This window comes from Myzus persicae, unplaced genomic scaffold (assembly GCF_001856785.1).
Source record: "Myzus persicae strain clone G006 unplaced genomic scaffold, MPER_G0061.0, whole genome shotgun sequence".
NCBI classification, from domain to species: domain Eukaryota; kingdom Metazoa; phylum Arthropoda; class Insecta; order Hemiptera; family Aphididae; genus Myzus; species Myzus persicae.
Genome location: NW_019100947.1, coordinates 220,553 through 291,474, shown reverse-complemented (window position 1 = coordinate 291,474; position 70,922 = coordinate 220,553). Strand labels below are relative to the sequence as shown.

Below are 70,922 nucleotides of genomic sequence, written 5' to 3'. Positions count from 1 at the left end.
TGCAGTATATCTAAGCTGAAGAGATAAAACTATAACAGAATACCTATTTACCATCTGTATTAGTAGAATACGTGTATATAGGCACGATTCTTGGCTCAATTTTCCAGCTCAGCATATTTTTAAAAATCATTCGAAAAATACTGTATATATTATAGTTCAACAACCTACAATTATACCTTCAAAACAAATGTTGAAAGTTAGATCTCGTTATAACTATCTGTCAATTTCCTTAATATCTAACCCTACAAAAATTATACTTGTAGTAATATTAAAAATTGTAATTGTTCTACTATCGAAGTAGATCGATATAAATACTTTGGATGCATAATTTTGATGGAGAATTTACTTGTAATCTTAAAACAGAAAACAATTATATATACAATTAATAACCAGTTAAAAACTTTAAATGTAGCACTAGAAATACATTTAAAAAAAAATGTCTACTCTGTTCTAATACAAACCCACTTGAAATGCATGATATCTATTGAGGGAGGGGGAGAAACCCAACTCCAAAAATTACATAATTCTACTACTCCCAAATTTAATATAAAGGGCGTTGATTCCGCCGAAGACTTGTAAAACCTATGTTATGTATTAGTATATCACCTATGTTTATAGGTTAAAAAACCAATTTTTTGAATTAAATTACTTGTTAGATGTTAATACAATATGTCAATATTTTAAACTATTTCGTTATTACTGAGATAAATATTTGGTTATGCTCTGCTTAATATATTATTAATTACTGTATTATATAATATTATAAAGTATTATTTGCGAATACTAATAATTAACATCGTAATTAAATTTTTTTTACAAAGATATTTATTAATATTCAAAATTTTTATATCGGACGTTGGAGGTTAACGTTATCGCTCACCAACGTTCACTTAGCGTTGGTGTTGAGGCAACGTGCCTACGTTGGACGTTCATCGCGTTCATCGTGCTCAACATCAAACGTTCATCGTTCAGAATGTGTTATTATTTGAACTTACCTCCAACCTTTTAATTCCATTCTCCTGTATTCACTCACTGGTAAAAATATAAAACTTTTATTTGGGCAATTAAAATAATTAAAAATTGATTTTTAAGATTTTTACTTACACCATCGTCAATACTTAATGTTCAATCATTTCAAATTGTGTTTGACATTATTTATTACATACACATATCGGTGCGTCCATGGTCCATAGACGTTTGCAAACGTGCCAAGACGTACTACGTCATTGATTAAACGTGACGTTCAACCTGCAGAGATCGATGGGTGTATTACAAAACCATAATAAACAATACACAGATAGTTTCATCATTTTCGGGTATAGCAGACCACGGTGTAAAAGGAATACCTCGCGAGGTTAAACTAACGTGTTACTTATAGAGTCCGATTGCAGCAGTAAGTGTATGCCTGTGACAAAAAAAACTACGTGTTTTTTCTTTTTTTCCTTACAAATTTACTCGAGGAAGTTTGAAAATAAAGTGAAATAATATTTTTACAGCAATATGACGCCACTGCAGCCCAGGACGAGGAGGATTCGTAGAGCTCAAAATATGTAGACGATATAAATTAAGGGAGATAATCATGCTCGCCATGGGGTTGTGGAATCCATAAACAAATCAACATTTTGTTTGTACTGGTATCCTGTGAGTTATTTTTTTCAATCAAAAGACTATTTTGTAAGTGGAAGACCGTGTAATTTTGGGATTTTGGAGGGGGAGGGGGTGCTGCAACAAAGGCCATTGGGGTGAAACTTATAATTTAAACTTAAAACTTTCTTTCAAAGTGACCATTGACCATTATTGCAAAATTACAAGTTCATTACTAATCGTTGAGTTGATTTTTCTGCAGTAAGGGTGTCAAATGTTTTTAATTAGTAGTTCAGAGTTCTTGAGAGTACGGTATACCTATAGGCATAGGCACAATTGGGGGGGGGGTGCTTGGGGGTGCTTATGGCAATACAATTTTTATTAGTTATAATATTATGTCATAGACATTATGGTACATTTATTATTACTAAGATATAATTTTCATAATAGTAATAATACATATATTATATTATACTATTATAAGTAGCTATTTATACTATTCATAGTAAGGACCCGCAAACATCTTATATTAATAAATTGAGGAATTGTGTTTAGGCAATCATTTCGTTCTTGCGGTCACTGCTCGTCTCTGTGTGTACTGTGTAGTACCTAAATGATCATTATTGTGTGTATACTTCTCAGTTCCCACAAATCACCCGCATCATACATATTACACAATCTCATGAACATTTCATGTAGTCATTAGATGAAAACATTCAAAATCAATAAATTTATGGAATTGAAATAGCTATAAATAGCTATACGCCTGACAAAATTGTAAGCATACTTCCAATGATCTCATCAAACAATGCAATGTCATATTAAAACGCATAAACAATATAATATTGCTTCGCATTGATCGGAGCACTTTTCAATTTTAGCAAATTGATGACGGGAATATACATTAAAGATGTTGAATATTATGTGCTCTAACCGATGTAAGCTAATCTTTTTTACCAACTCAAAAATGTTTACATTTAAATTGAACCACTATAATCACAGATTAAATAAAACTTATAAAATTTGTTTAATCTGTGTTATAATGGTAGAGAAGTAGGTACGTATCTTCATTTTTGTTAGTCTATAACATCCCTTGAATAAAAAATTTGTACTGGCTTTAAAAATGTAGTCCAATGATGGTGTATAAATGAAATTACGGGTCACATAATTTTAGCACTCCCATAAATTTAACTCAAATGCGCCTATGCCTATAAGCTAATAAGCTATATATATATTTTATTTTTAGAGGAACCTGCAGCTCCAACATATAGACCATTGGGAGTGGGTTGTTACGGTAGGAGATTTTTTTGTATATTTTTGTTTTTAGAAGGTTTTTATGCTGTTAGGGTTGTAACACGTGTTTGTGTATGTTGCTAAGAACCCGGGTGGTCACCCATCCGGGAACTAGCGACGCCGGCTGGTACGTATAGTTAAAGCGTTTCCCCAGATTGAGAATACGACAACGCCTCACCAAACCACTATAGGTTGTATAAGTTATATTATTCCATTTACACTGCCACTGATCCTACATTTAAGCCAATTTTTAATCATTCTGGCTACAGGCTACTAATAAGAAATTTGATAAAAGACAAGCCGTTTATCTTACTTGTATTAAAATAATGACGCAGTAGACGTAGTATTGTAATAATTAAACGATGTTATAATATATTATGTACCTAATTAATTTTTAATAAATTATGGTTTTGATTTTAGACGAATATTTTTACATTTCAGAGTGTCACAGCAAAGTTAAAGGTATTTAGATAATTTATATTTAATTTTAACTGTTTGGAAACCAAATTATTTAATGTGATTCACTTCATTAAGTATCAACTAGATCTGATTCTCTACTATAAACCACCCTCAATGTCGAAGATTGCCAAACTGTTACTGCTCTAAAACGTGATAACACTGTAGATACAAAACAAGTAAGACAAATCATTGTACATGTGTAACCATGAGATACATATTCTTTTGCCCTCTCTGAATCTAAAAAACATTTTTTTTTCATATACATATATAGTCGTATGTATTATAGGTACAGTTAATTATTATTACAACGCTGGGCGAAAAGAATAATTCTATTCATATAGTTTTGTAATTTAATTAGCCTTACAAATAAAAACATAATTACAAGAATGAAAAAACAATATTGTAAATAAAGATCATTAAAAATAATGGTATTATATAATTTGATTTATATAGGTACAAGGTACAGAATGTATTCCGTATAATCCGACCATACAATATTAAAGTCCAACATGTTCGTAATCCGTTATCAGTAATCCGGCCTCCTTTCTGACGGAGTATCTTAGTTATTATCACATTATTAAGGTATTATAGGATGTTATTTTTACTGTACTTTAGTAATTAAATACTGGGAATTTATTATTATACTGAAGTTACCGATAGAATTGAAATACAATTTTTTTAGTGATTAAAATTATTCATCTTAATTATATACAATAGGTAAATAACAGATTCGTATTATACTAGGTATAGTCTTATAATAAGTAATAAGTTCGACCTCTGTGTGCGTCTTTGAACGCACATTTATGTGCAAAATAACTGTACACACAATATAGGATAGGGAATTTTTTTTTCTGATAGTCAATAAACTGATATTTTTCTTGTCCCATATATTACGTGTCAGATTACTGCTGAGATTACATTGTACTGTTAATTTCTAAAGCCTAAAAATCTAGGATATTTTAGTGTATACTATATAGATACCGATTACCGATGGAATAATATAACAACTCCCTCCGGTGTTCATATACTTTGTTTATTCAAATATATAAATGAATCATACAACACAACTAGCTGTATAACCCGACTTCACCCTGGAAAAAATTAACTTACGGTGTAATGTCTGTGTAGGTATCTCGGTTCTAGTGTATACCTCAGTTCACCTGCAAATAGGATTCGGTGTACCCACCGATATTAATTTTATATAATATAGATAGATAGATGAATAATAATTAACAATCCAGTTGACTTTGAACAGCAGTTCGATTTAAGTTCAAATGAAAATCGGTACTCGTTATAGACATAGAAATTAATAACCCTTGTCCTGTACCTAGTCTGTAAGCGTTGATTGCCGTCGGAAAACGAGTTTCCACTGTTTCTCGAGTGTCGTTGACGATATCAGCCGCGTGACATTTTTCACGACTGAAGTCTAAGTGCAGCCGGATGATGTCTGCAGAAATCACAATAATAAAAGCATTAGTAAGTAATTGATATCTATTTAATCAATAGATTATTACGTATAATATTATAAAATCGTATTCGTCAATAATATATAAATATTATTATAGGCATATCGTACATAACGGCCGGCGCATAGCAGTGGTGTCGGAGACCTGGCGGCCGTTTCCTACGCACATATTCCGTAATAACGCGGGTTGTTTCGTAGGCGGATCCATCAGAACTCTTATATCCGTTCGGCACCGGTTAATTAGTGGACCATTAAAATTAATTCACGTGTTTTTGTTGTCCGGTTACAGAAATAATTTCCTACTGCTCACTTCGGCCGCGCACTCGTGCGTGCGTGCGTGAGTGTGTGTGCGTGTGTGTGTGTGTGTGTGTGTGTGTGTGTGTGTGTGTGTGTGTGTGTGTGTGTGTGTGTGTGTGTGTGTGTGTGTGTGTGTGTGTGCATAATATAATTTGACGTGGGTATTCCGACGTCTTTATAGGAGCACAATAATAACATGTACACTGCGTATCAATTTGTGTACAGAATGTAAGTTTTTCATTAACCCCTAGGACCCTACGCTGTGATGTAATAACCATGATGCAGTGCCGACCGGATGCGCTGGCATTTGCTGCCGTCCGTTTCCCGAAATTGGAACACACGCACAGGAGAAGAAAAAATAATGTCACTTGATTGGCATAGTGATCTTTTAGCCTCTGCGGAGGCCTCGCTGGTGCACACGACATATATACCTACACACATATACGTACTTACATGCATACCTAAATACATACGTACATATACGTGCATAGTACATACCTAAATACAAGCTTACGACATCGGATACGTACACACATATAGGTGTATACATATGTTTATATGGCAGTTAGTACATTTATCGTATACTATTGGGTAGTTATAGGCTACACGGTTCAAAGCTTCACGGTTATACCATAATAAGACGTGGTTTTTGGTGATTTAAATCACTTAAATATCAAAGGTATACTAATAGTTATAATAGAAGGTATAATACTTAAAATAGAATCTACAAAAAACTACTACCTATCTAATTGGTTTTAAAATATGTACTTATAATTATATACTATTCGTCAGATCGAGAGATGATTAATTTTTAAAGATTATTATTATTATTATTACATATTTATTGTTTTATTAAAAATTTGCCAGCCAGAAGTCTTTTCTATTATTATCAATTACTAATAAGTAATTATTTGAAATAAATATGTCGTTATATTGATAAAGTAATTTATATTTATCATATGTATCTAACATTTATTGTAATTTATTTTTCATATTAATTCACCTATATCTAAAGCGTCATAATTACGTTTTATTTTTAAAAAACCACATCATTAATAGGTGACATTTTTAATCATTATTAGTAGATATTAAAAGTGTGAACGAAATCAAATTGACTTCTTACATAGATTTTCTAAACTAGTGTCTGTTATTAATTTCTTGACAAATGATATTAAAATTTGTTTTCAACGCGTATATAGGATGGCAGTTGTAAAAAAATTCTGGTTCTGGCGTTTCAGAAAAGGCAGATGGGGAGCAAAAGAACCAAGAGTCAGATTAAGGAGATCAAAAGGTTTCAATAAAATTAGTTCTAAGTTGAATTATTTGGAAGTATTAATACAAAAGAAAAAAATTCAAAAATATAATAGTTATTATCTAGTAATTTTTACTTTAATAGCGTTGCAATGCACTAATAATTATAAGAAAAGTTGTGATTACAGGTATAATTAAAATGTTAAGAATGTGTATTATTTTGGCAAATCGCTCGTATGATTAAACGCACTTTAATGTAGTGAATAATATTTAAAAAAGGTGTGTAAAAAAAATAAATCATTAAGGTTGATGATGATTGATGTGATTATATTTTTAAATTTTTATAATTTATATTTTATATGGCGTCGTCAGTTGTCATATATTTGAATATCCATTAAGAAAAAAGAACATTAGAAAAGTATTTTTTACTTAATTGTTTTGAATATATAGAAGATTACCTTGAATTGTGAAATTACGAGTTTTTAGACGACGTTATTCTTTTAAAATACATCGTCCGTGGTTTTTTATTTTTACCAAAAATAAGTAAGTACAAGTGACATTCTTGACTAAAAGGTTTCGTTAATCTATTATACTATTGGAATTTCATAATAATAATAATAATAATAATAATATGTACCTAATTGTTAGATTTGAATTAAAATAATATTATCTAAGTTTGAAATGATGAATATAATAGTTTTTGGAAACCTGTTTGATCATTACGATCCGAAATAGGTTTAACGACCCGTCGAGTGCTGTGCGGGTAGTGGCACCTTTTACGTATATAATATAATTGTGCCGCAGAGATGCTTGGCGTTATTGCATAGGTATATGAATAATAATATTACGACAAAAGTTGTTACTAAAATTCACAGTGTTTCGTTTTAATTATTTTAGAGACGCGTCTCTACACAGCGTATGGAGACTTGCAGCGTACATTAGCACAGACATCCAGAGTGGATTTCACGAAATCCCATTCGATGGAGATGCAATAGAGACATATACAAGTCCTATATTTCTTATATTCGCTAGCCGCCAGGCGACTATAGATAACTACGTATGTAATATTATATTATGTCTAAAATGGACCGTCTAAATTAATAGCCGCACTAAATTAACTTCTACCTCGGAGACGCGATGTTTCGGCAACGATACCCATTATATATATATTTATACACCGCAATGGTATGCGTATATAATATGACACAATCGAAATAAAAAAATGTTCGGGAATAATATTCTCAATTATTGGGACATCGTTTGCACGCATACCTATACGAGTTGAGTAATTTTTTTTATAAAATATATATCACATTAATATATGACCCGGGGTACTGAGTATATAACTAGACATATTTTATAGAAGTCACCATGCTTGATACAAGTCGAAATTGCGCTGCAATATACCAGCTATACTTATATATTATTATCATTATTAAAATGCAAACAGAAAAACAAATAAAAAAGAATAAAAAATGATGAATTACGGTGAAAAAATCTCCCAAATATCTTTCTCCTCGTCGGGATCATATAAATTGCTCCTGCTCGCTATATGTATCATATGATATTGTCATTTATTATCACAGCAAAAATGTTGGTAGAAACCACGAGATTGATAGGATTTTGCGACTTGGCAATGAACACCCACTTTTATTTTAGCAACTTACAATGTTATTAATTTTATTATGGCTGAATCATAACAACAAAAAATGTTTAAGTTGAGGACATGTATAACAACCACTTAGGCTTAATAATTTTTCTGAATTATATTGTGCTCCTGACCCGTACATAAACAAATATTATTATGTTTTAACAGCTACTTATAGTGTCGTGGTCTGTCGTGACGTGTTTCTTTTATCGTACTTTAACTGGCCATAACATATTGTAACCATGGCATCTTTCACTAACCATGAATTATCTGGAAATTTCCAGAGTTGGGTAGAGTTCAACTTATAGACACGACACGACCAAACAACGTCACTGTGAACAGTGTGAACCTAACTTTACACTCTCACGTAATATTATCATATTTTAATTCACAAAATACGCGTTGTTCATATTAGTTTGGGTTTTCACGATTTTCCGTCAACTTGCTGTCGAAGAAAACGGGAAATCTTGGTGGCTCGCATCTGGTTAATGGCATATATATAATAATGTTTATACAGCTGTAATGAAATATCATTAGGTATTTAGGTGTATCGTGTATGTAATTTGGGCGAAAAAAAAAAAAAATAAAGAAACAATTTTAAACTAGCCATCAATCAAGTTCATTTTAATAGAAAATGATTAAAATGTACATAAAGTAAACTAAAATAAAGATGTGCAAGAAGGTATCGATATTATTGCTGCACTCTAGGTATTGCAACAGGTCACTGTATGCTATGGCCGCTATGGATGTGTTAAATTTGAGTATATGTAGGTAGGTTACTGTATACGAAAAACGATTGTGAGTGGAGACGATCCGTCGCCTATATCAAGTATATTTTCTAGTATTTCTATTAAATTAACTTATTTTACGATAATTAGTACTACGGTAGGTTGATTAATTTTTATCTGAAAACATTTAATTTGTTATATTAATTAATATAATAATGTAGGTATAATATTTTTTCTATTATATTTTATTATTATTATTAACATTTGAGTCAATACCGCACCTTACCGTAGAACCGTAATATTCCTCACGAATAATGTTTTGGAATTACAACGAAATAACTAACATCTTTATAGTTCAATTAATTATTTAACTTCCAAGTTTCAACAAAGTTCTGCATAGTATTTTCATCAAAAACTTTCTAAAAACTTGTTTAATATAAATATGTTTGAGTGTACATAATATATATCTACCATTCGGGTTAAAGTTTCAAATGTTGGACAACTTAATCAAATATTTTATTATTATTGGCTATAAATAAACACTAGCTGCAGCGGTTGCAGCAGTCGTACGAAAAATAAATAAAATACAGCATGAATTACGAAAACAGATAGGTGGGTACCATCACGACTTGATGAATGTATTCGAATGCTGAAGGAACAGCTTTGAAGTCCAGTGCAGTATAGGCGCGAAAAGTGGTTTATCGTACGGTCTGGCTGCGTTCAGTACCGAATCAGGTATATCGTGTAGGATATACCTCCATCATTTGTATTGTATATCAATTATAGTAACCGACACTAGCTTCCACATTTTCAGCTATTTGAACCTGAGGTGTCTTACTGCTAAGTTAAGTTTTGCAATGGTTTATATTTATGAATTGTTTCACATTATTTTTGTGATATATATTATATAATATTTACATTAAAATTGTTTACGTTCACAGTAAGTTAGATTTAATAATCATAGACTACTAATATAGGTATAACTTTTGACTTTGATAATCTTATATACATCGCCTACTCATGTTGCGGACTAGATCTTCTGGCGACTGCTTTAGTGCGTAGTGCGTAGTGACGACTACGGTGGCTAGATGTACCGGCGCTGGTAACGACGACGCCGCCTCGACGGCACCAGTAACAGTGTCACGAGGCTGCACAGAGGCGACACTCCAGGGCGGCGACTTCACAGCACACGACGAGTGAGTGAACTGTAAAATAGGTAGCTATACACGGGACAATGGACATCAGCGCAGAAACGAAAGTCGCGGGGTCCGGCAGTGCAGCCCAGCGAGTAATATGAAAAAATAAGGAATAAAAGAGGACGGAAAAACCAATTCGGCTAGGAGCAGGATGCAGACCATCTGTTTGCCTGCCCACTGCAACTACCGATAAAGTGTAGAAAGGAAGACTTTGTTGACTCGTGAAATGTCAGACGAGGCAGTTGAATTTGCGGCTTATCGGGAAGGGAATATGAAGACCGATGTACCGCAAGAATAAGAAGTGCATGGCTGCTGCACGTCTCAAGCCACCAGACGTGTCAAACGCTGTGCCGAGCGGACGCCAGTGCGAAAACCACGGACAGCGTGTATCGGGACGGCGGTGCGTTTGTTGTTTGGTCCGCCGATGCTCTCCCTTTTTCGCCCAGTGCAGGTTTAATACCGTCGGCCGTGTCGCGACGTCTCCGGTCGCCGCTGATACCGCAGCACCGATATTACATATAGCGTTCGTCGTCCACTCCGTGTTTCGGTCACCCTCTCAATGCAGTCATATTCAGCACCCACTTCACCGTCAAGCTCACTATGGCAGCTATCGCCGTTACACGTTATAGGTGACACTCACATTTTACAAGCGATCGAAATATCGGTGGCGCAAATTACAATTACTTACCAAAATTGGCTGTAAGTATACCATATCTATATATCTATGTATATATTATTGCAGGTAATGTGTTACCTATTTGGTATTCTAGGACGAGCGTTCGGACACTATTAGCGCATACGAGTTTCTCGCTGGTACAGACGACGAGTATAGGTAAATGTTGGTACAATAATAATCACACTATATTACGAGCATTGCGACCGCGTCGCAGCCGTCATTGGAAGCGCCACGGGAACGAGAGGTTGTTTTCAAAACGATCGCGTATAATAGGTATAGATATACTTTATTAGATTATTACGAACGTACCGCGATCGCCGTCGATCCGCGCCTCCGGGCCGGTTACGCAACGAAACGAATTACCGCAGACCTAATTATTGCGCGAGACCGTTTCATATAATATTTATATATTATGTTATAATAATAAAATAATTTTTATTTTATTAAAACGTACGCGATGCAAAACGTCAAGTTTGATACTCGCGTACATCACCGTTTGCGTTTTTTTTTTTATGCTCGTGTGTACATAATAATATTATAGCCACACATCGTTTCGCATATTATTATAATGTCTTAATCGTTTTATACACACCCGTTTGTGAAATAAAAATAATTGACTACATTTATAGTGATACAGTTTAACGCATTACGGAGACCTTTGATATAGTACTATTAGGGGGTTAAAACCTCCCACTGTTTTTAGAAGAAATAGTGAAAACATAAGATTATAAGACATAAGTACTATACAATTTTCAAGTCTTTAGTTTCCACTCGTTATTAGTTGATCTCGAGTCGGTTATAGTGTACCTACAGTCTATAAATTGTGTAAAAACATTAATATTTTAAATTTTTGTAATGGATTTTAAAATTATTGAATATATACATTTTTAGTTTTACATTTTTGTTAATCAATGTTTTAAATTATTGAGTATATACATTTTTTTTGATTGTAATAAGAATAATTAGAATAAATAGTTAATTATATACATACATATGCGTTTTTTGTGTATCGACCTTTTTGGGGTTCATAACTGTGCGGTTTTTGGATACGACAATAATTTTTAAAATTGTGCCGTTTTAAGCTACCAAAAGTGTGAGGTTTTGTCTTGTATTTTATCAAAAGTGTGCGGTTTTTGGAGTCAACGACTATTAGTAGGTTACAATTAATACAAACCCTATACAAGGTTACGAATTACAATATTTACAATATCGTACGCATATATGTGTGTGCGGGTGACCATGCAAACTTATATTATTAATATTATTAATTATCAATGATTACGCTATAGTTGTTTATCTATATATTGTGTCGAAAAAATAGTGGGTACTTACGTGTTACGTGAAGTTAGCGAGGACGGTGTATGCGACTACCGACGAATTTTTAGTTAAATGCGTGACGTTGACTTGCCTTAGCCTAATTGCTTTAAGGTGACATAACATTTTAAAGGAATCGAAGGCGGCAAAATTGGATAAATATCGCTAAAGAAGAGTGGCATTAAAATGTTTGCTTTGCTGCTGAAAATATCGAACGACGAGCCTGCCTATAATGGTTAAACTATTTACTCTATACAGTATACTGTTGGCCATATAAAAATATAAAATAAACAATGTTCATCTGATGCTAAGATTTTATTTTTCTTATTTCACCCCCCAGAAGGAAATTGTAAATATACAGTGGATCAATAATTAAAATGTAGATATTATCATACTATACTAGTAGATATCCTGAAAGCATTAATAGAAACTAAATATTATTGGTATAGAGTATATATAGTGCTCTACAGTATATACGCCATTTCACTGCTATTATATAAAGCAGTGTTTCTTAACCTTTTTGATATCACGGAATACCAAACAAATATATTGTTTTTATGCGAAACCCTTATATGAAAATTATCTTTAAAAAAGTATAAATGATAGATGATGTAGATAAAGTGCTTTCGCGGAACCCTTAAGTCAGGTCCACGGAACCCTAGGGTTCCGCTGAACACAGGTTAAGAAACACTGATATAAAGTGATCTAATTAATATATAACAACACACTCAATGTTTCAAAAAACTCAATTAACATTTTTGAAAAGCAAAATATTTTTTGAAGTATATGGATTAATATTTAATACAAATTTAATTTTGCTTCTGAGTTGTTAACTTTATAAGTACATATTTAAAGTCTGGCGAAGCGAGCAGAGTGGTGCACTGCAAGAATACCCCGCAAAATGTTGGCTCACTACTCTGCTAATCAAAACTTTAAATACTTGTAACTAATACATTTGATTTTTATAGATCGGAATACTATTCTGCTTCGCGGAATATGAAATGAAAATTGTTTGTTATTGTCATTCAAAAAAGTAAAAATTAAAAAAAAATATAAAGAAAAAAATTGTGAAAAAATGTTGTTGGTAATGACTTAAAACGATGTAAGTTGTTAGTGTGTTAGAATCTGTGGCTTTGTGGGCGCGATGTTAGCATTGCGACTTAAATCGTACAGCGCTACGAAAATTTGAAACATTAAATGCACCGCGCGTGGGTAACGATTCAAGATTATCATTCGCAGACCACAGGGGACTGAAGCACGAAAATATTGCAAATAAAATTAACTGATAAAATGTATATGAACGTGTATGATCTAACTTTAACTTGTAATATGAATCTCGAAAAAAAAATTCAGAATCAAAGTATTTTATATTAAAAATATGATATACTTTTAAATAATATACAAAATAAAATGACAAGTATCGAACAATACTATGATAATATATAATGATTTATTACTGAATTCAAATTGAACACACTTTTGTTTAAAACTAACGGCGATAAGGGACTTTTTTACACTGTTCTTCCCTATTGCATAGCATAGTACAAGCAAATGCCAAATAGGCAATAGCAATACTCAAAACTGATAAAAGTTCTTGAGTATTCCTTAATTTTAGACATTTATATCTGCTAATAGAGTTACTTACAATACGGTAAAATCTATAGAATATTATATAATATTATAATCACTATGTGAAGTATGTTCGATGATTAGAATACATGAAAATTATTTTCATAATTTTTAAACGTAACACAAACACTATACAGGCAGTAGGTAATAAGCAAACGACGTTTTAATTTCGTCGTTAATTTATCATTCAAACGTAGGTATACTTATTTTGTTTTGTTTGACTTTGCAATAACGATTCATATACCTAGTCAAATTTAAATTCAATGTATTATTGCTCCGCTACTACGAGCACCGTCATACAAGACGTGTGTTTACGAATATCGTTTCTCGGAAACGTATACTTATTTCAATAACAATTGTACACAACGATATACGGTCGTAAAATCTACCGAACGGCGGTGGAATTCGTGGACGACACGTTTTTCCTATTGGATTCACGAGGAATATTGTAGAATAAGTACCTACATAATAATTTAATCACATAGGGTACTTCAATCCATATATTATACAATATAACGAGTCTTATGACCCGCGTTATTTGATATTTGTAATAGGTATTATGCATAATATAAGGTGGCCTTGCCGCCTCCGGGTCCGCAGCAGTCGTCTGTGTCGTATAAAGTATATTATACACGATAATTAATATCGTTTATATCTGTAGTAGTCTTTGGAATTTTGAACTTTAGCCGCTACGTGTGTGCCGCGTTACCCATTTCCACATCGTACTATTATAGACGTCTCGAAAGAAAGAAAAATAACATAATATTATGAAAAAAAAAAAAAAAAAAAACGTTGCAGCGGACGAGATAAATATCGCGAGGCGAGAAAGCAATACGCAGTCCTATTTATAATGATGTATATATAATGATATTATATGCGCATAGGTATAGGTAGGTATATGTGTGTGCATCGGCGTCAGGTGTATGTTTTGATATTATTTCGCAACCGGTGAAAAAAAAAAAATCGAAAAATAATAATAAAAAACCGCACCACCATTAATATTATTATGCGGCGTAGAGCGGCCGCGCGGGCGCCTGTCGGCAGACGAGTAGGGTTTTGCGGCGCCGATGGTAGGGATCCTCTGGGAGCACGACGACCGAATAAAGCCGTTTCTTGGCCACTGTCCCGGCCGAGTCTGCGAACGTCACAACGCCAGCCAGCCAGCCAGCCAGCCAGCCACGCGTCATATATTGTTATATTAATATTAATTTATTCAGTTAAACATAATAAAACGCGCATACAATAAAATAAATAAAAACTATTATTATTACCTGCCATTGTCGCGGTCGGGTATTCGATACAACAGTACAACATACGCGTATTGTAATAATATTTAACATCATTACCGTTCCTTGCTGTCATCGCCGGTTTTTTGATTTTGATTTTACGCCCACCGTTTGTGCATTTCAAATTTCGCGATTTCGCGATTTTTAGTTTTTTTTTTTTATTTGAATCCATTGGTTTTTATATTTCTTCATAAACCAAAAATTCTCCCCGAAAAACCACACGTCTAAGTCCCTCAGTCGTGTACCAACTATAATACCCGTGTCGATTACTGCTCAACGATGATCGACTACCTGCAGACAATTTTTATCGTGGCCGTCGCCATGGTGTACGTCCATGCGGAAAAGTCAAAAGTCATTCGTAAGTCTAAAATTTGTCATTTGTTAATTAAATTGTATTTTGGTTCGCAAAAGTGATTTTATCACGATCTAAGGGACGCGTTGTTTTTACTTTTCTGCACAAAAACCTGTTTTTGCCGACTGCACGTTGGCGGGTCAGTGAGAGTGGAAAAACGACGACGACGACGACGACGACGACAAGTGGGTCACATTATTAAATCTGCTCGTTACATAGTCGTCAACACTCAACAAACCACCCATGAGTGCAACATGTGGTACAAGTCCTAATCATAACTTAGATATTATTGAAAATTAGACTTCCACAATCATAGAATTCATTGTACTTTTTAGTGTTTAAACAGTATAGGTTGTTCTTGCATGTAATTTGGAAAAATTTTAAATATTCTTCGATTTGGTAACACGTTTTAAAAACACAGTTTTGATCGTCTATAATAATGCACTCGAAATTCGAATACATCCTTGCACGCCAGATACTGCTCAATTTATGAAGTAGACAAAATACTGGCCTTTAAGAGTACACACCGGAGTGTATTCAATGTGTAAAGTATACATACATAATAAATTAATCAATACTTAAAGTTGATTATAAACTAATATATTGTATGACGTATAATTTAACCAATAGAAAAATGTATAAAATATCATACATGAACTATACTAATATTTCCATTATTAAGATTTGCTGTACAAAACAAAAATTAAATTGTAGAAAAAAACCTATTATACGTTATTATTACCGATGTGTTTGTCATGGATCATAATGTGTGACATGAAAAATATTATTACAAATTTAAATTTCATATTTCAGATAAACTGCCTTCTGCGTGTTAAATAAAACTGCAACACCATAAAATTCTATGTAACTATATGTAATAGGTATCTTTCTATTGACTTTATTCTACAGCATATATCTGCGCACGTTAGTGTGTTACAGGTTATTTGCTATGTATATTGATACGAAAATATAATGTTATCGTTATATTATAGAATAGTTTGTTTTTTTTAGCGAATGTCTCGTATTTTCTATTTATCTTGGCGTATAATAATACAATCCGTTCGTAGTTGTGTACGATTTCAAAGTTATTACAAATAATTATAGGTTCAATCTGCAGTTTGCAAGTAGTAGGTAATAATTGCAGTAGTTTTTAAGATTAGCCACGACATTATATTTTACACACGGACCGAATTAATTATTACGACTCTTAAAATTGAAAGATAAAGAGAAAAAACTAGTTTTAATCAAAATTCGTTATCATCATCACGTGTTGTCCAAAAATTGCTATGCGTGACATGCGCAATTATTAATAATTATTACAGACACTATTTTTCAGACGTCTGCCTGCCTGCATATTATGAATTATTATTATTTATTAATATACCAAATAACACTTTAAAATTTTATGCAAAGGAAATGTTTCGGTATTTATTCAGTCTTAAATCTTTACCACAGCTGTGCACCATTTACCCCGGGGTCGCATATATTAGTACATATTTGTATAATATGGTGTGTTAGTCGTGGATAGGTTTATCTTAATATTCCTGCTATCTATGTGTAAATATTTGACAAAATATTTTAATTGCAGATTTTTCCTAGTGTACTTCACTATATGGCGTGTGTGCATCGTAATTATTATTTTCTATGTTTATCTTAATTAAATTTATCCTTTCAATTTTGCACATAGTTTCATACTTTCATAGTATTACGAATTACAACCGTCGCGAAAACAGCTGGTAATAACTGTCGTTCAGATTAGCCGTAAGTCACAATCGATAATATAATTATCTTACGACGACTCCACAGATGACCGATAAAAACGTGTTGCATCAACAGTTTATATATTTTTATATGTGTGTTTGTATTGGTGTTTGCACCAATAGTATAATATTTAATATTCCATAATACATATCATATATACCAATTATAAAATATTTTGTAATGTGTTTTGTAAATAGTTTTATGTAAAACCGCAGTAATAATACATAAACGCTGAAGTTCAGTGTAATTAATTAGGTCGTTGGTACGAATATAGTATTATATAAGACCGTAACAACGTAACTATAGGCCAAAGCAGTTGCACAGTAGTTTAAGAATGAGCTACAACTTTTTACATTTACCGCATTTCATGAACTAAGCAGTTCAACGTCTATACATTAATATATACTTCTGACGAATAACATCGATATAATACTATTCGTTTAATTATTATTGTTATTGTAAAAATATTTTTTTCGAGTTCTTTTTGAATAGTAGGTGCGCACTGTGCTTTCTGATTCAAATCATTCCTCAAATCTTCACCTACGGGGACCACTCGAGAGCTTACGCACAATCTGCGTCCGTTTACTACGATGGTTTTTAACGATTAGTTTTTCAATTCTGTTTTATGACGTTTTCCATGATATCCAATCGCCCAAACGTACGCTATCGGATCTTATAATACACCTACTTTGAATGTAATATAAATTATAATATAATAGAACAGGTATATTTTACAATCAATATTGTGTACGGTGACGAGAAACGTTAATTACAATAACAGTGAAAATATAGTAATAATAATGGATCGAATGAAAAACCGGTCGCGCGTTCGAATCGACCTGTTTGAATCGCCGCGGAGGACCGGTACTGCCGTCGGTATAGCCACAGTCACCGCCGGCGTTGCATCACTCCCGAGACGCACCTATGCATGCAGGCACCGACCCGGTGCTCGACCCGAAGTTGGCTAATAGCCCCTCACGATAAGAACGTTTTCAAATGGTTTATATTATTATTATTATTTATTATGAATACCGTCACACTAGGACTAGGTCTCGTAGGTACTGATAGACTACTCCACCGCGCCAGTTCGAATTTAATGATTTTTCGATTCCACCGAAGATGCAGCTGTCAACGGATACAGTTTACTAACATGCATACATGGCGATTTATCTAGCATCACATTTTGTAATGCATTTGAGATTTTTCGGGACTCTTAACTATATACTCAAAGACCATTTTTTTCTACTAGACGATACAAATGTATTTATTTTTATATAGGTATATTTGAGTATAACCTTTTGTTTTACTGTAAGCTTTTAATATTTGGAAAACGTCGATGCAACTAAATGAAAATTCAATATTGCAATTATAATGATATTTAATAATCCTCGATATAATCGCCGATATGTTTAGTAGATATGGAGGATATTTTGAGGATTTAGAAATATCATGGTAAACATGGCTTGTCAATAATAACCATTACAATGTTAAATTTTTGGAACTATTGGGAGAATGTAATCATTTGTAAGTGATAGACTTCTGTCTAGACCATACTGAAGAGTAAATATCACATAATATGCTTTATATTAATTTGTGTACAACAATGGTGCATAAAAAACTCAAGTATTTGAAATTATGATAGTATTAAAAAAATTCCAAAAAAATTGAGTACCTACATCATGTACTTACCTATAGTCAAAGGATAAAATGTATGCTGATCAAAATAATATTTAATAGGTTTGGCAAATCACTCTAAACGTTTATAATACACTTATTACCACTCAGCATTCGTATACGGTTATCTGGTTATGATGGTAATATGGTATATTGGTACAATGTAATATAATGTCCTGTATTCCTGCCCGTGCAGTGCCATGTCGTGTAGCGATGGGGGCAATAATATCGTAAGACTTGTGAAACCAGAAAAAAGGCGTTTGGTGAAGAAACTCGTCGTGTACAGATGTTGTATTTGTTTATAATGTAGGTAATGCAGGTACCCATGATATATTATATTATTATTAAATGCGTGGACGTTTTATGCAATACCGAGTGCATACATCGTTAATAATAATATATTATTGTATCGGTGGCGGTGACCCTATATGATCCAGACGTATGTCGCGGGACATCGAAAACTACTATTTGCGTACACGCGATGTGAAGGTCGACAGTGTTTATGCGTATGAGTGCAATATATTACAATATTATAATAATAATGCGATTTGTCGCTTCGCAGTTCGTGTGCGAAATTATTTTCTCATCAAACTTAAGTTGTCCGTCCAAAACTCCCGGCTCCACGGACGCAGTGAATGTCATGTGTATAGGTACTACCTATAGTATTATAATACTTAATACTACGATGAGTGATGACGATCGCGTTTCATTTGATTCGTTTCAAATTAAATTTCTCAAGCACGAGAAAAATATAACCGAACACGTTGAAACTACACATTGTTTGAGAAATAATCTATGGTTTCCACTAGAAACACCATTCTCCTTCAGAATAAAATATTAAATCGTTTTTTTTTGTTTTTGAAAATATTATTATTATTATTGGCTTATGGAATTAATCCTTGAACGATTAAAAGAATATAAACATCTTATTGTGTATTCCAATGATACCTGATGGTAGGTACAAAGCAAATTATACATTTAAACTCGAAATTCCTTGCGATATAATACAATGCAGTACAATACAATGCAATACAATTTATACATAGAAGCATATACTTATACATATAATAATAAAGAACAATGTTTTTTTAAGTGTATCTTAGTATATTATGATATTTTATTTAACCAACCAAATTCAAGATAGTTCGGTTTATCAAATGCATGTGTTACAAGTTATCTTATATTTAATATTTGTATATTTTAATTTTACCGACCGGCCAAACTATCTTCTTATTAATTTTAATAATTACTAAAATTTTTAATATATTTTATAGTTATTGTTTGATTGGTATTTAAATTTTTTAAGTACGTTTTAATAAAAGAGTGAGTAAGTTAAAAACACACCATTTGTAATGCTACATTAAAGTGTTATGACTTATTAGTAAAAACCTAAATAATATATATTGTTTAGGTAATAAATACAATTTAATTTGTCATACGAACAAACCTATACATCATCATACACGCCAAATCATCATAAAATTCATTAGAAATTCATTGGAATTAAAAAATAACACACCTATAGGTTATAAGCTATTTGTATTTAAAATAAAACAATTTGTAATTTATTAATAATGATCTATGATAACATTTGGTCGTTTTTAAGTTTTCTATTACAATTATTATGTATGAAATAGTATGTATATAAACTGTTATTCATCCTTATATTATTATTTATACACCATTAATAATAGGTCTTATATTATGTACTCAAAAATTTTAAGCTTTTTTTAATTTCCTTGATCAGCAATAAGTAAGTATAAAGATTAAGGTTAAATGTAATGAGTCATAAGTAATAATAGTATAATAATTTCCAATTAAAATATTATAATTTTTTTTTTATTGTTTTAGATTTAAGTTGAAATTTATTTTTCTGTTTTATAGTTTTTTTCGTTTATTTTGTGAGTTATGAGGTATGTCTGAAAGCTTATCCAATTATTATTATTTAATCGTTTCAGAATTCAGTACAATTAAATTAATACGAGTTTCTTGATTTATAAAAAGCACGTTTGGTTATAACATTTTATTCCTGTTTGATGTCATTGTCCGTTCTGCAGATAATGTTATCCAAGTTATACTCAGTGAATGTATTATTTTCTTACTATAAACGTATGGATATGTTATTATTGCTTCATAGTTTATATAGATATAATATATTAAGTAGTTATTAAAAGGTTCTTATGCGATCACTACGACCTATTTAAAATTGTGAATAAATTTGCGATCTTATAAAAAGTGAAATTTAATAATACATTTAATGTGAATACGGGTTTTCCGTGTATAATTCTGTATTACTTAGTCATGATCATAGGTAAACCATAAAGAGTAGCAAATGTTTGAAAAAAAAAAATATAATCAGTATAACTAATATCATCTTTTGTTTCAAAATGCGTGTTTTGTCGATATAACAAAAACACATTGTTCTTCTTTGTTGTTGTAAGTCGCGTTACAGTCATTATGGTCGAGGGGCATACCTCTCAATGTAACCGTTGATTATACAATATTAGAGTACCTACCTAGTTTATAAGATGATGTCAACTATGATACAAATCGATTACAAAAATATTTTAACGTGGTTATAATGTTTTACAGCGCCTTACATAAAACAATGCATCCGAAACGACCCTAAGCTCAATGAATGTCTCGCAGCGGAAATCAATCATTTAAGACCGTACTTGAAAGAAGGTGAGTGATATTATTTTGGAATGTCTGTACTGTACTTATCATGCGTTCCCACGATGTACGCTTCGTAAACAAATTACACATAGGCACCTAGGCATAATCACAACATTAATTGACGATAATAATTGTAAGCGTATTGTTTATGACGTGATTACTATCATAGTGTACCTATATCGCATAATGTTTTATTTGTATTATGGTTTTAATTGAATCAGTCGTCGTATTGGACCCTGGAGACGATACGGGTCATCCACTCTTCGTTCGATCATACCAATTATTATGACGTAATGCGAGAAATGCGGTCAATGTCGCGTAACTACAAGTACCTACTGCCGCCGTCGCGGTGCTGCAGGGAGTTGTTATAATAATAATAATAATTATTATTATTTATTATTATTACTATAATGTTTGAAAAACAACGTTTATTTTCCTTCTGAAATTACAACCATAACACGAAATTATTTGCTAAGTATAAAGTTATCAAGGAAACGATATCGCTCGTCCTTATGAACTACGGTAATAATTAATTGTTTATACTTAAACGTAAATCCTACACGAGAGTAGCAAACAAATATAAATAATAAGTAATAACAGTGATTTTCATTTCAAAACTATAAACATAAATAAGCGGAAATCATTCTTGAGTCTTAGCTGACATAACATTCTCAACGACTGGATGAAATACCCAATATAGTACATGTACACATGGCAATAAGAACAACATTATGTTATTGTTTTTATTTTAGATTCTGAGTGGAGCGATGAATAAATTCATTTTACAATGATGTGTATTTTTTTTTTCAAATTGTTGACTAACATTTTCATTTTTGTATCTGTCATCGCCTTTTGGAGCAGAAAAAAATGCTACGATATTCAATTTCTATAGATATTTTCCGACGGGAAAGTGAATCCGGATAGTACTGTGGGTGGTTATAATGGTGTAAAGTAAAAATTCCCAGTACATTTAAAACCAAAAAAATAATATTATGAAAAATAGACATTTTTACCTAAAACTAGTTTTTGACAAAATTTATTTTCTTACTACACGATAAGTCGTCATTGATTTGAAAGTTAACTATTAATAATAATAATATAAATGATATGAATTCAACAATTTTGGCTAAAATTAATTAAACTTGCCGCATTACTCTTAGTAAAATAAATTAATATAATATCAACATATAAATAACTATATCATACAATATACATAGGTAATATAGGCTGACAGCCTCTACCATCTCCCGTCAGAATAGTTTTTTGTATCAAATTTCCAGGGCTATTTTATCATTAAATTCATATTGAACACTTCTATTATGTGACCTATTCAGTGGCACGAAGTACACTCGTCACCTTCTGTACAACAGATGAGATGTTACCTACTTTCATTCTTTTTAAAAATCCATTATATAGGTTTACCGAAAGGCTAAGACGTACACGAAGGTATCTGTTAAGTATTAGTGTTATATGTGCAAAACCAGAAATATAATGTTCATATAATTTTAAAACAAAAACATTATAATTAACGAATAGCGAATAATGAGTATAATGCAGTTAACAGTAATATTTTGAATATTTAGGTTTTAAAATTAAATATTTTTACCTTGGTGCCTATGTGTAAGTTATTATTTATTACGATGTAGTTATATATTCATATTCAAATTGATGTATGCTATAAGCCTTAAGCGCCGAACTATTAAAATTAGCTATAAATCTAATTAAAAAAAATATATATGTAAAAAATTGAAGGTTTAATTTAGTTAAATAACTTTTCATTCGATTTAATTGAAAATAATATTTTCTGTCTATAGGAATCGATGAAATCGAATTGCCACCTGTGGAACCTTTCAGAATGGATTCGTTGAGTTTAGCAATTACCGGTGGATCTAATGGTTACAAAATCACTTTGAGAGACATTGATTTGTTTGGAGCCAGCAATTTCTCTATTCAAAAAGTTTTGTAAGTTAAACTATTGCAGTGTTAGTGTACGAGTATAAAGTATTCTTATAGTTGGAATAATAACGACCAAAAAACGTAATGTGACAAAAGCAGTAAATAGACAGTAATTGTTTCAATCAAAAGCTACTTGTTCAACCTAACTTACGTATTATGTGTATTCATAAATCATAATACAATAATACATGTATAATGTATATATTAGAAAAAGATAATAATTTAATGCATTATTAAAATTTATAAAAATATAGGTAGAGATCAATATTAATAAAAAAAAAAAAAAAATTGTATTCGATTTATTATCTTGATTAGGTAAAACTCTCGAAAAACAGCTTCATAAATTGAGAAATTATAAAAGGTTTTATGTAGATTATATTGGTAAAAGGATTTTCATATAAGTTTATATGACGTCAGTTAATCAAATATCTTAGGCAGGGCTCCTACAATATTGGTCGTTTTGGGACCCGGAGTTCAGGAGCCCTGCTATTTCAGGTACCCGTTGAAATGAATTTGTAATTTTTGAAATGTTGAAATGTTCATATCAGCACTTATATTTAGTACTAAAATATATTTAATAAAGCCTACAAAATTATTCAGTACATGGGCCCAAAAATTGATGTCGTGGGGATTCATCTTCGACATCCAAATAGTAATTAGTTATTAAAGTAGGTACACACTGAGAAGATAATCTTTTGATACGATTATTTATCTTGTGCTCTTTTAGATTTTCAGTGGAAGGATGAATATAATAAATTGGTCTAAGTGTTTTACAATGATGTGTTTTTTCTAAACATCACATTTAGAAATAGAAACAAATTATCCAATATTCAACTTTGACCGTGGTTCTTAGTTGCAAAAAAAAGTTCAAAGTACTTTATTACTAATAGTAATCAAAATACATTTTAAAATATCCTTAGTCATAGAGGTTATCACACCGTCTTTTATTAGAATGTTTTTTTTTAGTGTGGAATGATTCATCATTGAACTCAAATTTAATAAACATCCATTACAGTGGTCTATTCTCAATGACGAGATACATCCGAAATCTGTTAAATAGTTTGTCGGTAACAGAGCGACTTACCTGATTTTTTATATTATTTTATTTGACCATGATTTTAATTTATTTATTAAATCAATATGAAAAGTTGAACAATTGAATAATAATTAATGAAAAAAAAAAAAATTAAATTCGATGATATTTTTAAACAATAGTTTTTTTGCACTATAATAGTAGTATTTTAATTTAACAGTCATCCTCATTTGCTTAACCTTTAAGTCGACCTATTCATAACTGCAGTGTTTATTATAGCATATTATTTTTAATTTTGACAACTTTCAATTATGGTTTTTACTACTTACTAGAACTAGAGTTGTTCTATTGTTATTATTTTTGAAATGATATTTATTTATTTATAATTTATATAATGAATAAGCAACTGATTGGTTTTTACTTATTAATAAGACCCTATGTAGTATTCAGTTGTTAATTGTAATTGATATTGGAAAGATGATTAGTTTCTAATTTGTATAACACTGTCAAGGGTGGATCCAAAATCTCTGTAAGGATGGGGGACTTAAATTAAAAACATTTTTTACAATTCTGGTTTTTAATAATTAATGATATATTTACTGCAGAACACACTTCTGGGCAGGTCTTAAGCGCAGTTGTGTGGATAAAATTCCTGTCCCTGGGAAATTGAGTAATGAAATAGAAATATAATATCCATGTCACCATGTGCCGGTTTTTTCGGCGAATTAAAACAAAATGCCTTTCAATCAAACTACTAATTTGATCTACTTAAAATTAGTGTTGTTTACATCTGCTATTTATTTTTCCGTCGGAGATACATCTAAACCGATTTTCTCGGGAAGTATAATTATACTTAAATGGAAAATACACCATCCACCGTAGGATTGTCCACTCCGGTAAGATTTGTCTACTAAGTGAGATACACCTACACCAACTTAACCTGTGAACTCATATACATATAAATTTAAATCATAATGCGCAGCCGAGTGGTGTGTTTTATATTTGTTCATTTATTCCACGACGAAATCAGCTGTACGTAGTATATGTACATAAATAAATAGTAATATGTTTCATTCAATCTTGACTTTCATATAATTTATTTTCCATTACTTATTGAATTAGTCAGTAACATTTTATTTTTAGATTACTGAGTTTAACAATTTAATTTACGTATATAACTGTAAAATATATACATATTCACAGGTACATAAATATAAAAAGTATCATTTTATGTCGTATTGAAGTTTACAACTAAAATGATTAATATTTTCTTAAGATTTTTTGATATTAAATTTTACGTTGATATTGATGTACAATTATTAAAGTATTTAATTTAATTCTAAAACAAACTTAACAGTTTATAATTATCTTATGAAGGCGTCATGTATATGCAATTTCGCTACTGCCACGCTATGTGCAGACCAACAATAGTTTTTCCGATTTTATAGGCGCCAAAATAATGGTTTAATAAACCAACAAATGAATGACTAAATGAGTACAAATAAAGACTATTTTGATGAAATACTTCTATGTCTTTCATCTATATTGCACTTGCGATTCATAAAGTAATAGTATGTATCTATTAAAAATTGTTTAAATTACAAAATAAAATCATTTTAATAAAAAAAATATTGTATTATAAGTTATGAATAACCATGTAACTTATTCTATTATAACACATTATCGTTGTGGTTTTCTGATTAGGTATGCTATTTTAGTAGTTGAAAATTATATTTGTGGTTTTAAGTAAAACAACCTTTATTTGTTACTATACGTTTATAGTTGACTAAAAGCATTTTATAATTATTTTAATTTAGATTGCGTCCGAATGCACCATTTGAAGGTAAAGTCAGAATTCCAAAAATGACTATGGACGCAAAATATGCCAGCACTGGAGTGTTATTAGTGCTGCCTGCTAACGGAAATGGATCATTTCACGCAGATTTAGGTTTGTTTATTTTATTATACGTTTCTAAAAATGTTTAGCGAGAAATCAGTATGTTATTCTTTAAGATATAAATTACCAATACAAATAACAGAATTTTACTATAGGACAAGGTTACCTTTTAATTACGTAACTACCTACAATAATTGTTTACGATTTACAAGACTGTTCCTGGCAAGGACTTAAGAGTCATGAACGCACTTATATCTCGGGTATTGAATAACTCCCAATTAAAAAACCGATTTATACGATTTAATTTGCATCTAACTATCTATATTCACTTTCCCCCCAAAAAAACTGGGATTAATAATTTAAAATTAAATAATTATGTAATTATACATTTTTTTAAATATAGGTACTATGTTTGACATATTATAATATTATAATAGGACTTTTATAACTTTGAAAATGTTTTTGTTTAATTTGCACAGACATTTGAATATTTATTTGCTTTTATTAAACCTACTTACCATTTTCATTAAAATAACAATATGATCGAATGTATTATTTTAGGTGATGTCACTGCTACAGCAAAAGGAATTGTGTCTAGTTATTACAAAGATACCGAAAAATATTACAACTTGGACTTCTTGGAAGTAGATTTAGTCATAAAAAAAGCGTACATGGTTGTCAGCAAAGTCAACAACAATAGGATAATTGGTGAGTGCAAAAAATAAATAAATATTATAGGTATCTACCGAGAAATATAGAAACCCAGTATTTAGTTATAACTCATGATGAGTATAAAATATGTGCTTACACTAAATAAATTATGTTAACAGGATAAATAAAACCAATATAAAACACGCATACAATTATAAATGTATTTAATTTAATTAAATCAAAAAATAAGTTGAGTGAGTCAACTGTTTAAAATATTACAACGAGACTTGATTTATAATATTATGCTTGTATGTTGTAGTTTATTATTATTACCCATTTCATTCTAAGATAAATCAATAATTATTAACTACCTGCTATTTATTATTAAAACGAGATTTTATTAAATAAAACTAAATTTAATGTTTGATTAAATTTTTTAGTTGAAGCTACAAACTTATTTTTGCGTGAAAATGGCCAAGAAGTATTACAAGTAATGATGCCTCAACTCCGAACCAAATTGGCAGCTATTTTCAAGAGGATAGTAAATCAGTTACTGACTCACGTCCCCGCAGATACGTTCTTCAGTAGCTAAATTACTGTTTTCATAAAATGAAAAAAAAACACTTTTTATGTTAAGAGATTAATTGTTTCACTTTTTCGTAGTTAAGGTCCTTTTTAGACTAATTTTGTTAATATTTAAAATTTGTATTATTAATTTTTTTAAACTGATAAACTTTACTATTGTAATATATATTATGTCGTAAAACAAAACTCTTAGGGTTTGTGAATACCAAATTTCCCCCGGCACAGTGCCATCAGAAGTATGATTTATTTCAAATAATTTCATATATTATGATACATTGACATGGTAATGATTTTTTTGTTAACAGGAAATCAAATACCCTTAGTCTACACATAACGTTACGAAACTCATGTGCATTTTAAGACTCGGTAGTATATTATTTGCGAATCGCTATAAAATATTATATACACTTTAGTTATTATATTGTTGACAAAATCTATCATATAATATCATAGACATCAAATTGTTTTCAATTAATATTTATGTGTATTTTGAGTGATTTCGTTAAGAAATAAAACTCACGGAAAATGTGATTTTTACCTACCACTGTCGAATGATAATATTATGAAATAGTTGTATTTTTAAAAATATTAATTGAGTTTCTATTATTCAGTTATTATGAACAGCCTATGTGTAACAGTGGGTATATATAATTATACGTTATTTGAATAACTTTTTTTCATTCCTATATATGCCATCCAACATTTTACCATATTCATAAATAAATATCTATATGATACATCGTATGTATTAAATTTTTGTAATAATTTGTATGTTATTGAAATTGATACATAACCTACATATTAAGTACGTGCATAATTCATAAATTATTTTGCTCTAGTTTATCTTGTAGTGTGTTTTAGTATACAGGATGATTCACCAATCACGCTGGTCCCATTTTTTCTTCAATAATGTAGTTATTCAAATAGTATATTATATAGTTTTGAATTAGGTACATCACAATAATCCAAAAAATAATCCACTAAATAATTTACAGTACAAACAATAGTGGAAGGAAGGGGATTCTCATTTGTGAAATAACAAAATATACAAACAGCAGTTTGCTTAATAAAAAAACCCTAGTATTTGAAATTATTGCCTTTAATTGTAGTTGATAACTTCAAAAATCAAAATCTGAATAAATTCATTACTAAACGAAGAAATGGGGCGGTGAACGTGCTTTGTGAGTCACCTTATATATAATGTACTAATATTAATCATCACTCTTCTTATATTAGTATGAAACCGCAGTCAGCGGCAAATATCATATTCAATAATAATTGTATTGTTCTGCAGTGACATTTGCCGCCGTCCGATAGTATTCAATTTTAAACTTTGAATGAAGTGAATAATGTATTATTGATTTTACAATGATGCTGTTTTTTTTCAAAATATTTTACTTCTACTAACACTTTTTTGTTAAAAGAGTACTTAAAAAATGTCAAATGGTCATGTTTGATGATTGTAAAATCGAATTGAATTATAGTAAATAGTAATTACCTAGTATACCTCATTCTATTAGAGGTAAATTTTTATTTGAAAGTTTACCTTAGAGTAAGAGAAATAGATAAACGATATCATTGACCGTAGTTAAAGTTAAAACCTAATGTCAAAAAATGTGATTTTTACCGAACTCTGTTCAGGATAGGTTAGGTATTAAATGAGATAATAATTTTAAATATTAAAACGGCATCTACCTGTATCCACATTGGCGTGAGTGACGTTAGACGAGTTTCTGACATACATTATATTTATTTAAAAAATAGTTTTGGTTCTTCTTGAACGGTTTTCGCCTTTAGATTCGAATGTGTCCTGAGGTTAGAAACGCAGGGCGGGAAATTTATAAATTTTAATAACAATAATGATTTAAAAAAGAAAAATCATAGATTAAACGTCGTCTCTTTACATATTTTTATTAATTTCAAAATTTAGAGTTGAATCGTTTTCCGTTGAACACACGGTGTGTACGATCTTGTTACAGTTTTATTATACTATATACAATACACTGTACAGTTATACCAACGGTATACAACTTTGAATTCACACAATATTAAGGATTTTCCATAAGGGTTAATAGACGGGGGTATTTTTTGGGGGTTTCAGGATTCAATGAGTACCTAATCCTAACGACTAATAGGTAATGGGTGATGACCAAAAAGAAGGTGATTTTGAATAATTATTTGAATTAAAATAATTTTCCACAATATAAAATATTAATTTAAAAGAAGTCGTTTCATGTCATGGCTATAATAGATAATATTCCATGGCCGTAGTTCTCGCGTAAGTGCTATCGTCTCGAAGGTTTATTTTAAGTCTGTAATAACCCGTCGAGCTAACTTAAATTCGCGAGAATCAGATGCTGTACGATATAAGAGTGATACTTTGAAAGCTAATCTTTTTGTAATTAGGCAAGTACAGTAATAGTAAATGAAACCGATCGTAAAAACTGACCACGAAATTAATGACTTTTAATGAATACCGCTTTTAGAAGCGTATTTTGTTCATCACATTAGTGGTTATTTTTATTTTTTAATAGCGACATCGTATAAAATAGTATAAAGTAGATTTTCTTACATACCTATAGTTTACTTGAGCGTGGGCGTGTACATAATTTATTTCTACGACCCAACGTAGTCGTTTAATTAATTTAATTTTTTAATTTTTAGTTTTAATTTATTCTTCAATAAGATAATTATTAAGTTTTTGCGCGTGAATACTCGTACAATTGATTTTTCATTTGTTTTATCGATACTTATAAGCCTGTTCGCCATATAACAAATACTTGCAATTTATCATGATAAGCTATCATAACAGACGAGTAAATAGATTTTCAAAACTTATTGTAGATCACTGTTTATACGTAATTTGCCGAATACCATTATAAATACGTAAATGTTTGAACAATAATTGTTGTAAATAATAAAAAAATATATATATCATACAATATAAACATCATTCAATAACATTTACAAACTTAATCGTCTCACGCCGTTATCTAACTGTCATATGCAAAATACCATCAAGTGTCAATTTGAATGAATAATCTTTTTTCCTTTAAGAACGTGATAGTATTTGTTTCCGAGACTGAACAATTAATTAATAGACATTTTTGGCCGACATTGTTCAAAAAAACATAACGTACTGCACACGCAGTCGTACACATGTACGAACTAAACTGAGACATGCAGATTTTCTCATACAGTAACACGATTTTTGCTAGACTCCAGCGAGTATTATATATTAATAAGATCGAATCTTAATAGGGATAAAATGTAATCGTCGTCGCCATCAACTGCGTAGACTCGCCACGGCAACGTAAGCCAGTCAAGTGCGCTGTCCATCACTAGACCATATTATTAGGTACGACAAGAAATTTATATCCATATTTGTATGCATGATGATTAAATCGTTTTAATATAAGCACACAAACGCTATAGAATTCATCTTAAAAGTAAAGTATTGAACTTGTGTTTTACAGTCGGTAATCTATATCTTTAATTTTTAAATATAAAATTACATAATACGTAGATATTAAGACTTAAAACAGGTAATTGCGTTTAAATATTTAAAAATTATGATAATGGCTGGGTATGTATAGAGCCATATAGGTGTGTATAAAACCTGTAGGTACAGTTATTTTATACTATACGATTAGCATGTCACATGTATATATAAATAATGCATACCTACCTATTATAATATTATACAGACGGAATTTTGACCAAAAATGTAAATGTGCAGAAAAAACTAAAAAGTAATATATAAACAAAACGGAGTTTACCAATTGTGTTATGAAAAGACCTTTACATTAAGATACATACTACCTACCTACCAACAGTTGTGGGTTTCAGGGTTGAAAGACCAATTATTGCATTAAATAACAGCCTAATAATATTATTTTATTCAATAGCACGTAACATTATTTTTATTTAAATATAATGAACATGAACGTTAATAAAACATTTATAGGTATTAGGTAATCTAATATACATAATTAAATATATAATTACAATTAAATAAATTATTACTATAATATTATTCAATATACGTAAAGTAGTATTGGTACTTTAAAAAAAATTTGTATTAATAAATATTATTTAGTATAGAATTTAAATAAATAGAATTTTTCAGATTAAATAAAAAATGTTGTTTGTCTATTTTTCCAATGTTTATAGAATATACATCAATAGTTAGTAAACTTATAATAATTCATATACACCTAATACACATAAAATACGTTATAATAACAATTTAATATATCACCAAAATCACCATTTCACTTCCAATTAGGCCGATAAATAGGTACCGTCCGTACCGATATAGAAAACTTGTTTTCGCCTATTACTGAAATTCATATTTTAATTTTTAGATATAATAGTAAAATAATGATGTTTCACTAAAATCTCGATATAGTTACAGGATATTGGCCACATATCAATAATCATTTGAGTTTTTTTTCTCTAAAAATCGATGCATTGACGGTAAAATATACCTATGCACTGCAATTTTTATACTGACCCTAAAATACAAATTGTATGTTAGGCGCTACTGGTCCATGCCCTGAAAAAACTCCAACATTTTTTTGTCGATCGGTCCCGTTCAAAATGTATTGAATGAGAACGGCCGGCGATTACGCTGCAATCCGGGATAGGCATTTCCGACAAAGCGACACCATAACAACGAAGATCTCGAGTCTTCAGACTTATGATATTATATGGTCATAGTTTTCATTATTCATTACCGCATTACCGAAACAACATTACCAATCGTTATTCGCTATACACGACGACAGCCGACAGGTACGTCACGGATGATGTTTGTTGTGTGTACCCATCGGGCGAGTCGTCGATCGAGTTCTGAGGAGCGTGTAGGTACGCACGTTTTTAAAAAATATATAATATTATTCGCAACATGCATATTATTGAGTGCGTGTTTGTAGACACACAGGTACGAAGGAAATGGTCGGTTGGCCTATTGTTTTCAAACTATAAATCTACGATTTACGAATATTACGATGGCGGATGAGAGCACGCGACAGGGCCGGTGGTCGGCGGCTGCAATGCTGCGACGGAAGAATGTCAGTGGTTCACATAACGGTATTATCGAGGGCAATCAACTCGTGCACACGCACACTTACACACATGACACGCACACACACTAGCACACTGAGAGCAGATGTTTTAAAAACACAGAAGAGAAAAAACATGTATGGTTCAATATTATTAGTAACATGTAATCGATTATTGATCATTGTCTTCGTTGTATTCACCACCGTCTTCGGAAATAACACATTATGTTGTTATTATCATTTTTGTTATTATTGTCATCACGCGTCTTCGTGATGCAGTATAGTTGCAGTAGGACGTAGCATACTGCACGCCGCCGAAAACGAAAAACATTCAATATATGCCTGTACGTTGTAATATATTATTGTACGTCAAGGGATCTTAGACATTTATTATTTTTTTTTCTTAGTGAGCACTATAATAATTGTAAACGCTATTATAACGCTTAAATTATTAGTTTTTAATATTTGTAGCTGTATTGTTGAACTGTCAGCTGCACGATAGATAGTCACAATCACGAAACATAACTCAGAAGCCTTCCCATTAAGTTAAACCAGCTATTGCGTCTGGGTCCTGGGAAATGAGTTAATTTTCTAGTACAGTGGAAGCTGCTTATAAAACTCATTTTGGGACCAGCCTTATAGCCGAATGAATCTTATAGGTGAAGTGGAAAAAATTTAATTACATATTTATGAATTTTATTTTACTATATATTTTGCTTTAATTTTATAATACATATTACATATTTCATACTTATTATTGAATAAATTAAAAAAGTTAAAATTATAGTGTATATAAAAATGATTACATTATATATGAACAAAAAATTATAAAAGATGTAAAATGTATGTATAATGTGCCTATTTATTATTTATGGAAAAAAATTGTAATTTTGGTTTGTTTTGAGTTATAAACTAATATTCCGGAAATATATTAAAATCACATACACACACACACACACACACACATAATAAAGCAAAAAAACCAATTTAATTCTAAATTTTAACCAAAAATGTTTATGTTTTACTATTTTTTTTACGAAATTTGAGTCTTATAACCAAATTTTTTATAATGTATTTGGATACGTCCGGACCGTTTCAGACGATTTTGAGTCTAATAAGCGACTGAACCTTATATCCGTGAATCTTATAAGCGGCGTCCACTGTATTTACATTACGTAACTGTATACAAATATTATTTTATTATAAGAATGAGGAAAATACTAAAATAACATATGAAATGATTTAATTATTATGTAATTCTATAGTGAAACTAGCCAGTAGCATTTCGAAAGCGGTGAAAAAATAAATAAATGAATCAAATAAATTAAATGTGAATATTTAAGATTATTGATTTATTTTATTCGATTCCTAAGTCTAAAGAAATACATAGTTAAACAATTTGTATTCGTCGTACTGTCAACGTACGTGTTTTTGGCACGCGCTTCAAATTTTTTATCAGTCCAGTTCTTACTACTGCGTTCATACCCTGACTGATTCTCTAGGCTGGAATTTTGTTTTTTTTAACATTGCGATTTAAATACATACAACACTTAAGAATATACAAGACTTATAATTATTAAGGTTATAGTCTATGTATTACTGTCGACTTGCATACACGCATATGGCATATAATTACATAAAATATTAAATTTTAATTAAATTATTATATATAGTTGAATGTATAGCAGTAGGACACCATTCAATATTTAATGTTTGACATTTTAACTAATGAGCGTTTTAAGAAGTAACTTATATGCTACTAAGACCTTAGAATGCTCAACATTTTTTTTAAAAACTTACAATATCAAAAATGCCTACAATTAAAAGTAAAACTGTATATTTATTTCTTATATTCAGTCAGCAGACAATATAATAACTACACGAAACGGATTTGTTACAAAACTAGTATCGCGTAGTTAGCTTAGTTCTTTGAAATACCAGTCCTATTAAAGCTATTCCTAATACATCACATACATTACTACAAATAAGTAATAATTAATATAATTACAAAATTGCACTTGGTTCATTCCATCTCGATAAAATGCTATTACTAAATAATTGTACTTTGCTCTAAATTAAAGTATTGTTTATGTATAATTTTTTAATCTATTAAGTTAGACAATGATTTTTTTTCTGTATTTACAACATTTAAACACGACTATTTTGTAACTACTTATTCAGCAATAATTAAATGTTACGTCATGACTTATGACAAAATATAATTCCTTCTCTGTCATGAAATGTAAATAATTCGTTTTCATAAGTTTTATTTCAATATTGCAATTAAATTAAACGCATTTAATAATGCAATAACGTTAAAAAAAAAATATTTTGGCAACCAAACAAAACAGTTATTTTGTAATGGAAATGTGCGATTATAAATTACTTGGGTTTCTTAAAGAATATTTCTAAAATTAAATTTAAAAAAAAACACTCATTGCGTATTTATATAATCTGAATATAGACATATCAATAATATGTTATAAGAAAGTTTTTGGTTTTTAATTATTTGTAAGATATTAGATAATTTATGGGTAAGTACCTCATATTTAACTTTGGTAATATTTTTAAATAAATATTATACATGGTATATGTATCCATATGACCATATGTAGACAGAGAGCTAAGATTATAATAAATGACCGAATGCCATACCTATTATATGATGCACACTTATTGTAATTAATGTAATTTGCGGTGAATTTATATATTAATTATTTCTAGACTTTTGCTTATATGTGTTATTACCTATTGCTAATTATAATACTATAGTCATACTCTATGACTTATTACCTTGTTATTTCTGTGGGCTTAGATATTTGCGAAATCATGAAATCATTATATTTCCTAAATCCTAATATCGTTAGAAATTTGAATCAATAGCTTAGCTTTTCATAAAGGTATGAAACTATGAACAATAATAAATTTCAAATTCACTCTACAGTTACATCAGTTACCTAGTCAAAAACTATAAAATTAAAGTCGACGTAATTAATCTTTTTAGATCGCATTACATGTTTATCAGATACCCTACCTAAGGGGTTTTCGGATCATATAAATAATTTATGATTATTTTATAAATAGGTACGTAAATAATAATTAAGTCTTATATAGGTGCCGAGTTACTGTAGATATACTTGCGAAATTGTATTATTTGCATGAAATGATTTCACGTTGTATTCGCACTAAAAATAATACAACTACTTCTGATTTCATTCACATCGAAGTCATTAAGTCGCCAACTGCTTTTAATAGGCAATAATATATAAAACATTATTTATAAATATTATGATATTATTATAGGTTTATGTTGTAATAAGTTGAATATAATGGCTGGTTATTTCGTAAATTTGTCTTTTTTTTACATTTTGAAGTTTAAATATGTAAATTCGAAAAATTCCAATAAGACGTATAAATATAATATTGGTTGAAGATAACCTTTATGGCTGTATTAATATTTTACATTTTTACCAACTACTTTTCAATATGTGACATATCACCTACTTTTTATTCTTCGGCTTGGACTGATTCTCGGACTCAGAACTCGCGTATATTAACCTTAAAGTCTTCGAGGTTTGTCTTATTAATTTGTATTCAATCAGTTAGGCAGTTACATAACACGCTTCGTGCACAATGTTGTTCGCATTTTAGGTTATAATGTACTGACTGTATTTGCTATGTATGAAGTATGAACACGTGTTGATCAAATTCAATTATTTATTGAAATAAACATGTGCTGCAATAATGACGTATCGAGTACAACTTTTCTGAACATTAAAACAACAACAACATGATAATATGTTAATCTCCTCTGTAATTATTTATGCACATGGTAATTATTTGTTTGTCTTAATATACTGTAATTATATTTTTAATAATTAAAATAAACCAGACAAGTATCAAAATCATTTTTTAATTGCAACATTACGCATGTTAATATTAAATATTTTCTGCAGAACATATATTATAATTAAGTATTATATAATGTTTTAAAAATTATGTTCAACCGGTATTCCAAGCGAACGAATGTAAGTGCAGCTAATATATTGAAATTGTGTGATAACTTGAATACGATTGGCTATGTGTTCATTATATTTATGTGTACAAAATATAAATTATATTAGCATTTAACATGTGGTATAAGATAAAGAATTGTGAACTCTGCAAGGGTGAGTGTGGTAATTATCTGCAGTATTGTTAATACTGTTTAAGACTTAAATCGAATGCAAAAACTCGATGTACGAAATTCTTGATAAATCATAATATTACTATGCATAATACCTATATTTATAGGTACGTATAAAACCAACTGAATCAGTGTGAAATCGAGAAACTTTCTTTTTAGTCCTTTAGACTTGCGTGTTTACATCCAGAGGTTCGATGTCTTTTGAAACGTAAGTGACATAATTATTTTTAAAGCTTAAGTACCCACCCATACAAGTAGGCACTAACAAAAAATTTCTCCAACAATTAATTTATTTAGGTACCTATAGACGTCATAGGCAAAACTAACTTTCGGCAATAGGTGTCAGCATACATACATCACATTATTTACGTTTACTTTTACGTGGCTACATGGTCATCATAATATTATAATGTCTAAACAATAAAAAAAATCACAAAATCAAGCAGACGTACTCATGCGGTCATCACATGCGGCCATTGCCCATTGGACGTATTTCCGTTTATAGTTAATCGTTTAATAGTAATTATTTTAATAACGAATACTTTTTAATAGAGAACAAACTCTATTTAACTCATTATGATCCAATAAGATATTTGTTATTCATTACAAATACATTTTAAATAATACACTTACATTACAAAGAAGTTTAAGGGATAGTTGCAAAACAATATTGGGTTGTTAAAACGTTGAATACATCTTGCTATACATTACAATATATCCATTATATTATTATTGTAATCCGGTAGTGTAATATAGTTTGCTCAAGTTAAAACTTAAAAATACAATATTTGAAAAGTTAGACTTTTTACACTTGGGCCGATTAAAAAACCACATAAAAAATGGCTTTTACTTTAAGGCTGACATTGAATTGAGTCCCGCAAATGCTTTTGGGTTATCGAAGTTAAGTCCAGTCAATACTGTTAGGCTGTTCGAGTTGAGTCCCTTCAGCCTATTAGCGTCAATAATTATATAGTGGCTGGTAACAATTTAAATGATGCAGACTTTAAAAAGTCAAATCTGCGAATTTGCTTATTTATATATTTGTTTGTCTGCTCCCGTAAAAATTTACTATAAAATTTACTAATGTTTCTTTCAGTAGTATCTTTGTTTTGCTTCTTAATTTTATATACGTATCGGACCGTATTCCCAGAATAGTGTCCACAAGAATAAAAATATTTGAATGTCCCGAATGAAAAAAGGCATTTAATGTTGAGTGAAAACTTTCCCAACTATTAGTGGTCCGATTAGTTGTTACTGAAAAATCATTCCGAACATTGGTGGGGGGGGGGGAGGAGGGTGCAACATCATTGCCACTGGTAGGTAGGTAGTTATGACATTTTATCTATACGGACTTAATTCAAAGATATTATAATAATAACCTGGACTCAATTCAAACACAAAAATAGCATGGACTCAATTCAATATCACCGTATTATACTATACTATTGTAGTACAAAGGTGGCCAATCCAAACAATCTTGCCTTGCAGGCCATTTTAAAAATGCATTAAAATTCCGCGGGCCGCATACAAAATTAGATTAAAAACATTATAACTATTGTGGAGTCGACGTTGTTAATAATAATAGGTTCCGAGGATATTCTGGAATACTCTACACTCGCCTGGTCAATATAGTATAGTACATTTTTGTATAGCGAATTTTCTAGAGAAAATTTAGGAAAATCTTTCTGGTCTTAAAATTATCCGAGGCGGTAAACGGTTTGGTCACCCCAGCTACAATCATACAATATACGTACTATTATTAGTTACTCAATTTTATACCAAAAGTCAGCCATGTCGGTCACGATGCAAAAATGATGAGTATTATTACCATATTTTATCAAGCTGCAATGCCTCATGATGCATGCAAATTACCGATATTTTCTTCTGTACCACCGTACTACGGTCCATACATACACAGACGACTTTAGCAGTAACACAGATTACCTACCCGATAATGATTGAATTATTATTTTGTCTTTAGTGATGTTTGATTGAATCCCTGCATGGTTCGTCTGTATGCAGGTTTCGAATACAGTATTTGTTTTAAATGAAATGATTTTTTTTTGCGGATAACTTTGTTCACCGTCGAGTAGTTCGACTGTATAGCATGTAGTATCGTAGCCGCGATCAAAATGTATTGTTTCGGTCGATCGGTGTGTGTATACGCAGTAAGTCAATAACAACTAACAAGTAACGACAACGAGTGACAACAACTTCAGTATACCATGTACACACATGTCCTATACCATATAGGTAGGCAGATACCTATTATTATTATTGTCCTGCGATATTTTGGCCACACCGTACCGGAAATTCGCCGGCAAACATAAGTTATTTTTGTACACACTATGTACACGGTTTTGGAGACCAAAAAAAAAAAAATTAATCGAGAGGGGCGTTTTTTATTCTTATCGCCAGCAGTATTCCGTTTCGGGCATAAGTACCTACACGCCGCCGTACGTATGACGCCGACACCGCCTCTAATTCGAATTCAACTGTCGTTGACACGTGCGTCATTGCCATTCAAAATCGTTTGTCCATTAAGTATGCACACGATATAATGCTGTCCTATGGCGCAGTATAAATGCGCATACCGCACACGTACTTGACGGGTACACACGTTTATAATGATATTATGAGAATTATTTTAATGTACGAACAATATAATGTTTTACGTGCCTGTGTGTACGCAATTATTATATTGTTATTATGTCGTATTATTATTGATTCTGATGTTTCATATTATTGTTATTATTATTATTATTATCATGTTATTGTATTATTGTGTATTTTATTCCCCCGACGAAATCGACAAATAATGTTTTTATGATATATCCAACAAACGAAAAAAAAAAAAAATTCTCATTTAAATATAATTTGCTACAATACTACGTATTATGTTGCTGGCTATTCGTTACAGTAATATGGGTTATTAATCAACGTCATAGCGCAGACAGCAGGGAAAACTAATAAGAAGCCAATTTGGAAAACAAATTACTATTTTAACGACGTACACTCGCAAATGCCCTTGTGCTGTCTTTTTTGTGATGTGTTATTGTGGTGTACAATTTGGTAAATTGCATACAGGTTGACTCACCAAGAATGCTCACCTTCTTTTCATTTATAATGCATTTATTCAAATTCTGATTTTTGGAATTTTTAAATTTTTTTGAGGAAATATGCTTTTAGATCTTCTGAGCCATTTAAGAAGTATGGTGCAGAGGTGATTTTTTAAAATTAGAATCACTCGTTTCTTTCTAAATTGTTGAATAAATAATTGCTTTTTGTTGGTGAAACCACATTTCAAAATGGTTGTTTTTGAGTTAGTTAACTTATTGTAATGATTCATGATGATGTGTTTGAAAAATATGGTGGCTATGATGATTTTAAAATTGTAAAATGTATACTTTTGCGAAACCATTTTTAAGGACCATTTTCCTTAGTATATGCATTTGAAAAACTTTAAAACTACAAATTTAAATTTTGATTTAGTGATATCAATATTTTCAAAAAAATTATTTTTTAATTAAAAAAGGTTTTCATTTGAAAAAAAAGTATGTATTGTCAAATTAGCTCTTTAAATGGTATAAAAATTAAAATGGTTGAAAACATGGATCTTAAGCATATTTCAAAATGCATAAAATCATATTTTGGTGTGTACAAACAAATCCGATATCATAATTTACCTATACTTTCTACAAAAATCAATTTAAAAACTAAATGAAATAATACCAATTATACGAGTATAATTTAACCTCTTAAACTATATTCACAATAATTATGTGCTTAAAATATTGATTGCCATTTCAATTATATTTTTAAACCGTTTGATACTCGTAGTCAATTTTTTTATAACAAAAAATATTGTTTAAACTTCAAGTAAAATAATTGAAATTTGGATGTAAAATTAATATTACTTCGTTAAGTGGTTTTAAAAAAAAATATTTTTTATACTTGGATTTAATTTGTTCGAACAGTTGGTATCATAATTTATATTAAGTGTACGAAAATGTATTATTTATGTATCTAACTGTATACGGCATTTCGTAGATATAATACGTGTAATCATATATACATATATGTACAGATAATATAATTTTATATTCTGCACAGATGATGTTAAATAATACAATTTAATTTTAAATCAATAACAATCTGTTATGACACGTAATCCATTATTGTAAGTTGAAAATAATATGGAACGTTTTAAAAATTTTATTTCAGAACTTTGTCATGATAACTTTTAGTTTTCCCTCAATAATGGTTGATTTGTTTTCACCATATAGGCATGAGCAATTAATAATAATCGAAGTACTTAACTATAAGGTATCATAATCGTATAGTTGGCATGTGTCAACCTTGGCAATACCTTCCTCAAATATCAGGCAAGTAAATTACCAAAATTCTTTGTCCACTAGACTTTTACTGCATTAAAAAGTAAAATAATCTTAATTCTATATTGCTGCCTTTACTCATGGACGTTCACAAGTAAAATCAATTCAAACATATTTTACCTATTAACATTTCATTAAACTGAAAATGATTTTTCACAGCGTCTATAATCCATTGAAATCGTTCAAATTTACATCATCGACTGTAGTCTGCGCCCTTCAAAAACCCTGTATGCGTGAAGAATATAAATACATAATATTATATTATAAGTTTGTTTATATACTTTAGCCAGTTGATGGGTCACTACCCCTCTAAAATTTAGAACTCAGATTAAGTTATTTTTTATTTTAAGTCGTTTACGATTTCTCTTATATTAAAATGGATTTCTATAGCATATGTAATCAATGGTAAAATAAAATGATATAGAGAACATAGAATTGCAATTTTTATCGATGCTCTTTTGTTCAATGACTTACTGTGATTTTTATGGTATTATGTCGCATTCATAACCGAAAGGGAATGATTATGATAACTATAATATAGTCATTTGCATATATCGATGGCGTTGATGATTATAAAATATAATATAGCTAAGTCGCATTGATTGTCATCATTGCAGATATATACGATAATGAAGAGAAAATCAATTTAATGCAGTGAAACGTATACCTAATTTACCTAATTATACATCTATATTAAACAGGATGACTAAACATAAGTGAAACATAATATCTAATAAATGATTTTTGAAATTAAAAGCCATAATAGTGAATGAACGTGTTATTGTTGGAGTCCAAAGTAAAATGAACGAACTATATTTTATATGTATTTTGTTGAAAGTGTTATTTGATTTCTATGGTGCTATAATTAGAATATTCACTATATTGGTATAATATGTATTATATATTATATATATGAGAACAATTTGAATTAACATATTGAATTTTTTTTTGAAGAAAAGAAACTTGTTTTTACAATTAGGTATATCCTCAAAATGTATGCCTATTTTTAGTTTAGAATTTAAACGTTCAATTTTCTTTAAATATTATGTATTTGGAACAAAACAGATTAAATATACTTAATAATTATTAATATAACATGCGCCCGAACTGGACTCTCTGTTATAGCCACTATTATAAAAACTAGTCCTTCGAAAAATAATCATGTAGTTATTATACTAGGTAATAAAAAACTGGCCTCGGATATTATTCGTGTTCAAAGTCACGTATTAGTTCAAGTTCACGTGAAATTCACTTTGATACCCGAATATCATCTAGAAATGGACAGTTAATGATTTAAAGTGTTTTCCATTGAACTATCAAGAATACAACCACTGTGTTATTATGACTCATGTATGACGAGTTCCAAAAAACAATACCTACGTACAACTAATAATATATCGATATACTTTTTTTCAGAAAATTATCTAGATGTTTGTAGTAGGTATATAGTATGAAGCTTATAAATACTACTTCGTTTAACATTATTAACATAAAACCACGTAGCTATACACTGAACAATAATAATGGGTATAATAAGAAGTATTTGAAGGAATTAATATTATATTTACGTACAATATTTTGACAAGCATTAATTTTAACTAGGTTATTAGAAGTTCGATTGTGTCATGGACAGTCCTGGACAGTAATAATTTATGAAGCATGATGTACATATAACTGTATAAGTGTCAAGATTAAACAGTGACACCATAGTCAAACTCTGTTTAAAAACATTTTCTGTCTGAAACTGTTCTTTTGCATGTAAGCATGTAGGTATAAGGCTAGTTTATAGATCATTCTTTTTCGAAGATCACCGGAATTGTTTATCAGAGAGGCCACATTACGGTATGGATACTAAAATAATTGGAAAGAGGCCATAAGTACACCAGTTCAATGATTATTTTATACAAACAAAATCAATAGTATAATAATTGTATGTTATTATTATAAGTTTTTTTTTTTTAATTTCATGTTCTGCAAACCCCAAGTACAATCCACTTGCTCCGTCAACACAGTTCAAGGTCAGCACTGTTTGAATATCTATATATGTATAGATTATAGATGAGGCGGCGCATAATTGAATGAAATAATATGATTTCTATCAAAAATATACATATTACATACAAACCTAGTTGGACGAAAAGTTATTTGGCCATTTGGGCAAGCACGACGAGACAACACCACGTGTATAAGTAATCGTCTATTACATTGAGTGAATCGGGAGTGCGCAGGTGCCAAATGAACGACTTTTTAATTCATAATAATTTATTGGGCTACTTCGCATTAATTATTTAATGTGATTTATGGCATCTCATTAATTACCCATCATGCCTACCGTATGATACGCGGCAGCATTTTAACGGCGATTCGTGCTTTTCCGATCCAACGCCAAAAACCCGTTCAAACGGTCGTCTGCATAGCGTAACAGTCGACGTCCATTAATTGTTTACACGGAAAACATAATATTATTATTATATCATTGATACGATCAAAAACACACGAAACGTATAAAACTCCGTGGCACAATACCTACGTGAGCAGGTCCACGTATTCGCTCGTAAATTTATGCCGATCACAGCCCCAAATGGCGGGTCGTGATTGTTCGCCGGCTGTATATTATTATGCACATTACCTATGTGACGAGCGCGGTACACAAAATATTATTTTCGCGTCATAGTGACGACGAGCTTGTGAATTATTCTCCGGGCGCCTCATTAAAGCCTTTTCACTCGCGATGGTCATTGTTTTATTAATTTCATACTATCGTCATAATATTTCGCTTTACACGTCGACTTGTCCACAAGGAAACCCGCAGTTGGCGCATCTTCGTGTCGAGATGGTTATCTCGTATAATGAGTTTGGCCGGGCCACTGTGTGCTGTGGTCATAAATCATAATATGATATTACAATAAATGATTTCAGACACGTAAAGGCACGCACAAGGATAATCGGCGCCATCGATTCTGAAAATGTTGTCATCGACGATCGACGGACTGGCACGTTATAAAGGCATGACGATTGCGTAAAGCGATTTGGGTTTATAAATACTATTAATGAAATCGGTATACTTATAAACTGGTTGACGGCTGTCGGCATTTGATATTCGGCGCAATCGATTCGATTTGGTACTCGTACCTAATATTTTTTTTTGCTAAATAGCACCTCCGTAACTAATAAGTTCACACATTCCGTGTTCATATCGAGTTTACTTTTCTCTGATATACTTTTAATTTTAGGTACTCACCCACCTACGGTTACTTCATTACTCGGGTCAATTAAGGTTGTACAATATTCCGTTATATTCGTAACAAAAATAGAAACGTTATAAAATCAGTTTGTATATGTTTTACACTCTTATATACCTACCTAATTATATAAATTTTGATCTATGGCGTTTAATTGTGGGGTGCCGCTAAATAAACCCTCAAACACCCGTACAATCCAAGCCTTCCAGTCAATATGCCTGCGACTAGTTACACCTGCACCCTGGTACTTAACCAACAATAATCTCCACAGAGATCTCAAAATCCAAAAGCACAACCAAATATCCAAACTTTACTACACCAGACTCCACAACAAATTTCAACAACACTCAAATCCACTAATCTCGAAATTATCAACTAACACACTTCCTGGTAACCCACGCCGTAGACTCAAAAAGCTATGGGTGTAGAGATGTACTTTGGTAAACGAGCTAAATAAGTGCTGGAGGTCGCTACCAGGTAACACCTCCAATCCTCAAATTAATTATCTATTTATTTATTATTGTAATTTTTTTTCTCTCTTTCTTTTTTCATTGTTAATTCTGTCACTTATAGGGTGTTACTACTGGGTATTTCCCCTAATCTTATTATTCATATCATTCTTACTTGTCACCTATCAAACCTACTTATTATACTAAGAACATGCATAGATTGTAGATTATTTCAAATAAATTTAAAAAAAAATATTTGTAAATTTTAATCTATAGAATTTTAATTTTAATTTATAATATCTTAGATAACGATAACAGGTACCTAACAATAACACTTTAATTTATCAAAACTATAATATGTAGACGTCATTACGCCAAATAATTTTAAGATCTCAGTAACTACAAACAGTGTATCTTTACTCTTAAGATTTATTAAATGCATTTAATAGAATATTTTAAACATATAAAATAATGGACAAGTTATAATATCTCAAGTTTAACTAATTTTTTTTATCAATTTTTTTTCAACGAAATTTGGTTATTCAGGTTAGGTTAGGTTGTATATATGAATATTACGCAATTTCAATGTTTTGGTATTGTACAACTGTTTATAGTTGGACGATAGCATTTAGTTAAAACACATATTATTTACGAAATTCTATGTAATACAATTTACAGCTGACCGATTAATTACTGCACTTTATAAAATATATTTTAATATTTAATCCTCGTGTAATAAATTCACTGTTTAATGTTTTAACAGTTGTAGCAGTTGTACTGTAATGTAATAAATAAGACATAAGACATTTTCAAAATATATTGTTCCTCATAATGTCAGATAATTTTAATAAGCTCGTGTGTGTGTTTACAATATGTGATATATATTAGATATGATGTATTGTAGTCAATGATTAAAAAAATTATAAATAATTCCGGAACAATCAAAAATAATATGTTAATTTGAGATATATATTGACGATGACCCACACATAATATAATCAAGGAAGAGTAAATACGGTTTGATGATATTCCTCAATGTTATTTAATAATATTTAAAGACTGTGTAATTGTGAAAATGTTTTATTTTTATTATTTGGTTTATATTGTTCGATCATGTATTAAAGCATTGTATACAAGTGTTAATAACATCATTGAGTAGTTAATTAAATAATTGTAAAGATATTTAATGACCAACAACCTTGACCGGTTCCAAATCGAGAAAATTTCCCAATACTTTTGCATATGTAAACAATGCTTCCTCTTATAGATGACGATCCCTAAATATTATATACACAGAAGGAATATTTCCTTTAAAAGGCAAACAATCACTATTTCGAAAAGTTAAGATCAATTTTATGTTGTACTTATTTTATTCACTCTTTTTGGCGAAACCACAATCATCTTTGGAATTTTTTAAGGCAACTGATATATTTTTTTATATTAAAAACTTGGTAGGTCATACGCGTTTATATATATATAGCTGTATTGCCTACTGTAAAATATATTAAAATATAAATTACAAAACTTTTTTTCATGATTTTCATTCATACCGTTGATTTAAAATACTGGAAGTATATATTCATTAATCAATGCTCATGCCGGCATACGGATGTAAAAATCTACAACGCATCAGAAATGTTATCGCACCATTGTTAAATTGTAAAGAGTAGTGACTAGTACTACTATAATTTTATGTATTTTAAAATGTTATATACCTAGAAAATTAAAATGTATTGACAGTAATCTTTATCATTAAATTATATACTAGTTTTAATTTAATTATTAATATAGGTCAGTAATTAAAATCACTTTAAATATTTAAAATCATTTTTGTATTAGTAATAAAAATAGGCAGCAAATTATTTGTTATGACGTCTATAAGAGCTTGTTATTAAAATCCTTCAGAATAAAGATGTCAATACCAACCACTATATATACATTATACAACTTATTTCTATACAAATATCTATTAGAACTCTATAACCTATTTAATACTATTATTTTTCGAAGTATAAAATAGTTAATTTTCAGAAAACAAGTAATTATGTATAGGTATCTATGTCAGAATTAATAATTTATACTCAGAAGCTATTAAAAACTTAAAATATCTGTAAAGAGTAAACAATTTAAACAAAAATACTAGTTATTTGGAAAAGTTCAGTGTTGTGCAACAAACGTCTACAGGCCTACATCATATGTCTTATATTCTTGTTTACCAATACATTTTCATCAATGTAGGTATATTGAATACAACATTCGTTAAATTTGTTATAATAAACATTAAGATCAATATGTGTTATTGATGTTGAAAAAAAATAAAATTCTACTATGAAAAAAACCAGTTGGTGAAATCAATCATATTTGATTATTAAAAATGGATAATAATCAGTTTTAAATTATAGATGTAGCTTTGTAAGATTTAACTATCGGTTAATCAATATCCATGCTTAAATTTATTTAGCTATTTTGTAAAAATTCATTAAATATATATTTTAATTATCATTATATTATATTTACCCATATATGCCTGTATAAGAATTGAAAATTCGACGAATGTCAAAATATATAGCTGTTTAAATGTATTAACTTGAATCGTAGATTTGTACTAAATAGAGGTTACAATTATTTAAAAAAAAAAAGAAAATCGTCGATCTTTCATTTTTCTTATTGGAACGAATCACGACGACCCAATAATCTAATTATCATATTTTTAATATCGAACCGATAGATTCACTCAAGTAAGTTCAAAATTGTACACGTTGTGGGTATGTACTGACACTGTACATAATACATGTTTGTAAATACATTACTAAATGCTACTCGTAATTTACTGTTGTATATAGCAGCTATTTTTCCTTATTGTTGAGGAGTGAACTTTTATTCCTCTCCCTAACGTCAATTTATTAAAGCTTTCTCCTCCTAAACTAATGGACCGATTTTAATGAAATAAGAAATTACATTTTTCGTCTAATTATTGTCACATATTAATGATCCGGCTTTCTTTTGTGCACGGGTCACAGACATTATATAGTATTATATTCATCTGAATTTGAAATGCTGAACGGTATTGTACCGCAACGTATTTTCAAAATTTCAAATATTGTGGTTTCTTTTACTATTGATTTTCGGCTACAGGAAACAATCTAATAAAATTAGATGATTAATCCTTAGGTAATTATAATGATTAGGAATATAGATGCATACTATTTTAAAATGTCTAATTGATCGATATTACTCAATGACTTAGTGTTAATATAATAATACATATATACTGAGAATGATATCGTCAAAATAATGTATTTAAAATGCTTTCCTATCCCCGAGACGACTGAACCTACAGATGTCATTTGAAAACCCGTATGAGCATAATATCACATATTATTCTCACATGGTCTCATAAAATATTGTGTATGGGTGCTTGATGTGTCAATCTTGAATCAAGACTGATGACAACTGATAAGTGTCAACACGATGGTTAGCGAATAGCCGTTAATTGAAACAAAAACTGAGAATTATTTAAGGCGTTTGCGTCCATCTAAAAATACGACTAACAATTTAACGTAAGTATGATTTTTATTATGCGCCATTGCGTGTACCTGCTGCAACAGGGCCTGTAGTAATATTATAATCGTTAGAGGCCATTTACCCATTTCAGGCGTAAAAATAACATATCCGTGATGAATAATATATTATAATAATTAACGTAGCGTGAGTGTCTGGGGCGAGTCGTTGTGGTATCATAATAATATAATATTATATTGTCTAGATGACAGGTTATTTTATTATTATTTTTTTTTACATACGATCATTACGAGAAAACAATACCGGAGACCTTGAACTTGTATTTACATTCCGTTTCTATGTATGAACACGCGTCAAAAATAATTAGGTACCTCTCCCGAGTGATGGTTTCTTGTCTCGGGGCCTCGCATCTACTGTCAATCTTACGAAATGTTGTTTATGTACTCATATCCGAACGAAAACAGTAAGTTGCTACTGGAAACATTTAAACAGTATTGAGAGTGACTCGGCAGAACGCTTTCTTAAATTTTCACTCAAAGCCGTTAAAGGTGTACACCTACTTATACGTTTAGCACCAGATTGTCAACAAATATTTTACCAGTATTTTTTTTTTTACCTTGGACAAATCGTCGATCACATGTCCCGCAAAAATATCGATGTGTGTGTTTTGTTTTTTTATTGTTAAATTAACATGACATTTCGAATCATATGCACACAATAGGCAGTCGTAAATTATATTATTCACGCAAATAAATGTTTTTAATTATTTTAGTAGTATTGACTATAGAGAGGCAGAGAGAGTGTGATTGAAACGAATTTATTGAGCCCGACGACGGAGGATTAATTGTGTAAACACAAACTGTTATCGTGTTCGAGGTTCGACAACAAGACGTTTTACGTTAAGCCTCGCTGGGTTTGGACCAACATACCTAATTCAAACTAATAAAAATAAAACTTTTAGATTTTATACAGTGTTATTGTATACTATATTATTATTTATTTCAGAATGTTTTGAAAGTCGGTATATCTAGTTTCTAAAAATGAAAAGCTATTAATAATTGTAGTATATTCAATTTATCGTTTGAAACTATATAATCAAGAAATCTCTTTGAACTTTAAAAGCCAAAAAAGAAACGCGCGTCTGTCCGGAAACACAAGCCTCTCATATATAGAATATTACTCTAATGCTATCGTGCATATTATTATTATATATGTACTATACATTATTATTGTTATTCTGATAGTACCTATACCTTCGCGACCACTGCACAACGATAGGTTGAAAGAATTGTGTACGATTTACTTACCAGCAAGTCAGTATATACCTATGTACCTATACATTTATACGTAAGTAATTGAAAACATTTTTCGTTCTAGCGAATAGCCGGAAACATTCATTCATCCGCGTCATGGCTTTTTCCCAAATGCGCAAACCACACGCCGACGACTTTCTCCCAAATGTGCAAACCACTCTCAGTTATGTAGCCACAGGGTCAAGGGGGGCATTGCCACACCGATAACACCCGCGTCCGTTGCTCCCATCGGCAGATTTTCGAATTTAAAATGTATCAATTATTCCTCCGTAACGAAATGCGTAAGCGATATTTTACGCGATAAGATGAAGTATCTGCAAGAGTGTCGAGTGTTGTGAAATGTATAAAATAATGTTACAAGTGTACGAATTTGCTTTCATCATACATGTTTACAATTTTCCCCTCTTGGATATCGATTGATTATATCGTGGTCATAAATTATGGTAATCGTATTTCAATATTATGCGAAACAATGAAATAAACAATTGTCACAATTACTTATTTTGAGTATGTCCGCTCTCCCGAAATTCAGTTTCCCCCTCCTGATGATTTGGTCTGTCTATACAGACCCCGCGAACATGGGGCTACAGGCTGAAATCGCTCACGATTCACTCTTCACCTGCCTAACCTATAATTTGGGTAACGCCTATTAATTGTTATCGTATAGATTTCCGGTATATTGCGACAGCGTCGTGTGATATGACGATAATATTAATACATATATACGTCGACAATCCGCTGACGGATAAACAATAAAAAATAAAAAATAAACATTTAAGACACAATGGTTTTTCCTCGTTCGCGTTCTCCAAGAAGCGTTCGACATCGCGAGACCGTCCGTCCGCCGGACACGCGTCATGTGCGCTGGAATGTCGGCGCGGTGGGGGCGCGGAGGAGCAGCTAACCGGTCTTCGGACCGACGGATCTCCCCCACACGGGCCGAGAGCGCTCCGAGTTATTAAAAGACTTTGCGGGCCACCGCCGAGTTGCAGTCAAGTCCAAACGCGGAGGACAAACGCACACCGACCAATCCACACAATATCCTCCGATATCCTTTGGCGACGGGTCATTTACGAGTGCGGGACAGGACATTCGCTGCAGTACACGCGAATTCCGAGGATCAACGGGTAAGTCGGCCGACGATGTGGCGTAATGATATTACCATATATAAATAAGGACTATTTGACAATGTCGCCGCTCGTTCGATTTGAATGACCACAATAATTAACCCTCTTACATTAAAATATCTCAAAATCCTCCAAACTCCTAGTTTTACGTAGAACGGTAGAACGCTCTCGAAATATTGTGGGCTACTGAAAACAGTATCTTTACACGCTATATTAATTCGTCCTCTTCGAAAGATTTATCATTGTTTTTTTTCTACTTTGGCAGTTATTACAAAATCGGTGTACAAAAAAATCGATAAAAAATATTTATTTATTTTTAAGTCTTTTTACCGGGTTATTGACTACTACTTGCCCGAAAAGTAACTATTGCCACTGTAAGAAGCCACAAGATAATATAATTGTTTTCAAGCAAAGATAAACGTAATAATATAATATAAAGGTGCATTGTAGGTGCTTCTCATAAATACTCCAAGGTGCCCAACAGAGTGGCAATAGCTGAATACTATTATGATAGGCAGTTACAAAAAAAATATTTTGGATTTTTAAATCCAGCTTATAATCATCAATTTGACATCCTGACTCGATATGATTTTAATACAAAAATTAACATTTAATTGACACAAAAAAAGTTCAAAATTACGTTCGACCAACAACAGTTTGTAAAATCGTATTCAGTGCTGTGCCTGTCAGATGACAGATTTTTGTGGAAGGTACCTATGGTCAAGTTCGTTTAATTTAAATAATTCCCGGAGAAGACTCTTGTGGAGCTTATTCGAAAATTATTATGCAGTTCATGGTTATCCTAAACAACCAAATAAATAAATAATGTTTAATAAATAAATTTACCTACACAATAAAGAAAACAAAAGTTTTTATATATCTTAATCGAATGCAGTTAAAGGCTAAACGTCTTGATCCTGATGAAGAAATTTGTACCGTTACTTGTAATTATAGAACTAAAAACCTTTTATAGAATCCGTAAACATTAGGTTACTTAGCTACTTTAGACAAAAATAATTAAATTTTTTTATCGATCTTTTTTGCAGCTCCGTTGTCAATTACTTTTAGCTGCATTGTATTTGCATGTCATTTTAATGTTAGGTTAGATAATATATTAAGATAATAGTACTTGATACAGTGGAAAAAAGGTCGTTTGGTTTTAAATTTCACAATTTAATTACATTTTGTATTATTTGTGAAACAAGTTTTAAGTTATTAGTTTCTAGCACAAGTAACTGAAAATAACCTTTTTTACTTCAAGTTTATAATATACGAGTACCTACCTATATTTAGTAGGTAGCATAATTTAAATACATGTTTATGTTATCCATTATATAATTTATTAATACAATACATGTATAATATAAATAAAACAACAGAATTACTGAAAATGTTACTATAATAATAATTATTATTATTAACTAATAAGCACCTAGACTTAAGCGCTATTAATATTTTTTTGGGAAATTGGATCTATATCTAATCTGAACATTTTTAAATTTCGAACAGTTTGAGAATTAAGGGAACACTACAAATTATTACTCCGCATAAAGCTTAATAGCATTTCTAAAAACAGTGAATTTTCGAAATCAATACTTAATATGTATGAAATATTGGCACATGTTATAACTTATAATACATAAATAATGTATGATATCATATCTTTATAAATATTTAAACAATATTAATCAGAATGATCAGTGTGACTTATGAAATCAAGGTCGTCACGAAAATTAATTGTCCTTCCAACTCAAATTGTTGACTTTTCTGTGCAAGTAAAATATGGTGTACCTATACCAATATGATATTCTTACAATTTCAAGTCTTCCGGACGTTGTCCCTGATATTTCGAAGTTTTTCGTATATTCATATTCGTTTATTTACTAACCTACACTATTGAAATTTCACGACACAGTGGCATTGAACCAAGCCGAGTTGAATGCGCATGACCTTAAACGGTCACCGGGTCGTCTACAGCATCTTTAACAGGTCGGTGATGAACCTAATCTCAATTAAGTCAAGATACGCTGCAGGCGCAAAACATAATATTGTGTTGGGCATTTATTGTAGGTAAAATGTACCTATATGAAAAATGATTTCTATAACAGACTACTAACTATTGTGCACGTCAAGTTTTGGTTTACAAATTCAAATTTAAATCGTTAAAAATTGATGAAAAATAAATATATAACCATCAACATTTCATAAATTACGGTTTCATATTTTTCTATGTATATCAATAGAAATTGAGAACTATAATAACAATACTTAAAGGTTATGATAAATAAATGATTTATTACATTTATTACAAATTTACTTACATCTATGAAACTAAAATGTTTTAAAATGTTAAAAAAATAAAATGAAATGCGATTTATAGAAGTATAGGTAAATAACCACCTCATAATGGAAATGTGGAAATGAAAATTATTTTAAATAATATTATACTAAAAATATTCTATAACAATAGTTTATATTCAGAGGAATTCAATACGTTCATATTGGTTTTCTTTAGTATGTAAGTACACAATAATACAACATTATTGAAGTCATAATTGTAGTACATTTAAATTAATTTTTAATAAAAACAATATTTATAAGACCTTCTGTTAATGAAATACCACGTGTTTTGTTAGATTAGTCATCGATTGAGATATATAAATTATAGTTTTGTTTCTTTTCAGAAATGCATACCACTCTGCACTTGGCATTAGCCGTAATAATTGGCTTTGGACTTTCAGAAGCCAGACAACAAGAACATGAAATAGGTAAGAATGTTTTTACAATATTATTGTCTCGATTTTAATTGGTTCATTCTAATGTTTCTTGGACTGTGATTAATGATTGCTGATTAGTGATTACCAACTACTTGCATCGATTTAATTGAAGTGGGAATAGATATTTTTTAAATCCTTTTTTACTGTCCTTCCCGACAAACAAATTTTAATCTCGACGCTTTAAACACTATTGAGGGTTTTCATGCGGCACCAAGTCTTAACCTTGTAAAAAAAATGACAAATATTGACGAGAATATTAACATTTCAAATATTATAGAATAATTATGATTTGTTTGGTTTATGTTGCAGCTTATTACATACATCCGTGCCAAAGGTCTAGCCCAAATGTAAATGAATGTTTGACTTATTCAGCCAACCATTTGGCTATGCACTTCCGGAAAGGTGAGTTTTTGTAACGAGATAAACCAACAAGATACCCATAGGTATCTATACTACAGCTGCTTAGGCCATGTCATCGACATTAAAGTCAGTTTAAAATCTCGACGCGACGATGACCGATGAGTTTTGTAGTTCGGTCGAAACGTCGTTTGTAGAGCAATAGGTTTCGCCGATTTATACATCTGTAACGAGGGCGTATAATGCGTATTTAAGTGTTTCAAAATGTAAAAGTGACCCGTGGCGACTTTCTCAAAACTCGACAAATTGTTAGGTGCCGGCCGCGATTATAGATACGGGAAGTGAAACTAGTACCGGCACAGATCGCGAGTGAAGAAAACATCCGAAATATATATTATATTATTTAGAATCACTTATTATCGTCTGTATCGATGTGTGTCGGGGCTTAAACATATTTTAGTGTTTGTACAGTTACAAATAGGAAATATATTGTATTATGGGCTCGACGGGTTTTACACACGAACGATGGGGGCTGTGTGCACGGCGAGCTATGGTCTTAACCTGTAGTCATCTGCCACTCGTACCACATTACCACTATATTATATATTTTATTCTAACACGCGGTACGACTAAATCGTTCGTCGGCGGTTCCCGACTAAAATACACGTATGATAATTACACGATAATAAATAAATAGGTACTTGTGATATAATATTATGTGGGTGAAACGGAAATCGAACCGAGGAATACGGCTCGTACGGCGGACAAAAGTCCGTCCACTACAGAATTCAGCGCACGCGGCCATGGTTCTTTTCTCTCTCTGAATGCCGCTCACGTAACAAATGAGTAGGTATATAGGCACACCCTTGCATACCGATCGAGTCCTGACGTTCGGTGACCAGACTACCTAACCGCATGTAACACGCACTATATCAGGCATATTATATACGAAGGTATATGGTTAGGCAGACGCCATTGTCCGGGAGTAGGTAACCTATAATATACATGGGTACTAGGTCAGAGTTTCAACTGTTTTGTATGTATAATGTGTTTAAACTTACTCGACGTCTCGTTTGGTCCGCAGGAATTCCCGAGCTGGGCATCGAAGAGGTGGAACCAATCATAATCGACGAAATCAATTTGTCGCTGGGCTCCGGCCCGGACGGGTACAGGGCCACGTTCAAAGATATCCAAGCTTTCGGTGTCAGCAACCTGACCGTCAACCAAGTCAGGTACACCCACTGAAAGCCATTAATAATAATTATCATCATTACAGTGTCTTACTGGTCATAGATATGAATAGTAATGTTGTTATTATACCGCTACACGATTTTCATAAAAGTTTCAAAAAAAAAAAAAAAATTACATTCGATCCAAAGAATATGTTATGGAGTTCTAAAACGCGGAAAATCAGAACTCTGAAAATATAATTAGAATATCCGAAACGACCCGGATGGGATTTTTAATTTGCAAGGCTCGACGTACAACAGTGCTATTGGTTATAAAAATGTATAGTCACTTTGTTACTGCCTCGGAGTGATGATATTAATCGGAGTGGAAACAATATAGTTTAATGACCATAGTATAATAATATAATGATGCCAATTATTTTTGAGTGTATAACTGATACACTTAAACCGTAACACGGACGAAATTTCGTAACGCCTCATTTCACTAAGACAAAAACCTATGTTAGTTGATATTAATATTTTATTGTAATTCATATTCATATTATTTTATCTTCCATTTGTATTGTCGATTTTTTCGTGCTTTTTACACGACGTTTTTGCAAAACGAAGACTAGACGACGAGGCGTTAATTATTGCAACAGACAGTGTATAACTATGTACATTGAAATTGTGTGTAAAATATTTACCTAGAAACTATTAACTATTAATTTCAACTTTTAGTATATAATCAAGAACATTACACGATATTGTGTATGATGTTGTACTCAGACATCCAATATTATTTCGTTGCCGGTTATATATTTATGTATTAAATTAAAATCTGAACTTAGCAGTTCAGACATTCCTTTACTTTTGAAAATATAGTTCTTCAGTATTATTTTAAATAATTTCTTTATACTAGGAAACGAATAATGAAAAATATAGTTTTCATAACGCTCACTGCGTTATTATAGGTGCAACCTATTAAAGACCTTTTTTGTTTTTTGTTTTTTTTTTAAATTATCATGTTTGCCGTTTGGTGTTCTTTAATATATTCATTAATATATTAAACAAATTCAAAGAGTAATTATTATATAATATATTTATGTTTTGTTTTATAGATCTGACCTGAATTCGCTGCAATTCCAACTTACCTTCTCGATCCCAAAAATTTCAGCTATTGCCCATTACAGAAGTTCAGGAGTTCTGATTATGGTTCAAGCTACCGGCGGCGGTGAATACTGGGGAGAATATGGTAAGGAACATTCGGAGAGAAAATTAATACTTACCATTAAACATGCTTACCATAATTCTCTGTATTATTTACAGAGGGTGTTAAAGCCAAAGTCTACATCAAGGCCAGTGAAGTAGAACGTAACTCTCAAAAATTCTTGCACTTAGAAGATTTGAAAATGGACTTTAGCGTTAAAGATATTCAGATGGGTATCAAAAATGTTCACAACGGAAATGCTGTTTTAGGTAAAAGCAATTTTTTAGTACTGAATTTTTTTTAACCTATTAAAAAATACAAACTAATTGTATAAACAAACTATAACATATAAACCAGAGATGGACCCGGTAGGGGGGAGGGTAATAATGCAAGATAGTATATAAGTGCTTACTACTGGATTCTATCATTGTTATAAATATTATGTAGACATACTGATTTATAATCAATGTGTTTTAAAACTGTGCTCTGAATTCGAGTCTGATATACATATAGATTGAAAAATTAGAACACTTATTTTGCTGATATTTTGTTTTTATGATTAATTAGAAAATAGATGTACCTATACGATATTATTATACCCGTTGAATATACTTACATTATTCTTATTTAAACAACTTAACAACTAATCGGTAGTACAAATGACATCATATTTACTTTGATAAATACCAATTACGGGTAAATTTAGTAACAATAATGTTTGTCATTATTGGTAAAGTAAAGTACTTACGTTTTATGTACTTTTTATATAACAGAAGCCGCATTGAACTTGTTCATCAATTCAAACTCACAAGAACTCCTCAAGGAAATGAAGCCACACATTAAAAAGAAGCTCATGGTTGCCATGAAGTCGTTCATCGACAACTTATTCAGCAGAGTCCCCTATGACAGTTGGGTCATCGATTGAAGACCTGGACCAGCATCCAAATGGCGTCCGGCTAATTGTTACTTCGTGCTAATGTCGTTTCCGAAAAGAAAAAGCATCTCTTTGCACAATGCAACGCTCAATAACATGTCGAGTGCAATATAATTTATAATTTAGCCCATAATATATTTTTGTATAATGTTAATTTAAATATGTATGACCTATAAATCGTGTGTAAAAGACACATTAAAAAAATAACAAATGCTTGATCTCGTCTGCACATTTATATTTTGTATCATGTACCAAAGCGAAAACGCGTCTTGTAGGTACTCATTGAACATCAAGCATTTATATCCAAACACATTGTGATCAGATTTTTTATTTTTGTAACTTAAACATTTAATCTTGTGCACTTTAATACAGACTTAGGTTCTATGCTTAGGAATAATTATCATCCGAGTTTTTAATCATATAATTTAAATATCCGTTAAAATTAACTACGAGCAATTGTTAATTTTTTTTCAATAATTGTTTTTATTTATTGTATGTTCCTTTTCTTATTATGGCCAAATGAAATAAAATCATTTAAAAACATTTATAAATATCTTTTTATTACATTTCATGTAAATAAAACACTGTTTATGTAGAATTGTATTTGTTTGACTGCGAAGACTCATTTGCTTTATTTAATTTTGTAGTGTTCTAAGTAGGTGCCTACCTAATAGCAGTAATTTTATACAAATAAAATGAAATACAAAATGATTCAATGACTCCAGTAGACAATAGCATATTGTGTTTTTACGAAATACCATCTTATCAATATTGTTATGTATTGTTTTTTTTTTTTTTTTTTACTGAAGTGTTTGAAAAAGTTTTCACCGCTAGATATTAACCTTTACTGTACAGCATTGGTTCGGAGTTAAACTTTTCTAGATTTATTAATAGGTACTGTGTTATGCGTGTAGGCGCGTAGGTTTGATCTTGGAATTATAATTGTTGTATTTGTATTCGTATAATATTGTAGATTAATTGTGGGTACACCTTAATTTTCCTATAAACTAAAATCTAAGACAAAACTATTACAACTCATATGGTATGATACACATTCATCTTATTGAAAAAAAAACAATATTGCTCTCTTTTCCTAGTCATTTATCTTATAGTGTTATACCCATGTTAATCACAGCAGAACACTGAGACATACAAAAAGTGGTATCATATTGACAATATGTGACAGTAATTACTAATTAGCATGAAATAAATTACTTTTAAGTCTTGTTATTATTCACTATACTATAGGTACTTTTAATCGGATGGCTAGATCAATGTCATATATATTAAAATTGACTTTAAGTATACCAGGCAAATTTAAATACCCATTTGGTGGCTTACTCTTTTTAAGAAATTGTCGTAGAATATGATAAAGTATTACAGTATTTGTAATAAATTACTATCGATATCATTGGTTAGAAACTCATTTTTGAATATGTTTTACTCTTTAAAATTATCAAAGCATTAAATAGTTTTAACAATATAATACTGTCTAGTCAAAACATTCATTGTATTATTTTTAATTTACAAATCGTCAACATTGAGGATACAGTTTTACAAAACGCGCTCTATGTGATTAAATGGTTACTACACGATAGTCACTCGAGTTTGGATGGATTCCGTCGGCACAATGTATATTTTAGAAATTTCTCCGTTTATGACATTAGCCCCATTCAAAATTAAAGCTTTAGTCTAAACTAATAAAAATTAAAAATCAATATAATCAAATAGATACAATTATCGCTACTTCCTATACATAATGTTACTGGTATGGTGGTACCTATATGAAATCGCATACATAATGATATATATTATGTCCTACCAGTCCATCTAATTTGCTTTTTTTTTTTTTTACATCGATTGTTATGTTAATTATATTATTGGTATAATTGTCCATATATTTAGGCTAGCTCATATGTTTAATATTCTCTATGTTTAATTGGTATCAATTCCGACCTTTTCTAAGGAGTTCAATATAGGCAATTTGCTATGTGCGTGTATGCGGGTTGTGCAAATGTGTGTGTAGTAAGTTTTTATGAGTGTGAGTAACTGTGTATAAAATAAAAAAGTGAAGAACTCCCGCACGTGCACGTATATATATTTATTTATACTTAATAATATGCCAATAATTACACTAATTATAAATGTGAATTCTAGTGAAACACTGAACCTTATAGTTTCGTATTTCCATCAATATAGCTTACTGAGTGACATTAAATTATGGACACTTAGTATACAAATATTGAGGAGAGGATGTTTGTCTAGGCCTGTATATGAGTAGATTTTCGTATTTTTATTTTAAATGTCCAATATTTAGCTCTAAAACTTTTTGAATTTGAATTATTGAGTTTAGTAACTAAGATATCGAAAATTGACTTTTATACAGGCACAGATTAACTTCCCTTGTACAATAATGGCAATTGACGCTTTTACTCTCAAATCTCTAGATAAACCATATTATTGGAAATACAAAAATTAATTTTCATAGAATTATTCCATACTGCTCATGCCCCTTAATGGACCATTTGCAATTATGTAGAAACTAGGTGTTCCAGACAACAAGCATTTTCATTTTGTACATTTCAACTAACAATTTAAACATATGCGTCCAAACAATACCACACAACATTACCAAAATTAAATTGAGAAAAAAATAGGAATTTTTAAAACCAGTTTTCGACATAATTCATTGTTTTTTTTTGGTCCAACTCAAAAACGAATTACCAAAGATACATGCCATTTTCATCAAATATTTATATTAACATACTCTATGTATATGATCTAATTATTTTGAGTCTTTTTGAGCCGTACATGGACATTTGATATTATGGATTTTTTTAGTTTTTTTTTTTTTAATGTCGATAAAAAATCTTTTCTCGATCAAGCACCTTGAGAATGTGATAAAAGGTTCCTCGTACGTTTTTATTATGGTCATTTAAAAGAATTAATGACACATAGGTACGATTTTTTTATTATCATTTAAAGTTAAAATGTTGATAAAATGTTCAATTTTTATAGCTTATGTTTGAATCAAGGTTCCCCACTATCACTTCACAGTGGAACCAAAAAATCTGAAAAACGTATATAGACAATACCTATTGACTTATATAATTTATATTTTCGACATATAAAGTTCAAATTTGAACGAAATTAGATATTTAAACGAAGAATACAAATATTATTCGTGAGTACTTATAGTATAGTATATTATTATATTTTATACATACTATGACATTTTCAGTTTATATTTTTAGTAATACAGATTTTTAGTATACAATAATTTATCATTGAAATCAAATTTAACACCTACATTAAATAGTGACTTGCTCGCTAACGAGGTATGTTCGATACATCTAGTACAGTAGAGCTGTTACCTATTTTACCACCTTTTAATCATTCAGGTTGTAAATTAGCTCTATTGTCTACTACTCTAATGTTACCCCTTATGCAGAAATTACTTAAATTAATGAATTCCACCATAGGCAGGAATTTCCCCCGGTTGAAAATAATAATATTGTCCTTAGCACTTGGTAAATCATTTAATTCATGAGGACTTCTTGTATTATAATTTATTTTATTATAATAAAATTATGCATATATATTATTTTACAGAAAATTTTTTTTCGTAACGCAACAGTGTTACCACAGTATTAATTTAATTCCATACTGTTTTCAAAAAATATTTTAAATATAATGCAAAAAAGTATAGGTAGAATAGAATACTTCTAAAAGTAGATAATATTGAATATTCATTTTAAATACTTTTCCATTACAGTTCGAGTACTATCTTGGTTAAAAAAAAAGGGATGTCCGTATTTAATTTTTAAATCATACCCGCACTTTGGGAAACCAATTTTAATAAAATATAAATTTAATTAGGTAGGTAATATACAATTTTTCTGAATACAATAAACGAAATAAAAAATACATTAAACATATTATGCTTATTCATTAATTATAAATAGTTTTATGTTTTTAATTATTTTAAAACTGAGTATTTGAATATTTTACAGCACTGCATATTCTTTTATGTATATTAAAAAAAATAATATCATCATCATACTAATTTATTTTCCTTAAAAATTATTACTCATTATGTTTTTACGTAACTCTAGTAGATCGGTTAATTAAACAGGAAAAATTAAAATTTAATAACCATAAAATGCACATTTACTTACTTGTAAAGCAAGGAAATCTGATGCTCGTAAGCATGTAATTGCAGTATTGTTGCAGAACTTGTACAGATGTTTATTTGACTATATATTTTATAACATCTTAGGTTCAGCACTAGAGCACAGAGTATATTCAAAACATATAATCTTGAAATAAATTCTCCCCTACTCAGCCACCTCAAAAGTAATTATATTAATATGATAAATATATAATAATCTATACATTGTATAAAAATGAATGTCTGTCAGTCTGTCCTTTCTGCCTGCCCAAATGGCTGGACCGATTTTAGTGAACATTTTTGGGTGTGTTATAGTGGTTCCGTGGAAGATTTAGATTCACAATTGGACCCGATATGTCCAAAACGGGAAGCTGCTCAAACAGTGATTTTGAAATTATTACGATGGACATTTTTGTTTATAAATGGTTGTTATTGATTTATAATAATAATAATTAGTGGGAAAGAACAGAAAAACGCCATTGATTGGCATTACTAATTTTTTAATGGGCAACGAAGTGCACGAATGCTAGTTTTATTCAAAAGGGAGTCACGACCACGAGACCGCGACGCCATGATTCATGAGATGTACACCACTGGATAGGTTATATTATAAATAGTCAATAGGTATTGATACAATATTATATAACTAATAAATTTAATACCTATCTTCCTTCAAATTGTCATTTTAAAAACTTTGAGTTTAATCTGTTTTGTAACAGTCGATAATCATCGTTTATAGTATTTTCCTTTTTATAAAATGCTTGTTATCTTATTAATGAAAATAGCGGACCTTACCAGTTTAAAACGAAAGTGAACATTATTCAATCACTTATTAACAATTCAGCAACCTACTAATAAAAGTTGAAAATGCACAAGAATTGCATTAAATTCTAAGAGTAAACGAATAAGGGATTTGTTAATTATTGTTAGACGTTTGTTTTTCTATTATTTTTTAATCACCATACAATAATTGTTCTAACAACTATTGACCAAAATCAGCAACGACAAGGTTTTCATTGTGAAACTTGTACACATTCAATCTTGAATTGCATTTTCTCAAATTGTCTAAAAAAATAAATATTTGCTCAGTAGTTGTATATTTTAAAGTGAACTCATAACTTCTTGTATAGAATTAAAATATACTACTGTGACTGCGTGGTGTTAATATATAATTAAAATTAATGAGGTAAATGTTATATGAATATGTACAAAAGTTTACACTGTACAGTACTACAGTGTAGTGTGTACAACAACAACAACAACAACAACAACAACAACAACAATAATGATTAGTAAACTGACTGTAAAATGAAATACTTCAAAATGAGTCCCAATTGATTTTACTGTAAAATTTTGCATTATATAATATAAGGAAAGGACACAAGTAAATTATAAAAAAATATAAGAAAACCATCTAGATGCAATCACGCATAATTTTATGGATTTTAACTAATTTAGTAATTTAATATTGTGATCCGCTAAATTCTGTTAAATAAATTATAATATCTGTTACAACATAAAATATTAATTTTACACACTAACACACTTCACCATACAAAACTAATGGAAAATTCATATGTAAAAGGTATTAAAAGAAAATATTAAATCTCAATTATAAACTATAGGTACCTATACCTAAGTACTCATATTATGTTGAAACACGAAGTAAGTAGGTGTTGCTCTGCTAAAAATAAAACATGTTTTTATTGCATATTATTATAATTTCTTAATAATAAGGTAGATATATACGTAATAAACGTGTATACAACTATGAACATTAAAAATGAATTGTGCAAAACTCAGATATTGATACTGGCTACTGACGTTTAAACGCTTAATCGGTATCCATCAAACAACAAATGAATACAAACGATTAAATTTGACATCAAACAATCAAATTTGTCGCACTCAAAAACCAAAATCATGCACATGCACATGCATCATGTACCATCAAATCTCAATTTAATTATAATACATTGGAATATTAAAATATTTTATTATATCTACGGGCATTATTAATATGACACACAGAAACTATTTTGATTTTGAAAAATAATTGATGAATAGATTAAATTAATGTTTATTAGTGTTGTTCTTTATAATTATAATGCTGTTAAAAAACACATTGTCAGTAATATATATCATACATATCTATCGAAGCTTCAAACTATTTGTTCGATTAGTTCAAAAGTTGAAAAGTCCAAGCCTGATTTTTGTTAGTTAATCTTTAATAAACATAATAATACATAGGTTACCGCAAGGGTACTCTGTAAAGAGGAACGGGCTTAACGAACCCGCGGTCCCTAGTTAACTGAGGTTGCAGCCTGAAGGTCACATAGATGACGTCTCAGGTCAGTAAGGTGTATCAAATCCATACCCTGAAGCAACCTCAACCCTGTTGGGCCCTCCATTAATGGAGGTTGTCGTAGGGCTAACAACCCTACACGGAAAAATACACATTGTTACGATTCAACCAAAATCGCCTCGGATGAAATATGTGGAGCTAAAGGATTTTTCGATAGGAACCTGGAATGTAAGATCGTTGTATAGGGCAGGACATTTGACGACAGTTATATCGAGTCTTGAACGATATCAACTGAATATAGCTGCGATTCAAGAAACTAGATGGCCAGGGCAAGGAAACCTAAAAACAAATAATTGGACCTACTTCTACAGTGGTGGACTGGATCATCAAGCAGGGGTTGGCTTTGTGGTAAACGACAAACTGTTACCTAACGTAAAACGTTTTGAAGCAATTAATGATAGAATATGCTATCTAGAACTTAAATGTAAATGGTATAACTTAGTTATAATCAACGGCTATGCGCCTACTGAGGATAAGAACGAAGCAATTAAGAATGAATTTTACGGAAGACTGGACACAGTGTGTGACTTACTACCAAATAGCAAAGTGAAAATATTACTGGGTGATTTTAATGCTAAAATAGGTCAAGAACCAATCTTCAGCCCGACAATAGGGAGTAATAGCCTACATCTAAACTCAAATGACAATGGGACGAGGCTTATAAACTTTGCTATGGCTCGAGATATGGTTGTAAGTAGCACTACCTTTCCTCATAAAAACATACACAAACAGACATGGGTATCGCCAGATGGGCGAACGAGAAACCAGATAGATCACGTAGTAGTAGATGGTAGATTTAAAAGATGTATAATGGATGTGCGTAGCATGCGAGGTAGTAGCGGAATATCAGACCATTTCATGGTAAAAACCAAAGTCAGGTTAAGACTATCAATAAAATGGAAAGAGCGAAGAGCACCTGTCCAAAAGATAAACATTGAACCACTGAAGTATTCTCAGACGACAGAACAGTACAAAGATAGGCTAAATGATATACTGCGGTCAACGGAAAACGCGAGCAGTATAGATGAGATGTGGGAAAAAACCCAGAAGTCGGTCAAGAAAATAGCAGAGGAAGTTCTGGGATATCAAGGAAAACGAGCAATAAATAAATGGTTTAACGAAGAATGCAGGACTGCCATGGTAGAAAGAGACGATGCAAGAACAACAATGTTAAGGAATCCAAGTGAAGCCAATAAACGAGAATTAGCCTTAAAACAGAAAAGAACAAAGCAGATAATCAGAAAAAACAAAAGATTATGGGAGAAAACTAGAATAGAAACTATCGAAAATAGCTACAAAAGTAACACAAAACTATTTTTTGAAAAGGCAAATGAGGTGAAGAAAGGATTTAAACCAAGATCAACGATAATGAAAGATGACCAAGGAACATTAATAACTGATGAGGAAGAAGTAACAAAAGAATTCAAAAAGGTTTTCGAACAAATGTTGAATGTATCAACCGAAACAGAAACGGAAGACAATAATATTATAACAGTAGAGCAATATTTAGAAGAACCCACGTTGGAAGAGGTTAAAATGGCGGTCGAAATGCTAAAGGGAGGAAAGGCACCAGGAGAAGATACAATAATAGCGGAACTTTTAAAGAAAGGAGGAATGACTCTTATGATTAACTTAAAACAGCTGATAAATAAAATATGGAGAGAAGAAACAATACCGAAAGCATGGCAGGTTTCCATACTATGCCCAATATATAAAAAAGGAGATGTAATGAACTGTAAAAACTATAGAGGTATATCCCTGCTTAACACAACTTATAAAGTTCTTTCGAACATAATTTTAAATAGGCTAAAACCGTATGCTAAAGAGATAGTAGGAGAATACCAAGCAGGTTTTACAGCTGGAAAATCCACGACTGACCAAATACATGTCATCAAACAAATAACCGAAAAGAGTCATGAATTTGATAAAGATGTGTACCTGTTATTTGTAGATTTTAAGCAAGCCTATGATTCGATAGCTAGGAGTACGTTATGGAAGGTAATGGTCCAACTTGGAGTACCAGCAAAACTCGTTAGGATGGTGAAAGCGTGTATGGAAAACTCGAGATGCAAAGTTAAGTTCAACTCAGTATTATCAAACGAATTTACAGTGACCGCAGGGGTAAGACAGGGTGATGCCCTATCTCCGATCCTATTTAACATCGCGTTAGAATCGGTATTTAGAGAAGTATTGCAAAACGAGCCACAAGGTTTGAATATAGGGCAAGGAAAACAAGTATTTTTGGCCGCGTACGCAGATGATATAGTTGTTATAGCAGAGACAGAGGATAGTCTCAAGAGAACAACCGACATTTTAATTGATGCAGCCAAAAAGATTGGACTTATCATTAATGAAAATAAAACCAAATTCATGATTGTATCAAGGAGAGAACATCCACAAAATGCTTTAACAGTAAAAGACTTGTCATTTGAAAGAGTTCGAAACTTTAAGTACTTAGGAGTAGATATAAACTCGCAGGGGGACAGCCACGAAGAAATCCACAGAAGAATCGCAGCCGGAAACAAATGTTATTTTTCACTAGTCCAATTATTTAAATCTAAATTATTATCAAGAAAAACAAAAATCCGATTATATAAGACCCTTGTTAGACCAATTGTACTGTATGCCTGTGGGGCATGGGCGTCTACCAAGTCTGACGAAAACAAATTAAGGATTTTCGAAAGGAAAGTCCTGCGAAGAATATTTGGGCCGAAAAGAAATGACGAAGGTAACTATGAGATAAGGTCAAACAGAGAACTCAATGCTCTATATAACGAGTCCAATATAGTTTCCACACTCAAGAGCCAGAGAATTAGGTGGGCCGGTCACGTCTGGAGAGCAGAGGACAGACTTATATCGACCATCACGAAATGGAAGCCAGATAAAAGTCGACCGAGAGGAAGGCCTAGACAACGATGGGAGGACCGAGTTAAGGAAGACCTCAAAATGCTAGGAGTACGGAATGGAGAAGAACAGGCAGCACACAGAGAAACATGGAAGGAGATAGCGGAAGCGGCAATGGGCCTAAATGGCCTGGATTAAGCCTTAAAAAAAAAAAAAAAATAATACATAGGTAGTACCCGATTGAAAATAATCGGGCATGATTAATTATATTTATAAACAAACAAGCTATTCATTCAATTTATGCGGAAGCAATAATTTAAATTACAAACACCTGTCAACTGTGTTACTGAACTTATTGACGTGTCAATATTGTATAGTATTTATCGATTGATTTATTTTGTTCATTTCTCAGCACTCGCCAGATTAGAATGGTTTATGTTAAAACCGAGCAAAAATACAATTGAAGGTTTGCAGAATACCATTTTAGTAATTTTATAATAGAACTTGGTTGATTGTATCTTGCCTCATACATTGTATTTAAACTTCAACTAAATTTACAGCATTATGTAAAACGTAAATATAAAGAAACCTGAAGGTCATTATAACAGTGCATGATTGTAGATTAATTTTTAATTCCTTTTAATGATAGCATGTACAGTGTTTTTTTCTTTAGAATTTAATGAAAGGAATGTACAAATGGATGCTCGTCGATGCCTATCGTTATCTAAATTATAGTCATTTGGCTTCAAGTGACTAAATTACCTTCGAACAATCATAATGTTGAACCAGAATACTGTGATATTCTGTATTTATGTATCCAAACTAAGTGTCGAAGAGGTGAGACATAATATCGATAAGATAATATTTTATAACTTAGAAATACGATAATCAGCGACCATAATTTAGTTTGTACATATTTTGTTTATTACTGATATAGTGATACCTTATTATTTATTCGTGTTTGTGAGGTATCAAAACTAACATATGTAGGTATTATTTATTAGAATTGCTGAAATAAATAGACATTTAAAAAGAATTTCCAATTTGAATAATTTAAAAAGCGTACTTTTTTAAGCCCCGGAGATAAGTAGGTAAACAGTTCATATACAAACAATAAAAATACATTTTTCGCAAAATCACCATTTTAAATAGTTTTTAGTTATTTATTGTGTTTTTTTTTCAGTTTTATTTGTTGTCAAAGAGTATAATATGACTTAAGCTTTTTTTCGTGATTCTTTTCAAATACATAGAAACACATAATAATATTATTATATAATCAGTTTCTTTCACAGGAAAATTAAATGCATCTATAAATTAATCTTGAATACATCAAAAATAACCAATATATTAGAGTATATATATTTTATATATGGGTATAATCATCGAGAGATAAATTGATGAACAAACGGTTTAGTAGAGTACCAGTTATTCATTTAGTAGGTACCTACCTACCTAATTCATGTGTAGTGTGTACAATTTAAATGCACTTAATGCTGAATAGTAAATACATTAGCTTATAATTTAATACACAATACTTACATTTGTAAGCATAGTGAAATTATTAGGTAAATAAAAATATTCTTCTTGACGTTGAACCCTGTCAGACTGTCTTATTAGTCATCAAGAGATTATGTGATTTCCTCGTTCGCATACTATATAATACATATAGGTAGTAGACACCTAAAATTATAATTTTATGCAAGTTTTTTTGCTAAATCCTTAATAGGTACTTATATTACAATTATTTGAATACTCGATGGAAATTATAACCTTATTTAAAAATATTCACATAAATTAACTTTACATAAATGTGCCATAATATTATTAATTTTTAAAAGACACAAAAATTGAAAACATCCATTTAAATTTGTATTATAAGTTAACAGTTTCGTTCAGTATGATCGTAGGTACTGATCACACACGGCGGAGGTCCTGTTGCTTTTCTTTTAAAAGTGTGTTAATCCTTATTCCAATTTAATGCTAGCTGCTAGGTGCAATATTTATTTATTTTACAATTACAATATTTTACAACGATTTATTATCTATTAATCTGGTGTTATAAATAAGTTATGTATCGAAAGATATTACTGTAAATTTAACATTAATAATTCACAATATATCGTATATGTGAAAATCGTTTTTATCTCAAGGTCACGTGTAGGTGTGGCCCCAGTTAATTGATACGATGTTTCACCAGTATAATATGTTTTATTGGATCTTATTTATTCTTAATCTTATGGAAAAGGTAAATTCTTTTCCTCACTAATTAAAAATATAAGGTGAGTGCTGAAACATATAATCAGATGATTAGTCCGCTATCTTAATAATACAGTAATGTACAATTGTATACAACATTTTATCAATTTACATCTAACGGGTGACATACCAATTTGAGAGGTAATCATAAATATTCATAGGTCTACTGATATTGATGTGATTAAAAAAGATTAAAATTACTATACAATATTGTTTAAAGTTAAACAAGTGTTTCATTAAGCTGCTGAACACTAAAAAGTCGCTATAATTTTGTTCTTTATAGATTTTGTAAAACTAGGGAAAATCTTTCTAGAAATCTTTCAATTAACATCACGACTGTATACGAACATAAAAGTCCAAAAACATCATCAGCCACCAATAACTTCATAATTTTTAAAACTTTCAAGGGCCTATGTAATTTTAATATTTTTCAACTGCTATTCTAACAAGTTATCAAGAGTCTTGTATTCAATTTTCATACTTTTTGACCCAACCAGTAAAATTTTATTGACATTTATAGAAAAAAAGGAAAATGTCCGTTAACAGCCTAAAACGAGTCAGAATATTTTGAAAATTTTATCATGTATATGAATTAATAAAATAAATATTTGGTGTAAATTTCAAGTGTCCACAGTAATTCGTTTTTGAATTAAAATAAAAAAAGAAAATTGCTACAAGATAAATCGAGTGAATATCCAATGTTATAAAAAGTTCAACTTCAAACGCGCATAAAATTTAATTTGACTTTCCGGTAGAAATTTTTTTTTGATAAAGTTAGATAAACTTGTAAAGAATCTTGTATTTAATTTTTAAATTTTAGATATAAATAGAAACATTTTTATAAATTTTTAACTAAATATAATTTGCTAATTTTCATGATTATTACGAATTTTGTCAAAATTCTGAGTTAAACTACACATAAAAAATTATTGTGGATTTATGCTCAAATTTTTTTTAAATTTCCATCAATAACAGTTTACAAGGAACCTTGTGTTAAATTTCAAGTTTTTTGACCTAGCGAAATTTTTTTTATCAATTTTGATTTAAAAAATACAAATAATAATCGAACATTTCATTGGCTTATAAATAGTTCAACACAAATCAAAATGTTTTGAAAATATTATGGTGCATAGAAAATGCTTATAAAAATATTCATTGAAAGTTTCATGTATCTACGGTCATTTTTGTTAGAGTTACACTGAAAACGAAAATCGATTTTTTCGAAAAATGGTTTTGCGTAAAATTTAACGTTTTCCTTAACTTTTTGTTTGTTTTTCTGGTTGCTTTTGAAAACTATTGAGAATTTTAAACTTTAACTGCCCAAAAGCACCAACTAAATTCACTTTCCTACCAGAAACGATGCTACTCAAGAGAATCGAAGCACTTTTACTGCAAGAAACCGTGATGACAGACAAAAAAAAAACTAAATACAAAAAACACACACCATTGTAAAATCAATACATTCATCGCTCCCCTCAGAATCTAAAACCAATAACCCAACCTTATTATCACTAATGATGTATGTCTTCTTACTCAAGTTATCTATTACTGTAATTTCACCACATAATAAGATATACTTATTGCAACAAATTTTGTATTTAAAATAAAGAAAAAACAATTTTTGAGTTTATTGTAAATTAGTTAAAAGGCAATTTACAATTCATTTTCAAAACATTGGCATATTTGTTGAATCGATTGGACTAAGTCGCTGCTAATTGGCTGCTAAATGATGGTTCAACAATCATTTTAAAATGTATTTTCAATGATATGGATGTGGCTGTGGACATGTGTCTCCAAACCCACCCTTAGTTTTTTTTGTTTTATGATTAAAGTAAAGGCTTGCAAATTGTGGAAATATCCTTCAAATATCGAATGCTAAATGTTGGCTTGAAAAAAATATCAACATTTTGATTGGGTGGGTTGGGGATGGACATGTACTTAAGTCATTATTTTTACATTGACATAAATATTTATGTAGGTACCTAGGATGCAATTTTTACTTCGCCCGCGGTCGATCGTATAATTTTTGCGTAAATCCAAGGTATACAAATATGGCGTTGCTGATTGGAATATAATATTCTCTTTCACTGCATCAGTAGTTGCATTCGCCAGCCAAACCGGTTTTTCAC

The 70,922-nt window shown here is 30.6% G+C and overlaps 2 protein-coding genes across 2 annotated transcripts; both read left to right on the top strand.

The window, feature by feature from the left end:
• The first annotated feature begins 14,656 nt into the window (after positions 1-14,656).
• LOC111026989 lies at positions 14,657-28,086 on the top strand. Its single transcript, XM_022305183.1, has 6 exons — positions 14,657-15,184; positions 21,206-21,298; positions 23,104-23,251; positions 26,096-26,226; positions 26,737-26,883; positions 27,267-28,086. Exons 1-6 carry the CDS (start codon positions 15,106-15,108, stop codon positions 27,416-27,418), a joined length of 750 nt encoding a protein of 249 aa, XP_022160875.1. The 5' UTR covers positions 14,657-15,105; the 3' UTR covers positions 27,419-28,086.
• A 22,474-nt stretch (positions 28,087-50,560) lies between these two features.
• LOC111026988 (protein takeout-like) lies at positions 50,561-57,700 on the top strand. Its single transcript, XM_022305182.1, has 7 exons — positions 50,561-50,710; positions 53,395-53,478; positions 53,797-53,889; positions 54,929-55,076; positions 56,135-56,268; positions 56,343-56,492; positions 56,997-57,700. The coding sequence occupies exons 2-7, from the start codon at positions 53,397-53,399 to the stop codon at positions 57,146-57,148; spliced, it is 759 nt and encodes a 252-aa protein (XP_022160874.1). The 5' UTR covers positions 50,561-50,710; positions 53,395-53,396; the 3' UTR covers positions 57,149-57,700.
• The last annotated feature ends 13,222 nt before the right edge of the window (positions 57,701-70,922 follow it).

Excerpts from the sequence above, each read along its gene's own strand:
- LOC111026988 (XM_022305182.1), top strand. The coding sequence starts at position 53,397 with ATGCATACCACTCTGCACTTGGCATTAGCCGTAATAATTGGCTTTGGA. Across the intron at positions 53,890-54,928 it reads GGCTATGCACTTCCGGAAAG|GAATTCCCGAGCTGGGCATC; the intron begins GTGAGTTTTTGT and ends TTTGGTCCGCAG. Across the intron at positions 55,077-56,134 it reads CTGACCGTCAACCAAGTCAG|ATCTGACCTGAATTCGCTGC; the intron begins GTACACCCACTG and ends TTTGTTTTATAG.
- LOC111026989 (XM_022305183.1), top strand. The coding sequence starts at position 15,106 with ATGATCGACTACCTGCAGACAATTTTTATCGTGGCCGTCGCCATGGTG. Across the intron at positions 21,299-23,103 it reads AAGACCGTACTTGAAAGAAG|GAATCGATGAAATCGAATTG; the intron begins GTGAGTGATATT and ends TTCTGTCTATAG. Across the intron at positions 26,884-27,266 it reads CAACAACAATAGGATAATTG|TTGAAGCTACAAACTTATTT; the intron begins GTGAGTGCAAAA and ends TAAATTTTTTAG.